We start from the raw sequence: 72,089 nt of genomic DNA, 5'->3' as shown, positions 1-72,089 counted from the left end.
GCTTGATGCTTGAGGAGGAACTGCCATTCTGCCTGTTGCTTTGTTGGGCTGGCCTGCTGCTGCTGCTTCTGCCTTAAGAGGGAAAGGGCAGGACATTGCTTTCTGAAATCCTGCTTGCAAAGTTTCTCCAAGGGCTTAGACCAAGCTTGCCTCCTGTTAAGAAGTGTCAAGGACATCTAAGATTTCACCTGTCAGCACCTGGGTACTCCTGCTGTGGACCCTGAATTGCCAAGTGGTGCCAATCCAGTTCCTGGGCTCTTGGAAGTGAGTTTTGATGAGAAACAAGAAGATCCAGGCACACTGTCTACTGATGACTTCAGAAATGATGCCGCTGCCAGCAACACAAACTTGAGGTCCCCGCTGGAGTGCAACAACCCAGACTGACACAACAGTCTTGACTCTGCCGCAGCTTTGCTTCAGTCCCATAACTCAATGTGTCCTGAGTGTCGTGACATTGCCATCGTGACACCTGACATGACTGCAGCACCTAGAGTCCTGTGGCATGACCGCGAGTCCGAGAGGTGACCCAACACATCTTGACCTGACAGATTTTTCGACCCTGCCGGATCCTCACAAACCGGTGCCTCGCACCAATGCCTCATCACCTCTCCTGCTCTGCATTAAGGAACCAACGTCGCACCAGATCCAGTGACGTCTCACCTCCACGACTCCATGCACAAGCTTGTTTTCCTTGTTTCCAAATGTACTGTAACTGGGGGTCCGTGTGACTCCATGATCGGCACCGCCTCTCCGTGAGTGGCATCCGACTGTTGGGAATGACTCCGTTAATAATTTGCAGCTATTGTGTTTTTAAGTGTTTTTATTGGGATTTAATCTTAAAACATTCATATCCTTAATTTTGTATGTTGGATTTTTGTTGTTTTTGTCTTGTTTGATTTAGATAAATATTGGCTATTTTTCTAAACCTGTGTGGAGTACTATTGTGGTGCATTCACTGTGTTACTCTGTGTGCTTGTACAAATACTTTACACATTGCCTCTGAGATAAGCTTGAATGCTTGTGCCTCGCACCATTGGGTTGAGCAGGTGTTATCTGAGCTGTGTATGTCACTTAACCTGACTAGAATGAGTGTCCCTACTTGGACAGGGTGCCAACTAGAGATCTCAGTTCTCAAACTAGAACCAGATGTATCTGAGAAGCTTTTCCTAATATATTAGCAAGGTCAAGCTTGAAGGGAAACAGTTGTATCCAAGAAATTGGTAATTCTGATACCATTTATACACAATCCTTACATTAGGAGGAAAAGTGTAACTCTGAATTTTTTTAAGCAGTTTTTAAGTGACAGTGTTTACCCATTGAAACAATGCAAACTTATTTGGATGGAATGAATTAATTATTTTGCAAAAACCCTCCTAGAAACAAATAATTCTTATCAATATGCCATGTAACAATTACATCAAATCCTGAGAGATAGGGTGGAGGAGGTATTTTCAATTGCAATTTTTGTGAGTTTCAAAAAGGTAACATGCTGCATTCAATTTTTCAAAAAACAAATTAAAATCTCTTTGTTAAGTACCACTGTCCATTCGTCTCTCAAAGTCTACATGGAAGGATTTATTGAACAACTCAAAATAGGAAGTGTTTTAACCGGAGGTATAAAAACATTTTTAATGAAGTGTAGCATGTCAGGAGGATAGTTAGGTCAAACATTTTGTCAATCAGACCAAAACACCTGCCAGAGCCTGGCAACCTCTGCCTCATTGCTGCTCTAACATAAAGACTTGGGACAGGGTACATGTAGGATGTTGTCTAGTTCAGTTCAAAACAAAACAAGTAGTTCAGCACGTCACTGTTAAAGAATAAAGGAGAAGCAGAAATAGGGCATTTTTCTCCTCCACTTCTGTAGGCAGGAAATACTGCCAGATCCTGGGAATGAAACTCCCTTTTCAAATTATCTCACTTGGGAAAAAATTACAGAATATGAGGCTTCTGTTGCCTTGGTGGAGAATTCCATGAGTCTCTTGTGCCTGCCTTTTTCCTGCCACCTGCATCCTGATAAAGTTGCTGAACTTGTGAATGTCTATACTCCAGCCTTTTAAAATCATAGATGGTCACACTTTCATAGTAGTTCCTTCATCTTTCAATTTAAAGAGTAAGAAAGCATTTCAAAGGAAGCATTAACAAGTACATCGTGTATTCATTGTGGGTGGTTTTTGCCGGACTGACCAGTGTTTTTCAATGGTGGTCAGCAAAAAAAAGTGGAAACCCTAGTCAAAAACCAGCAATGTTCACAACAGTAATCAGGACATCAAGAGAAAATAGAAGAAATAGAACTATGAAACACACCATAAAACAAATTAACAATTAAAATGCAAATATTCTCAGTAAATAAAGTCCTCAAATATAATATCATAAAAAACAAACATTCACAACTAATTCCTATCTTGAATACTTCCCTGATATCCATTGTTTTATCAAGCTTCTAGCACTGTCCTTCCAGGAGGCTAGAGGCATGATTTAGAGTCTGGTGAATGGGTTAATCCATCAACAATGTCAGACATTTCACCTGCCTTATTACAACTGCATTATATCTTGCCCACTGGTAATTAGGAGTGGATGATAAATTTTGCTCCATCAGCAGATTTGGAAGAATTTTGGCCACTCCATTTTACGCTTGTAATGCAGAGTTCCAGACAAATTCTGGTAACCACCATGTGGCAGAGTTTTTTCCTGTGGGACACTCACCAACTCTAAGTCGGCAAGTGCTAGCAGGAATTGGCATTCCCTAGCATTCTTTTTTTGGTGCTATGAGGGTATGGTGAGAAAGTTGCCCCTTGAGTAGAAAATCTACTCAAGCAGCAGCAAAATCAACTCAAACGCAACGCCTTCTCACGTGCTGTGTGGTGCTGTACTTGCTCATTTTTCAGTTCACAATGAACACCCTGAACTAAAAATCAGCGCAAGCAGTGCAATGTGCCAATTTGTGTCTGTTTGCTGAACTTCGTGAAATCTTTCACAGTTTTTATGTAACTCCACTGAATTCCCCGAAGTGAAACTCAATGATTTCCACACACCCCTACTGGTAATGAGGTGGACAGGATATCCTCCAAGCTTTTCACAGAGTAACCCATCCACTAAGCTCTAAAACAGGCTCTAAATTCAAAATAGAAGCATTGTTGTCATACCATCATAAAATTCTGAATCATAAATAAAATCCCAAATTTCACCTTACCTTCCAAACTATGCCCTTAAAGAAGTGAGTAGATCAAGTAAGTACATCAAGGGGCTGATTTAGAGTTTGGCAGGGAGGTTACTCTGCCGCAACGGTGATGGATATCTCATATGTAAAATATCAAAATCCTATTATGCCCTATGTAATTTAGATTTTGGTGGATGGAGTATCGTGACAGTTGTGACACTCGAATAAGTCAGCTGAGATGTGCATATCCACTGAGGTCATTGTCAGTTTTTGAGTTTAATTGAAGAGCCCTCAAATCTAGCTTTTCCCAGCTATTGGGTATACAGCTTTTGTCAAGATTACGGATCACAACGAGTCATTAAGAAAGATTAATTAAGTGAGCTGTATTTTCCACAACCACATTGTTTTAGCTACAGAACAGGCACTAAGGACCCAAACGTCTTTTTTTTTTTAGCAAGGATTATAAAAGGAGCCCGTAGGGTAGTTTATTGAATTTTGTGTTTTCTGTAGGTTGGGTGTCAGTGTGTTGGTAAATGGTCGTCTATTGGCAACTAAATGAGTATACAGAGATTTCAAAATTTGCAATGAACTATGCATTCATGAACGTAAACTGATTTAGATTGCTCTACCACTTAATTCCACAGCTGTATACTGCTTTATAATAACTGGCAGCACTCACAAGAAAACTGGTTCACATATCTATTAATATTTTAACATGCTTTTAAGAAAATTTGGCCTTTTGTAGTTCTGGTCTCTGAACAGACATCTATAATAGTTAATGATAGACATTACACTCAGGGTAGTTCTGTCGTATATATTTTCTTTCATTTGAATCCATTTTTAGCATCTATTATTAACAAAAGAGATATATGTCTCTAGGTTGTTTGTTTAGTCCCTGCATTTCGTAAGTCTGTTTACTATAAACATCCCTTTCCGAGAAAGATGTTTTCATTCAAGTAAAAAATCATATGCCGATTTGCCCTTTGCTTTGAATTATTTTAAAAACAGAGGGGAGAAGTGATTTTAGTATGGCACTCAATATTTAATATTTTAAAAAGGTCTATACGAATGTCTGGCATTCACCTGACAGTGTTCCTGGAAAAATCAATTCGCCTTCATGCTCTTTGAAGGCATCTGTTTTGCAGGTGAGACAAGCTTGCATATGCTTCAGGTCAGTGATATTAACGGTAAGATTGTGAAGTTATGTAATCATTGATGACAATTGGAAAAATGAATTAGTGAAGCAATACAGAATCCATTCTTATCTGTCGTAATGGTGACAAGCCAACTTTTTGGAATGCTGCAAGCATACATTTGAGCTATTTTAATAGAAGTCTCTAGGAAGATAATTTATTTGCAATCGTCTTTATTGAATTGTTGGATACTGAGAAGAATGTGGATGTAATCACGTGACAAAATCTAGATAATGCTATTAAATATTTCAACCAATCTACATGTAAACCACATATAAATCAACAGAATAGCTTGTGTTCTTCCTCAATTTCATGTTTAAATACAATCTTATCCTGTTTGTCCTCTTTTTCCCTCTCTAAAATTGCTTCACCAACTTTTAGAGTGTAATAGTGTACATACTCTTGAAAATTATAATATATCATGTATGTACCCTGGTAACAATCCAAATGGATCCTATAGGCAAGCGCGTACAGTATGCCTATTAATAAACGGTGCCACAGTGCACTGTACAGAGTGGACATGAAAATAACTGTCAAATGCACTTGAGGATGTCCATGTTGTGCGCACAACCAAGCCTCTTTTTGTGTGGCCTTTGGTCCTACCCAAATAATTGAAGTTGCAAAAAAGTCTTCATGGTCTGTTCTTTAGGTGCTGCTTCTATGCAAGTAAATTGATTTTTCTGTTCCTCTCTGTGGAGCATATATTTTTTGCTGGGTTTGAGGCACTCAAGAGAATGGAGCAGGAGGACTTCCTATTCAAAGATGCAACTTAAGAGTCTTGTAATGTTTGTGTTACAAAGTTGTCTTTGGTAAGAAAGCAAAATGATTTTTATTGTTTAGTTGTGTGGCTTTCCTTAGTGAAAATACAAACTTTCGATTTGATGTGGCTCTGTGGTTGCACAGTATGCGGGATCCAACCAAGCCTATTTCTAGGTAACATTGAGGAACCATGGACTCTTATGGGTCACTTTAGAGGTGTGCTCTATATCTGAGAATGTACTACTCCAGTTCCAAATAGTTCTTGGCATTTCTACACACATCATAATATATTCCTTTTCTTGGGAGAGCTCTGCAGCAAAGGAGACTTTATGATGTTCTAGCTGTTTTTCTTTCATGGGGAGCTTCAATAGTTTGCTCCATTGCAATGGCTTCTGGTTGAGAAGAGCATGAGAGGAGGAATACAAAAAAGCACAGTGAGTAGAACATTGCAGAACTTGGACACATCTACACTGAAGAGTCAAAAATGACACCAAAATCATCTGGAAATTGTTTCCTAGTCCAGCTGGGGAAACCATGTGAAAAGCACATTGCCCAGTACCTAAATGGGATGCTGTGATAAGGGAAGCTTTGGCATATCTTCAAGTTACAAGTATCTTAATGCTTGACATAAATGCCAGTTTAATTCTGAGAAAATGAAGAGGGATGTAGAAAATCACCATCCACTGTCTCTGCATTGCACCATAATACCCTTCTGGTGAAAGGTTGCCAAAAGATGTTCTGCAGCAGGTACAAGAGGAAATAGTTCCCTACTTTTGCACCATGGGCTTGCACTGCTTAGTTTTCAGTAAAAGCATCTCTTGCGGAGAGCAGCATGGGAAAGAACAGAAATAAATAAAGATTTCTCAGCACAACAGACTGCACAATTTTATTTTTATTTTTTGATATTGTAATATTATTTTGTTTTCTGCAAACAAAATAAAAAAACAATACAACTAAAAAGTGTATAAAAAAGGTTCATTCTAGGAACAACCTTTATGGTTTAAAATACAGTAAAAGTATATATATATTTTTTAAGTGAGTGAAAGTAATGGATAGAAAGAAAGATGGGTGAGTCACACAATGAGGGAGTGATTAAAAAAGAACATGAAAAGGAGGAATTGATGAGGGAAAGTATGTAGTGGAGGTTGGCCGCTAGGCAGTGTTTGGACAGAATATAAAAAATAATATTGTGATACTAAAATATTGTTGCATGGATATCATGATGTCAAAAATATTGTGCACATCAATATCAATGGTAAGTATAGTGTTTTTAGTCTTGAATTTATTATTGTTGTAAGATTTACCAATTACTAAAATATAATGGTATATGATGTTGTTTTTTACATTTCCGTTAAATATTTTGTACTTGTGAAATTCATGTTCTACATTTAATTTTAGAATAGTTTGACATTCTGTATGTTTATTTCAATTTTTTTGTAATGTTCACTATATCTAATTTTAGAATGTATTGCTTTATATATATATATATATATATATATATATATATATATATATATATATTTGATAACATTTTTAGGAGCCGGACAATGGGTTTATATGTGAAAAGGGTGGGGAGGTTTAATCATATTTGTGTAAATATTTTTTACGTAATTATTGTTGTTTCTGGACTAATTTTCAATTTCTGAATTTTAATATGTTAAATATAAATACATGTTAAAATGTGCTTAGTTTTTTATGATATTTTAGTTTAAAAAATTTAATTCACAAATTTAATTTTTCAATGTTCCCATTTCCTATTTTTTCAATGCAGTAATTATTTATTAAATTGTACTTATACAGCCTTATTTTGTGCATAGTTTGTGTTTATGAAAAGTAAAAATAGAAAAATGTATGTTATCTGAGGAAGATGGCAGATTGATCCCACGCAGAGTGCCGAGCCTCCCTTGATGTCTCAAGACTACCCGGCTGAGAGCATGAGCATTCGGTCATGCTAGTGGTACCCGCAACGTCTGATTTATGCATTGTTGCTTCAGCTGTCAGACGATTCTATGTGGCAGCAGATCACCCAGGGCTCACGCTTTGATCCAGGTCTGGCTTGTGGCTATCACAGGTTCTCACTGAATGGGTTACGGTATCGGCTGTGGCTCCCCGCAGGTAACATGGCCCCCGTGCACATGCACACTAAGAGGTGGGCGAGGAGCCTGCAGTTCAATTCAGGCCCGTTTGGCGGCCAGTCATTTAGGAGCTGCTGACCCTGAACTTCACAGCCCACAATGGACTGCATGGACAGCACAGACAGTGGACATTAGAGGAGCATCAAACTCCGCGAGTTGGTGCCCAATACTACAGCTGCTGGGCTCGAGCACTCCCGTTAGCTTGCTCCAAGTCTTTTATAAAGAAACTAATTTGTCTAGAGAAGAGATTCCTTTGGTGGAGGGTTTGATGGCAGTGGCGGCAGTCCCCTCAATGAGAAAGGATTTGTCTTTTTCATCTGGTACAGCCGACAGCCCTCAGGAATGCAACAAATATCACTGAGGCAGGAGTTACAGACTCTTTGCAACTATGTAGCGGCAGCAGTAGCACTCCATCACTGTCTGTGCATCCATGATATTGCATCTTAGCTTGCTCCCTCAGAGGCAGTGATGATGGTGGCAGCTACGAATCCACTCCAACTTGCTCCCTTAACTCCCTATAAATCTCAATTACACATCTGTAAGTCCATTAGTCACTCTTGAAGGTGATGCGGGGGGAATTCTATGGGAGTATCTGTTAGGCTACCAGGGGAATACCATGCTCTGACTGCTGCTCCTGGTCCTAGTCTGGATACCCATGCTATACAAGTTATACAAGCTGCTAAAATGGTTACTGAGCCATACAGTGCCCCACCACTGTCTCTGAGCCCAATAACCATCTCTATTGATGTTTCCGGCTTGCATCCCGGTATTGGCCCTGGTTCTGTCAACTCTTCACCAAAGGTAGTTAAATCTGGATCTGTGACATCTAAGGCATCTACAAAGCAGCAGCAATCACTTAGTGGCCGGGTCAGCTCCAGAATGCAGAATGCAGCATTAAAGGGGATGCATCCAGATGGCTGCTCAACCACACAGGGGAGGAAGCCAACCAGTGATAACCGTTGTTTGGGCAGCTTACTACAGGACTGGGTGCTGACAAGGATGGAATCCAAGGGTGAAGCCAAAATTACAAAATCTTACCTGATGACTGACAACATTAATACTAATATTGAGGATCAACCCTCAGGCGGGGGTGACTCCACAGATGATACGATCATCCCCAGCAGACCTCTAAATGCCAGCCCAGACACCAGCCCCAACTCCTCCTGAAGTGACTACTCACCAGTCACTCACTCACCAAGGGGCCTCGATGATCCACCGGCCACACAAGGAACCCAGGAGCCTTCTCTGCAGGTGATCATTTCTCTGCTGCAGGCTAAGCGGGCAGAGGTGCAGAAGCACTTAATGATGACATAACTCTCTTACGATATAGGGTGGGTGCTCTTGGGGGTAAAATTTGTAATAATAATCAGATCAGTCATTCACTGCTAGATTCAATGCTATGAGAGGTGCCAAAGGCATCATTATGTTTTTGGATGCTTCAATAAGATTAGTGAATATGTATCTTAGATGAGTATGTTCAGGTTGAACTGTATGTGTTGGAATGTGTCCAGCGTGAACTCTCTAAAAAATGGAAATTAGTATGGAAGGAGATTAAAATGTATAGCTCACATATAATATCCTTAATGAAAACACACCTTGCTTATAAAGACCATCATTTGTTTAAGCAGCTGGGATATCAATCAATCAATCAATTAGTGCTTCTATAGCGGGGCTAATCACCCATAGGGTCTCAAGGTGCTGTTGAGGGTGTGCTGCTTAATAAAATAGTCAGCTCTTTAGGTCCTTCCTGAACTGCTTCAATGATATGGACTGTCTGAGTTTGAAAGGTAGCATGTTCCATGTCCAGGCTGCAAGGTAGGAGAAGGATTTTCCTCCTGCTGGGCTTTTTCAGTTCTTGGGAATGGCTGCAAGGGTGAGCTGGGAAAAACAGAGTTCTCTGTTGGGTACGTAGAAGGTGAGGCAGTGGTTGAGATAGGCTGGTCCTATGTTGTGTAGTGCCTTGTAGGTGTGTATCAGAAGTTTGTAGGTGATGCATTTGTTGACTGGGAGCTAGTGTAGGTCTCTGAGGCAGGAGGGGATGTGGCTGTGTCAGGGGATGTCCAGGATGAGACTGGGTGCTGAATTCTGGATATGAGCTGGTCAACAGTATTTCTCACACAGTCCCGTTAAGGAGGGTGGCTGTCTTGGTGGAAAAAAGTCTAGTATATTTCGATCTGAAGACTGTCTCCAATTTTAGGAGCAGATGGGTGATTGCCCAAGTCATGGTGCATGGTCAGAAATGAACAATCAGCACTGCTTATGGTCCCAATCCAGATGGCCCTGAGATGTGGAACACACAAAGGGGCTGATTCTGAATTTGACAGATGGACTGCCAGACTGCCATGTTGGCAGTCCAAAAAAAGACTGCCAAGCTGGCGTTTCCTAGACCGGCGTATTATGATTCATAAAGGCAGGGCTGTCAAGCTAAAAAGGCAGATGGACAGTGGCATGATCGCTTGGATTTAGGAGGTCCGACCTTCAGTGCTGTCAGCGCAGCAGCCAACCAATGACCCAATTGCAAACACACAGTCACCTTGACAAGACAAGGTCACATTGGATGAATTCAAAAACAACACAGCTGACACACATTGGCTGACACACATTGACCAAGAGGACACACCTGTAAAGGACACTATAAAACACACCCTTTCACAGACCACAATTATTTGCATTTCCACTTCAGCATAGCAAGACAGACCACACATGATTCTGTCCATTTTTTAAAAATAAGACAGCCCTTTTTCCCAATCCCATTTAGCACCTTTCACACATATTCACTTGTCTTCTTTAGTCAGTCACTATTACCTCCTTTAAGTTCCAGTCATATCACCGGCAAGAAAAGCACAATTTCCAGGTGATGAGTTGGGAGTCATGGTGGATGAAATCATTAGAGTAGAGCAACAACTGTTTGGAACCCAAGTCCAACACACTCCTCTCAGTAGGAAACTGGAAATGTGGGACAGCATAGTCGACAGAGCAAATCCTGTAGGCACCACCTGTGCAAAAAGGAGGACATTAGGAAGTGGTGGAACTATCTCAGAGGAAAGGTCTGTTCCCTTGTCTCCTGGTATGAGCTGAAAAACAAGAAGAATGGTGATGCCTCGCCAGTGCCTCATTAAGACTCTTTCCCTGGGAGAAGAAGGTCCTTGCCATCCTGCAGCTTGAGGGATTGACAAGAATACTTGGGGAGTGGAGTATGGTAGGTTATAACTCAAAAATTGCCACTTAAATTCAATGTCATGCATGCTCACAGCTCAGCTTTTGCCACAACATGATATAATCCAAGAGTCAGACAGGTGACAGTACAACAGTTCCTTATCATCTGGCCATTATAGTCAAAAGCTCATGCATCTGGTGGTATGACACAAACATATGTCAGTGTTTTGGCACCAGCACTATGTCCTACAATGAGGAAAGACGTCTACAGTATATACAGGTCATACAAAAAGAGTATTTAGCCAATGTGAATGGAAACTGATTCAGTTGTGAGCTAGGACTACATATTTTATGACCACATGATGGCCCACATGATGCATCTTGCCCACTACAGGACACAAAACAAGTCCAATTGGCACTTCTGACCTTCCACCAAAACACTGTGCAAGCTGTCTTGGTACAGGTCTCCTTCACCCAAACTATGTGATCTACATTATCTGGAACAATCCATGTCCATTTCGCATGTCAGAACAGCATCACATGCCTGCCAATGTCACAACTCTGAAATGCCCACATGAAAATGTCACGGTGAAGGTGCCTGTACAAGTAACAAAATACAGAGTAAAGGTTTGAAACCATACATATGACACTAGGCACATAGCAAGCATCTGGAAAACAAAGTACATTGCTATAATTCTGACACAAACAAAACAACATCATCAAGGTGGGGATGTGGCAAAAACTATCTTATCAATCAACCTTTGGCTAATGTTTTGCAGCGTATCTTCTCCCTAACTGTTTTAAAAACACTAAATGCCACACATTTTCAAAGCTATAGTTTATTGTACAGTCACAGTCCAGACATCACATGACATACTTACACTCATGAGAAGTAGCTGTGGATGAGATCTTCTTGCAAGTCAGCTCTGTCCTCTTCACCGCTGTCATCTTCACTTGGCATTTCTGAATTCTCACCTGATGGCACTGCCAGCTCCCCCTCCTCTGGGATGTACGGGATACTCCTCTGCAGGGCGATGTTGTAGAGCATGTAGCATGCCGCAGTGATCTGATACACTTTCCAAGGTGAGTAGAGGAGGGCTCTACCAGTCCTATCCAGACAGTGAAATCCAGGCTTCAGGAGCCCAAAAGCCTGCTCCACTGCCCACTGTGTTCTTTCATGGGCCTCATTGAAGCAGACTTCCCCTGGCATAGTTAGATTCCTCAGGATGGTTTGGATATGCTGAGTCTCCTGTTCAGGAATGCGACATAGGTGCAACAATGAGTCAGTCACTTCATGATTATAGCACCTGACATTGCTGACACACAATCAGGATAGATATGACTTACCTACCAGCCAGGCCCTCTCTGGTTGCAGTTGTCACATCAGCTGGGGTATGGTACTGTTCCTCATTATAAAGGAATCATAGGCTTTTTCTGTTGTGATGGACTTGTTCAGTGGTCTGTGGTGGCACCAAGCCCACATGTGTGCCATCAATGACCCCACCAAATGTGGTATGCAGGTAAAACAATGGAAGTCAGCCTGCACATTGGCTAAATCCTCATGTAGGAGGAACCTCCTATAGCTGTCAATGTGTTTCATCATTGCTGATGGGAAATATCTCAACACCAGACTGAGCATAGGTTAGAACATTCCACCAGATAGGGTCATTCTATGTTGGAAGGACCCTGTGACCAGGAAGTGCAATACTGACATGACTTGAACAATGGGTGGTATGTAGTATGGATTACTGTTAGCTGGCATCAGATCTGGCTCCAACTGTTGGCATAAATCCACTATTGTTTGCTTCTTCAGATGGTAGAGACAGATGACGTGGCAATCCTCCATGGTCTGAAGATGTGGCAAAAGACATTAGAAAGGAGGTTGTCGCATTCTCCCTATCCCATGGTACCTATGTGTGAAAAGACATGATTTGAAACATTAGTCACTGTGTCCACACACAGCATCATACATGATGCATACCTGCAATATCATGTGACAAAGCATTTCTGACTTGATATACATGACACCCAGTACACATCACAGCTGGCAACTACACAAGGGTCAAATGTGACCCCAATGCTTGTGAACACGTGTCCACGTGTCCACAGCATGGATTTGGGCAACACCCAACTATTTGCTACACAATTGCCCCTCAAAATGCAACAGTATTTCCAACCACATAAAATGCTGTCAGCAGTGGTTGCCCGTGCACCACCATCATATGCCATCTGTGCCCTACAACACACTACTCTGTTGGTTGTATAGTCAGAACTACACAACAAGACAGATTGAGGATGACTGACCTACTCAACTGGACATCAGGAACTGCCTGCATCCGCCGGCAGAAGTAGTCCACGGAGTTTCAAACATGTCAGACACAGCGATGGGCTAGCATTGTTGCCTGTGGCTGGCATAACCCAGTGGCTATGTGTGTCTGTGGTGATGACTGTATACGTGGCATATGTGTACGGTGCGTTGTGCAAAATCATTCACTTATCCCTGATACTTCTGCCAGCAACACCTCCACTACTTCAGCTGCTGTGTGCCGCCTCTGGGTGCAATCATGCCACATCCAGTAGGTGAAATGGCCCCTGCCTTCTCTCCAGAGGACCTGGAGAGGCTTGTGACTGAGGTCCTTGCCCAGTATGTTCAGCTCTATGGCTCACCAGAGGAGCAGGTAAGCACCTCATAGGCACAATTGACTCTGTTCAACACCATCCTTTGCCATTGTCCATGTGTGCCAGTTGGACTTCTTGTTTGTCTGTTGTTGCAGTTTGTGTGGCATCAATGGGATGTAGATGGCACAAGTATTGGAGACCAGTATTATGTGCTGTGTTCATTCACATTGTGTTGTGTGATATTTTTGGGGCCCTGGATAATCCTTGTGGTGGATGCACATAACTAGACAAGGACACTTTACTGTGATACAATGACATTTCCTTGTTTATGATGTTGTAAATGTTAGACAACATGTATGTTCATGACAGCATGAGCTGTGTATGCATATTCTCTGAGTCATTTGATGATCGTGTGAGCAATGTGTATTGTTCCACAGATATTTCACCCCACATCTGGCCTTGGCAAACTATTGTTTGGAAGTATCATGACTAAATGTGCCCATCATGTTGCCACACAGGCCACATTGCTGATGGCCACATGATGTACTGTCATGCATGGAAGTGATGGAAATGTGATTGTCATGTAGGTTCTGTACGCTCAGCCTGAAGAGACCAGGGCCTGTCAAATGTTTCTCCAAGTATGTGACATAGTCCAGGCATGTGGGAGAGTCACGGTGACTATGCACCTGTGGCACTGTGCCCACTCCCTGTAGACCAGCAGATCCTGACAGGTGGCCAATATGAGGCTCTAGAGGCAAAAAGTGTCCTGAATGCTGCAGTCCATTGACTAGATTAGGAATGGGTACTGAGGTAAATATCAGAACTAGCCCATATGTGCATTTTGCATTATAGTGATTGTGGGGGTCATTCCAACCCTGGCCGTCGGTGTTAAAGCGGCGGCCAACCCGCCAACAGGCAGGCGGTGCAAAAAATGGAATTCTGACCCTGGCGGAAACCGCCAACACAGACCGCCACTTTAACACTCCGACCGCCACGGCGGGACAAACAAACAGCGCGGCGGTCACCGCCAACAGACAGGCGGGAGACAATGTACCGCCCACCCTATCACAACTCACCAATCCGCACCTTTTCCGGGGCGGGAGCCCCGCCGATAAAAACACGGCAGAAACAGACTACGAACGGGAAAACGCTCACCTCTACACAATCCACGAGGAATCTGGACAGCATGGAACCAGAACTACACATCCTACCAGCTATTGTCTACCTGCTCCTCTACCAGGAGCACGAACGCCGGCGCAGAAGACAACAGTGAGTACTGCACCTACGACACAGGGGAGGGGGGAGGAGAAAAGATTACGGGCACACACATACGCGACACACCCACCCTCACCCACAACTACCTACACATCAATGCAGAGCAACAACTCAGAGTGACACCCCCCAAACCCCCCGGAAGAATGCAAAGACAAAATAAAATGATCATGAAATTCAAATATATTGTAAGGCTACGTAAAACTTTTTTTTCAAACATCTATAACTATATACACATATGTAAATTGTCCTGTCCAAATTGGGTTTCAGTCATTGTACATGGGCCGATGGGCCTCAACACATGGGCAAAGCCCACACAGGAGACCCGAAGCCATTGGAGAGAACACTGCAGGGGCATCAGATAGAAAAACTACAGGCACCTCAGGGGGAAGGGAAGGGGAGGCACCTCAGCCACATGAGTCCACGACGCCAGATCCACGAGGGGCCTCCATGCCCACTCTCCCATCCTGGGGAGTGCAAAGCCACAGTCTCACAAGTCTCTACAGTGGGTGGCTTGCCCACTGTGCCATCCTGGGGAGTGCAAAGCCACAGTCTCACAAGTCTCTACAGTGGGTGGCTTGCCCACTGTGCCATCCTGGGGAGTGCAAAGCCACAGTCTCACAAGTCTCTACAGTGGGTGGCTTGCCCACTGTGCCATCCTGGGGAGTGCAAAGCCACAGTCTCTCAAGTCTCTACAGTGGGTGGCTTGCCCACTGTGCAATCCTGGGGAGTGCAAAGCCACAGTCTCTCAAGTGGATTACAGACTCCACTGGTACTGGAGGAGGCATGGTGCCCAGAGTGCATCGTGCAGCCCTGCCCGACACAGATCCGGGCCTGCCCCTTCTGCCAATGGGCCAGCGGAGCTTGAGACGGCGGTGCCCAGTGGAGCGGTGCTTGAGACGGCGGTGCCCAGCGGAGCAGTGCTTCAGATGAAGGGCCCAGCGGAGCGGTGCTTGAGATGAAGGGCCAAGCGGAGCGGTGCTTGTCTTGAAGGGCCCAGCGGAGCGGTGCTTGAGATGAAGGGCCCAGCGGAGCGGTGCTTGAGATGAAGTGCCAGCGGAGCGGTGCTTGAGATGAAGGGCCCAGCGGAGCGGTGCTTGAGATGAAGGGCCCAGCGGAGCGGTGCTTGTCTTGAAGGGCCCAGCGGAGTGGTGCTTGAGATGAAGGGCCCAGCGGAGCGGTGCTTGTCTTGAAGGGCCCAGCGGAGCGGTGCTTGAGATGAAGGGCCCAGCGGAGCGGTGCTTGAGATGAAGGGCCCAGCGGAGCGGTGCTTGTCTTGAAGGGCCCTGTTCAGCGGTGCTTGAGACGGCGGTGGCCTGTTCAGCGGTGCTTGTCTTGAAGGGCCCTGTTCAGCGGTTCTTGAGACGGCGGTGGCCTGTTCAGCGGTGCTTGTCTTGAAGGGCCTGTTCAGCGATGCTTGTCTTGAAGGGCCCTGTTCAGCGGTTCTTGAGACAGCGGTGGCCTGTTCAGCGGTGCTTGTCTTGAAGGGCCCTGTTCAGCGGTGCTTGAGACGGCGGTGGCCTGTTCAGCGGTGCTTGTCTTGAAGGGCCCTGTTCAGCGGTGCTTGTCTTGAAGGGCCCTGTTCAGCGGTTCTTGAGACGGCGGTGGCCGGTTCAGCGGTGCTTGTCTTGAAGGGCCCTGTTCAGCGGTGCTTGTCTTGAAGGGCCCTGTTCAGCGGTGCTTGTCTTGAAGGGCCCTGTTCAGCGGTTCTCGACATGTGTCTCCAGGGCACCATATCCGGCCAATATATGGAGTTCACTCGCCATCCGACTTCTCGCTTCCGGGGCCCTCCTGTGCTGGAGTCCCGGGCCCGTGGGTGTCCTCCTTCACACCCGGAATGGGGCTGGTGGGGCCCTTCTGGGCAGCTCGCCTGCTGCCGGACTTGTCAGCCGTGCTGCCCTTGCCATCCTTCTGTGATTCTCTGTGGCCCTTGCCTCCCTTTGTAGATGTGCCAGGTGGCACCCCAAATCCTGATGGTGCCAGGGTAGTGCCTTTGGAGGCTGCCGTATCTGGCCTCTCGCGCCGGGCCTTGCCTTTCTTGGTTTTCTTCCCAGGGGGTGGGCTGGCTGTCCCTTTACTGCTGGCCGATGTTGCTGCCCTTGAAGGTGGTGGAATCCAATATCCCTGTACTATGGACCTTGTAGGTCCAGGGGTTGTGGTGGCTGAGGTGCTGATTGGACTCTTACGAGATGGAGGGGGTGGGTCAGGTGATGGAAAGAGGTTAATTTTGGACAGGAAAAACTTTTTAGGAGCAGTGGGAAGGGTAGGTGGAGGAAGAGGATGTGGTTGTAGGAGAGTCAAGTGTGGTGTCTTTGGGTGCAGGTGCTTGTGACGGAGGATGTCGTGAGGTGGATGGTTGTTGGGTGGGTGGCTGCCTGCGTTTGTGTGGTTTGGAAGAGGGAGTGACAGACACACTGGGAGAGGACACAGGGGACGTGTATATGGCAGTGGGGGTGGTGACTGCACATGTGCGGAGTGTTCTGGTGGGTGTGCTGGTGATGGACGTAGTGGCTGATGATGTTGTGCATGCAAGAGTGAGTGGAGACGTCACAGGGAGGGAGGAGGGAGACGAGGAGGAGGGGGACACAGAGGAGGCAGTGGCTGTTGGTATGTCTGCGTGTGGCTGTTGCTTGTGTGAATGCTTGTGTGATGTGTGGTGCTTATGTCTGGATGAGCTGCCCTTGGGTGTTGAGGTGTGTGCAGGCTGGTCTGTAGGTGTGTCTGGGATAGGCAGAGGAACAGGGGAGTGGGAGTGGGTGGAGGAAGTTGGAGGAGGGAAGCAGGAGACAGGGACAATGGCTGCCGTCAGTGCTGAGGCCAGAGCGTTGAATGATCGCTGATGGGCAGCCTGACCCGAATGAATGCCCTCCAGGTATGCATTGCTCCGGTGCACCTCCCTTTCTACCCCCTGGATGGCATTCAAAAGGGTAGACTGCCCAACAATGAGCGTCCTGAGGAGGTCAATGACCTCCTCACTGAGGGCAGCAGGGGTAACTGGGGCAGGGCATGAGGTGCCTGGGGTGAAGGAGATGCCTGCCTTCGTGTGCGAGCGGGCACGGGGCGATCGCAGAGGGGCTGCTGGGAGGGCGGAGCTGGTGCGCCGAGTGGCGGATGTACCTGTTGTTGCGGTGGGCACGGATGTTGCCGCCACCACAAGGGAGCTCCCTTCTGAGGACGTGTCTGTGTCGCTGATGTCTCCACGTGTCCCCGGTGTGGAGCTCCCCTCGCCCTCCGTCTCACTGGTGAACTCCGAGTCGGTTGCATGGCCCTCCAGGGCCATGTGAGATGCAGCTCCCTCGTGCTCTGATGCCACTTCTCCTCCGCCTGATGATGCTAATGCACACATGAACAGGAAGAGCAGCAAAAAAGGGGGGGGGGAATGAAGACATGTTGAGTGCATCCATTGGCAACACAGTTGGCGGAGAGGACAGACACAGAAGCCCCCTGCACTACGCCGCGCACTTGGGGTACACTACTCAATCATTGGGACTTGGCTTACAAGCCCATGGACGACAACTGCACACATAGGTGACACAGGGCCATGGATAGGTGTACTTGGCACCCTACAGAGGTGGGGGGCGGGGGCACAGGGCCATGCCTTACGGAGGGGCCTTGCCTACAGAAATCGCCCTGGCCTAGGGATACCCACAGCCCTCCTCCCCCACCCAGACACCTCCACTGCCCGCTAAGATAGCAGAATGTGCTGGTACTCACCCCCTTGTGTCTGCTGTGATGTCCTCACATGCTCATCCAAATCTGGGTAGGCCACCGCCAGGATCCGAGACATCAGGGGGGTCAATTGACGAGTGGCACCCCTCCTACGTTGGGAGGCCATCCACAGCAGAGCCTCCGCGGTCTTCCTGCTCCCGCGACGGATGTCCTCCCACCTCTTGCGGCAGTGGGTGCCCCGTCTGTTGTGGACCCCCAGGGTCCGGACGTCCTTGGCGATGGCACGCCAAATGTCGATTTTCTGATGGGCGCTGACCTATGTGACATGTACAGGGGGAGAAATAACATTATTATGATTTTCTGCATGCTCGATGTGAGTGGCCCCCCATCCCCACCCTTGCCATGAGGCACATGCTCTCATCCGTCGTTTGATGCATGCCTCAATCACTCCCCTCCCCACCATCTTTCATCCACCCGACTCAACACAGGCATTGCCCCCAAAGCATGGTCCCAGAGTAGCGCATACTGGGGGAGGACCCCATCCACGAGTTTCTCCAATTCTTCAGAAGTGAAGGCAGGGGTCCTTTCCCCAGTCGCAGCAGCCATTGTATCTTCCAGACCGAGGTCACAGCAGCACTTGCAGTATAGGTCCTCTCCTGTGGATGATCAGGTCTCGAGTGATTAAGCAGATAGAAAATGGCAGTCATGTGCGCGGCGGTGCGTACCGCGGCGGTGCGTCCCGCGACCGCCGGTGCACTTCGTCATTGGCTCCTGAAACGCATAGGGTTCAATGTTAACCAATGCGGCTTTGCGCCGCGGTCTTCGACCACCTACCGCCACGGTGTGCCACGCCAGCGCATTGACCTCACATCCCATTGTCGCACTTCACAGGTCAGGCAGCTGCCATTTCAAGGGCCCACATGGCTTAATTTCTACTGCGTCACACATGCCTAGGCCTTGTATCGACACTCATACAAGCCATTCAATGCATAGAGAATCGTGTACTGTGCAAGCTGTGGGAACTTACCTGTGGGTTGATTGACTCTGTGCTCGCTGTTGTCCTTCCTAGGCACCGTCCGCTGGGACTTGCGAGGAGATGGAGGAATGTTCCCGTGTACAGACCGCTGGTGGACCTGTCGACAATGGAGGAACGACATGTCATTCTGACATACAGGCTTGCCCGAGCCACTATACATGAACTGTGTGCCCAGCTGGAGGCAGACCTGATGTCACCCATCCGCCAACCCACAGGGATCCCCCCTCTAGTGCAGGTGCTGTCAGTACTCCATTTCTTAGCAAGTGGGTCATTTCAAACAACAGTGGCCATTTCATCAGGGATGTCTCAGCCTATGTTTTCCAAGGTGTTGTCCAGAGTGTTGTCTGCCCTGCTCAAACACATGCGGAGATACATCGTTTTCCCTGAGGTGGGGGATTTGCCTACACTGAAGAGTGATTTCTATGCCCTTGGACATATTCCCAACATCATTGGTGCCATTGATGGGACACATGTGGCTTTGGTACCCCCCAGTGAAAGTGAACAGGTGTACAGGAACAGAAAAAGTTATCATTCCATGAATGTCCAGGTGGTCTGTTTGGCTGACCAGTACATCTCCCATGTAAATGCCAAGTTCCCTGGGTCAGTGCATGACGCGTACATCATGCGAAATAGCAGCATCCCTTATGTGATGGAACAACTACAGAGACACCGTGTGTGGCTAATTGGTGACTCAGGTTACCCCAACCTGTCGTGGTTACTGACCCCAGTGAGGAATCCCAGGACAAGGGCAGAGGAACGCTACAATGAGGCCCATGGGCGAACTAGGAGGATTATAGAAAGAACCTTCGGCCTCCTGAAGGCCAGGTTTAGGTGCCTGCATATGACAGGTGGATCCCTAATGTACTCACCAAAGAAGGTGTGCCAGATCATCATGGCTTGCTGTATGCTTCACAACCTGGCATTGCGACGCCAGGTGCCTTTTCTGCAGGAGGATGGTCCAGATGGTGGTGTTGAAGCAGCTGTGGAGCCTGCGGAGAGTGAAGAGGAGGAAGACGAAGAGGACGACACAGACAACAGGGACACAGTGATACAGCAGTATTTTCAATAACACACAGGTAAGAATCAACACCGGCATTTTACATTTACTTACAGTCTCCTGCCTCTCTACTGTCTGTCCTTTTCACCCAGTGGATGCTAACAGAGTTGTGACTTTCCCTTCCAATTTCAGAGATGTGGGCCCCACTGCGTGACCTCTGCTTTGTTTGCCCATGGACTACAGCTGTGTGACAGTGGTATGTTGTCATCACAATGTAACTGGTCATTTTTGCACGTTTATGTCTAATACATATTTTTTTTTAAAAAGGCAGACTCCAGATTATTTGTGTGCAATACGTGTGTTTATTAAAGTGCTCAATTTTGGGACATGGTTGAAAATCGGTGATGGGTGATGGAGGAGGAATGTCCATGGCAGAATCCAGATTCTCAGTCTCACAGGTGCATTGTCCATATGCCTGTGGAAGGTGGAGCAGGGGCAGTTTAAGGTTGGACAGGGTGACAATGTGGGACAGTGGGATGACATCAGGGGGTATCCTTTCATGGCGGGGGTCTTGGCATCCTACTCTGTCTTCTTCCTAGATCTCAGGCCCCGCTTGCGGGGTGGTTCTTCTTCTGCAGGAGGTGGGGTTCTGGTGGCAGGTTGTTGCTGTGTCGGGGCCTCCTGTCCACTAGCTCCGGCGGAGGTGGTAGGCTGTTCCTGGTCCATGCTAGTGACAGGGGCCCTTTGTGGTGCCACATGGTCCCGCAATGTGGTGACAATCTGGTTGAGAGCCACAACGATGGTGCCCATTGCGGAACTAATGTTTCTCAGTTCTTCCCTGAACCCCATAAACTGTTCCTCCTGCAGTACCTGGATCTCCTGGAACCTGGCCAGGACCGTCGCCATCGTCTCCTGGGAGTGGTGGTATGCTCCCATGATGGAGGTGAGGGCCTCGTGGAGAGTGGGTTCCCTGGGCCTGTCCCCCCCCTGTCGCACAGCAGCCCTCCCAGTTCCCCTGTTTCCCTGGGCCTCTGTCCCCTGGACCGTGTGCCCACTACCACTGCCCCCAGGTCCCTGTTGTTGTTGGGGTGGTGGGTTAACCTGGGTGCCCTGTAGTGGTGGACACACCGCTGATTGACGTGTCCTGGAGACAGAGGCATGGGCCCGCTGGGTGGGTGCTGTGCTGGTGCTCCCAGAGGGGGGTAGGTCTGCTGTAGCCTGTGGCTGTCTGAGGGGAACCGACTGTCCCGAGGTCCCCGATGGGCCGGGCTGGTCATCTGGGTCCAGGGAGACAGAGCAGCTGTCATCACTGGGGGCCTCTTCTGGGGGTGGGATGGACATTTCTAGACCCTCCTGGGCGGTGTGGTGGCGTTCGGGTCCTGCAGGGGTATAAGAGTATGGTTATTGCTTCTGTGTGTGCCATTTCGTGCAATGGGTGGGTGCCCGTGTACCCCAGTGCTGGCATTCCTTTGTGGGGGCTGTTGTGACGGCGGTTTGTGGGGGAGATGGGTATGTGCAGTGGGCATGCTTAGGTGATGGCTGTCGATGGTTTGTGGTGGCATGCAAGGTTTGGTGTTGGGATGGGTGGGTTGTGATGGTGAGACATTAGCAATGAGGATGTGTGATGGTGGTGGGGGGAGGGTGGGGGTATGAGTTGGCATGCTGGTGGGGTGGGGGGGAAGAGGTAGTGGAGATGAGACTTACCAGAGTCCATTCCTCCGCCTACTCCTGCGAGGTCCTCAGGATGCAGGATGTTCAAGACCTGTTCCTCCCATGTTGCAAATTCTGGGGGTTGAGGTGGGGGTCCGCCGCCAGTCCGCTGCACCGCGATGTTGTGCCTGTATAGCATGGAACGCACCTTCCCCCGTAGGTCGTTCCACCGCTTCCTGATGTCGTCCCGATTTCGTGGATGCTGTCCCACAGCGTTGACCCTGTCCACTATTCTTTGCCATAGCTCCATCTTCCTGGCAATGGTGGTGTGCTGCACCTGTGTCCCGAAAAGCTGGGGCTCTACCCGAACTATTTCCTCCACCATGACCCTGAGTTCTGCGTCTGAGAACCTGGTGTGTCTTTGGGGTGCCATGGGGTGGTGTGGATGAGGTGTGGGATGGTGTTTGCGGTGATGAGTGTGGTGAGTGTAGTGGTGTGTGGTGTTTTGTGCGTGGATGTTGTGTGGGTGATGGTGTAGTGTGCCTCTGTGTGATGGTGTTCTCTATTCTGTGCTGTCTCTCTCTGGGCTTCTTCTCTGATTTGTGGTCGTAGGGGTTTGTGGGTGATGTGGGTGTGTGTTTTATAGTTAATTGGGTGTGTGGGAGTGTTGTGTGTATGTGTTGTGTGTATTTCAAATTGTCCAATGTGGCTGTGTTTTGGAGCTGTATGTGTATTTTGAGTGCGGCGGTGTGTAAGACCAATTGAATACCGCGGTTGAAAGACCGCCGCGTGGATTCGTGGATCGTAATGGCATGGCCGTTTTTCTGTTGCCGTGACGGTGGAGGTTTGGTCTTCGCCAGTTTAACGCTGGCCGTTGGTGTGGCGGACTTTTGTTGATGTCGGGTTTTTGGCGGTTTGCCTCTTGAGGGTCAGAATGACCGTGGCGGTTTACCGCGACCATGGCGGTGTTGTGGCGGCCTTCTGACCGGCGGTAAGCGCCTTTTACCGCCGAGGTCAGAATGACCCCCTGTGTGTCTTTGACTCATGACAGGTGCCTTATTCCCCAGCTCTGTTGTCATTGTCACAGAAGGCACATTTGTCCAGTATAGGCTTATTGCACAAATAACAAATGCACAGTGCAGACAGTGTGTAGATTCCTGGGAGACCATGACATGTGACTCAGTATCTTGTGTACATGGCAGAAATTGTACAATACATACCTTTGTATATTGGATGCCATCTCTGTAGGTCAGAAACAATTGTTTAAAGGTGTGTTCTGTGGTACAGGTACATACCACAGAAACACACCCGTAAGTGGCCTGAGTCTACATTTGGTAGGCCACATGTCAAACCATGCATAGCGAAGACACTTTCCGTACCTATCATACCAGCCCTTTCATTGTCACTCAAGTGTAAGGGTGGCGTCTGTACCATAGTACATGCCTGTAGGGACTGTATGCATTGAGTCAATCTTGCAGATTGTAAATATGTTTGTCTAGTTAGGCATAAGGAGTTCACCCTTCAGAAGCCACATCGATGTGTAGTGTTTCCTTGTGGCTCACATCACAGTACATGTGGCTGGAGCATGGGCTATCTGATGTCAGCAGGCTTGCTTGGTCATTGTAGGCCATGAGCAGGGCAGTGGGTTAGTCTGCATATAACTCCAAAAGTGTGTAGTAATGTCCATGTTCGTATTGGCATGTGTGCTTTATACTTGTGGTGTGTTGACAAATTGCCCATTTTGTGCTTGGTGTTTCTGACGTGTGTGACACAACCATTTAGGGAAAAGCATGCGTTTGTAATCTCTTGATTTGCCACTTGCATCCATACAGGTAAACACCCATCAGAAGAAGTGGATTTGAAGAGGCATTGCCCAGAAGGTGCAGGACCTAGGGTTCCATAGCCGGCAGAGTGCCCACTGTTGCAAGAGGTGGGAGGACCTGAGATGCTGGGCCCGGAAGATAGCGGACTGTCTGACAGTCTGTCATCCCAATGTGGGTAGAGTGCACACCTCCACCATGACCCTCCCTAATGGCCCACATTCTGGCAGTGGCGTATACTGACATTGATGGGCATTTGAGGGGAGCCCAGCAGCCACAAGGGGTGAGTACAGGGCATTTTCCTGCTGCCTGTTACATGGACAATTTGATGTGTTAGGTTCTCCCTGACGATTGGGGATGGGCCATGTGTGATACACATTGTTTAGTTATGGAATTTGTTGCATACTGATGTGTCTTGCCTATTAGCCCACCACTGAATACAGTCCACAAAATAATTGCTCTCCAGGAACAGCACATGCTGTGTACATTGATCAATCAAGTAATTTTTGTAGCTGTAGTGGGTCCAAATTCTTCGCAACAGACCTCTACACCTCAGTGTTACAGCTCAAAGGAAAAAAAGGGATGGATCACTGTCTTCTGCCATGTGTCTGGTCAAGTGAATAAATTGGCATCTGCCCCTCAGAGGCACTTGTCCTTAGTGTGTGACGACTGCCGATGCCTTGCTACTTCCTGCCATGTGAAAGTGGCCATCATACATGTGACAGAGCATACATTGTTCTATGGGTGCAGCTCCATATCAAACTTTCCCTTGGTAAGTGGGGAATGCCAATGACATGATTTATGTGCCATTACTGTTGCCAATATTCCTTGTGCCTACATGTTAGCATGTATCCTTTTCTTTTGACAAATCATGTACACTGCTGTTTCATGTATGGTCTACCTGTGTTTATGGGATGGTTTCTGTATTCTCTCAAATATATGTACAGGAGTGTGTCATCATTGATTGCTGGCTCACACATACCCTCAGCCATCATTGTATGTCATTTGGCATCTACAACTGCAGTAGCAATGAGGGACATGACAGGTAAGACTAAAGATTTTACCCACAATATGCATTTTCATGACATTGATGTGGTATCATGTGGCAAAGTGCTCTGCACATGTGAAATGGGGAAGGTCTGTTACCTGACTGTTGACATGCATAACGAAGGGATTTGCAGTTAAGTTGGAATCACATGTGGTTGGGTACAACCATTCATGCATGGACATCTGCGTTTGCAGGACCAAAATGGAGACAGTGATATAGGTTCCCATTAGGCAACATGTTGAGGGCCTTCTACAAGTACTTGCGAATCCCTGGGCCTCTCAAGCATACAAAGGACTAATGGCTTCCACTGATGCATTCAGAGTATATCATTGTAAGGGGTGGCATAAAATAGCAGTGATTTCCCTGGGGCTAGCTGGTTCATTGTGTTGTGGATTTTAATGACATATCTCCCTGACAATTTCACATTTTGGCTCAGATTTATACTTTTTCACGCAAAACTGCTCTAACGTAGTTTGTGTGAGAAGGTTTACCACCGCCTAGCACCATTCAAGATCCTGGACCATATTTATGGAATGACGGTAGCCGGCTGTAAGGCCTGGCTAGCGTCCTGAAAAAGGACGCTAGCCGGGTGGGGGAGGTGTAGGGGGAACAGGAGGTTGAGCATCAAAGGATGACGCTAGTCTAGTTAGAGGCATAAAAATGCCTCTAACTAGACTAGCGTCATTTTGTGACGTACAACTCCCATGGACATGAATCCAGTCTTAGTAAGACATGAGTAATGCCCACCACCTCAATGGCCATGCCCAGGGGACCTATGTTCCCTGGGCATGGCCAATGGGCCCAGTGCCATGTAGGGGGACCCAAGTTATGCCCCCGTATTGCACTTAAAAAAAAAATGAAAATACTGACCTGTACTTACCTTACTTACCTGGGATGGGGTCCCCATTCCCTGGTGTCCCTCTGGTGTGGGTGGGGGTGTCCCAGGGGCAAGGGAAGGGCACCTGTGGGCCCATTCCATGGTCTCTGACCATGGAAATAGGCCCACAGGTCCCATAATGCCTGCCCTGACCCAAGTGTTAAATAATCGGGCTAAGCAAGACTAGCGCCATTATTTTAAGGCCCCCTTGACTAAAATCATGCATGGGGGGATAAATATGTCACTAAGGCCATATTGTCATTTTTTGCACAGGAACGTCTACCTTGCATCTCATTGACGCAAGATAGTTTCCTGCAAGCAGAAAATGATGCTAACTCCATCATTTTAGCCCTAGATCAATCCAGTGCCAAAGTATTAATATGGAGTTAAGTTTGCGCCGAATTTGTGTGAAAAAATGACGCAAATTCAGGACAGAATACAAATCTGGACCTATGTCTAGAGTGTACATTTCCAGGCCCAATATGTAGTATATCCTGGCCATTAGTAGTGCCTTTGTGACTCCATTAGGACAATTTATACATGGCGACGTGTGCATTGTTGATGTTTCTAGTGTGATATGAGTATTTCCATGTCACCTTCTTCAGGATACTGTACTGCTGTCAGTAACATCGCATGATTTTGGAGCATCATTTCTTATTATTGTGTCATTGTGTATGTGACGAATAGATGTCTGCATGACCTTGCGAGGGGTATGTGGGAATGACCTTGGCACTGGCCTACTATTGCATGACACCAGGTAACTGAGGTATGGTCCATGAGTCAAATTATTGAAGGTGATAAGGTCTTCTATTTGTTCAATGGTTACTGAGATTGCACACCTTCACCCATGCAATTGGAGATCCTGATTTTCCTGCTGGCAACTGTTGACAGTTCATGTGTCGTGCATGCATATGTTATGGTACATGTAGGAGCCACCTTGATGAAGTTTGTTACTGGGGCTTGCTTGGTGTCATGGTAATGTTTGCTAATCACTGCTGTTTGTTCAAATGTGATCAGGAACATGTGGTGACCCTTTTTCTCTTTGTATATGCAGCATCATCCCAGGAAAGTAAAGGAGACAGGGCATAACGAAGTGGGAAAGCATCCTGCCACGGAACCTCCAGACAGCACCAACAAAGAGGGACGCAATGGACCAGGGGGTGAGCGGAGTGCCACAGAGGACACAGGATCAACCTCATCTTCAGATTCTACTTCCAGTGGCCACTCCATAGTGGTGGCTGATCCATCAGGACCTGCTCCTTTACCATCTTTGCCCGCCATCCCTAGTTCTATTGCCACTCTTCATGTTGCTCCCTACCCAGTTGGCTGTGGCCGTTCACCCAAGAGGGTGGGTGTTTTCTTTGCCCCTGGCACCTCAGCCCCTGTTACCCCTGCTGCACTCACTGAGTGAGGAGGCTATTGACCTTTTGAGGAGAATCTCTGTGGGGCAGACTGTCATTGTGAATGCCATCCAGGGGTTGACAAGTTAACTTCAGCAGACAAATGCTTTCTTGGAAGGCATTCATAGCAACATGTCTAGTCTACAGAGATTTTTTCAAGCTCTGGCATTCTCACTCATGGCAGCCATCCACCCCCACAATCCTCCCCCACCATCTCCTCTTCCCAATCTAAATTCCATATTCCCCAGCCAGGCAAATTCCCACGCACTCACCTCAACACACATATACAGCACACATCGACACAAACACCACAAGACATACCTGCACGCAGGCACCCAACATTCACCCACAGACACAACATCAGTCACCATTTCAACAAACACCCCAGCACCCCAATGACCCACAAACCACTACCATCTTACCCACAGACACCACCACAGCACCCAGTGACACATCCACCACACCCACCATACACCCAGATAACATCTCACAACCCATAGTTCCACACACCTCAGGCACCATGCTCCCAAAGACCAGCATAACAGTCACATCCACTATATCAACCATACCACCAGACACCACCCCAACAGACACACAAACATCCAGCACTCCCACATTACCCAGCACCGCCACCTCCCAGCCCCCAAGACACGCAAATGCCCACACTCACACACGCAACATTCACAACCCAAACACAAGCATACCTCATACACACCCAAGACATTTACACCCACAGACAAGCCTACCACTCCCTCAACCTCCAGATCCCCAACCCCTTCTGATGACCCTACCTATTTTCTCAAGGGAAGTTTCCTTTTCGACCTTGCCCTTTCCCTAGTTACCTTCAAACCCTCTCCAAAACCAGAGGCCCCAACCCACATCCCAACCCATCCCTTCCACATTCACGCCCTCCCCTGTCCCACCTGCCCCCCTGCAAGTACCACTCCCCCTCCACCCAAGAAAAAGTCCACCCCTCCCAAACCAATCCCAAACCCACCCATCCCAGATCCAACCCCACCGCCCAAGAATGATCCCTGAGGGTCCTGTCTGCCCACTTGATGCTCCTTCCTGTGGAGGTTCCCTGGCAGCGATTGGAATCAAGGTTGGGCACAGTACTGTGTATTGAGTCATGTGGAGTGGCCAAGGGCCTTTGCTTTTCAGCATGTGGAATGATTAAACACAAGTTGTTGTTTTGTTGGGTACACATTTCTCCTGACATTATTTTTTGTTGTTCCTGAGTAACTCGTGTTGTATGCCTACTGTTGTGGGTGCTTTGCCCTGATTGCTTATCCATTTGCTGTTGATTGCAATATCTGAGTTTGTGTGCAGTGCTGGTGTCACTCAAGATAGTGTTGACTGTATATATGTGGATGGCAATCCAATTTGGGTGTCATTGCATTGTGTTATGTTTGTTATGGTAAGTACTTCATCTTGTGTTGACCAATGTCAGCATGAATGGTGTTAGACTTGTTCCCCTGATATGGACTGCACATTCATCTCATGTGTGGGAGCTAGTGTTTGCTTGGTCAACACAAGGAGGGTGTTTAACTGTGCTGGATTCAATTTTCATTTAACTGACCATGTGTCCATTTTGTTGCGTGTACCTTGCAGCCACCTCATCTAGGTGTATGGCCCATGCTGTTGCTGTTCTATGTGCTTTCTTGATCTGCACCTACACATTTGGCAGATAGGCGTGTCACTTGGCTCAAATATTGTTTGTCCCTGAGATACATGAAGGGCCAGTTCCTGTGCAAGGGGCATGCACAAAGTGAAATGTGTTCCAGGGCAGCATCCTTCCAGGAGTGCTCTAGATGCCCCCATGCCTATTTTGCAGTTATTGTTTGCATTTTGATCTTTGGATATTTGTTTCACAAACTATTGTGCATCCTGTAGTCCTGCCATTGTGTTGAAATGTAGGTGATGTGTGGGCCCATTACAGGGATGTTTCATGGAAGAGGTATCTGTGTTCCATGTCACATCCATATATATATATATATGTATATATATATATATATATATATATATTTGTCATCTGTATGATGACAGTCCAAGGCAAGTGAGCAATGTGAGGGTGTCAGTTGAATTGGTAGATATGATGTTGCTGTGATGTTGCTATTGTGTGACACAATGTTCTGTACACATCACTGTGTCTGTGCCTGAGATGAGCAGATATGTGTTTTGTGGAGTGTGGTGGTGCAGTGGCAGTGACCTGCCCAGCGTTTAATAGCTGTGAATATGTCATTCTCTGTGAATGACTCCAAGTGTGGACACAATGTCAAGTGTATGACGATCTGTTGTGGAGCTTAATGAAACAGGTAGGTGTGTGTTCTTACCATCCGTTGTCTCTATGGCGACGTGGATTTTGGGCTCCATCAATGAGCAGCAGCAGGACATGTGTGATGGGCTGCATGGTGACACAGGATGTGGTCAGGACAGGGACATGGTGGTTTTACCGCTACACTCAAATTGGCAGTAGGCAACATCATGGTGTGTCTAGTGGAAACACTGGCTCCATCGGCCTGTCTGGCCTGCCTCGCCACTGTAGAGGTCTGCGCTGCCTGGCGGTGCCTGTGGGACCACAGCAGTCTTTCCTCTATGAGACCACCAACATCGTAATATGGTGATCCGACCACCAAGCTGATGGTGGTCAGACCACTGCTGCCATGGCAGTGCAAGGACCACCAAACTTGTAATCAAGCTCTTAGTCTGGAACTACTTTACTGGTCTGAGGATGCGCTATTAACAGGGGACTTTAATTGTGTAATGGATTACATTATAGATTCAAAAACTCTTTCAGCCATTTCCTGCATGACCAGGACTTGGGCATCTATTTAGGAGCTCGCCTAGCTGCATGGGCTTGTTGGGGTCTGGAGGACACTGTATCCTACTCTTCTGGGATAAACAGTTTATTCAAATCCACACAGGCACTACACTAGAATCAACATTATATTTACTAAGAGGGACCTCATCAGAGAATTAGAGATGAAGACTTGCCCTGAGGCATTTTCTGATGATAATCCAATAGTTTTACTGATTAATCAGTCAAGGTCAGTCAGGCAACAGCAACAGTTTACATATCCACAACACTTGCTTGCCAATTCTGATTATCATAAGGTTATGGCAAATGCTCTTTCAGAATTCTTAAGGGTAAATGTGGGAACAGCTTCCACACTGTCTGTATGGGACACAATGAAAGCTTACGTCAGGGGCATTTCCCCTCAGGTTATCTCTATGCTCAAAATTGGGAAGTGCATAGCAGAGCTGTCAGGAATAAGGCTGTGCGCAGTCCAGGTCCCGCCCGAAACGCTGCAGTGCAGATTTGCGGCGCTTCATGCGCACCACTTGTCATCCCCTCTTGTTCTAAAAGTGGTCATCAGCGTCGTCTGCCCTGTGGTAAAGCTCATGCAGCTGCAGGGTCAGGACATTGGTGAACAAGATGCACTTATCAGTGCTATTCTATGAAGGGACTACAATTCCCATGTTTTTAGAGGCAGCAGCCATCTTTGGGGTATGGCAGGCCTGTAAAGCCCAGCCACACCCAAGCACATTGCTCACTATTTTGAAGACTTCCATGCAGTCAGTCCTCGTGGGGGTTCCTCTGAAGAAGAGCAGATTTCTTGCATGGCAGATTGACAGCAAATCGGAGTATCCTTGTTTCCACTGTGAAATCAGATACGAGTAGGTCGTACTTGTAGCGGTAAGGTCTTGATGAGTCCAATCTTGAAGGGAATTGTGACTTCCAAAAGGTAAAGCGCCCCTTAGCACAATGAGCAAAGTGTTTTCAGTTTATAGAGTAAAGCAGCCTTGGCGTGACAAACAAAGCACTTCAGAGTACAGAAGTAAAGCGCCCCTTAGCACAACGAGCAAAGCGTTTCAGGACACACATGTAAAGAGCCTTTGGGACAGAAATCAAAGCGCTTCAGTCCACATGAGTAAAGCGCCCTTGGCACAGCAATTAAAGCGCTTCAGTCCGCATGAGTAAAGCTCCCTTGGCACAGCAATTAAAGCACTTCAATCTACATGAGTAAAGCGCCCTTGGCACGGGAATCAAAGCGCTTCAGCCCATATGAGTAAATCGCCCTTGGTACGGCAATCAAAGCACTTCAATCCACATGAGTAAAACGCCCTTGGCACAACAATCAAAGTGATTCAGGCCACATGAGTAAAGGGCCCCTTAGTATAACAAGCGTAGCGCTTCAGATAAGACAAGTAAAAGCGCTTTCTGGCATGAGGAACAAAGCACTTCATGTATAATAATCAAAGCACTTCATGAACAATAAACAAGGTGCTTCTGCCCAACGAATAAAGTGCTTCAAGTTCAAAGAGTAAAATTTTCAGGCCTATGGTTGTAAATGTGAAAGCATTTTCAGAGATAATTATAGTTTCATTGTTATTTGGAAAGCATAAAATGTGAAAAGCATATTTAAGTCTTTGAGAATTTCTAGGCTGTGATCACACGTTTATGTTATGAATGCATAGTTGTTACAGGATTGATATTCAGAGTATGGCCATAGTCCAAAGCTCTTGCCATCTCTTGGTTCAGAGGTTGTTGTTTGTTCTTGTTCCATGATTCAAAGAAGGGGCTTCACCCTTATTTCATTAGGGGTCTCAATTTGATATCACGGAGACACCTTTAGTCAACAATTTATTGATGTGTTATACTGCTATGAATGAGTATATGCATATTTGTTCTAACCTTTTCTTTTCAGATCTCTCTCCCTGCAGTTCCCTACCCTAATTCCCTTCCCCTCACATGGCTTCATCATAACTCTGTGCTATAATAGCTTTCTGAGTTGGTGACGCCGGGAGGTGGGCCTTTTGTTCAGCAACGTGCAGATCCTGAGGATAGGACACTGTGACAAGAGCTGTTCAGATTGGTCAGTCACTTTTGCAATTAAAAGTTCAGCATGCTTTGGCTCTTAAAGTAAAGAACCCTGAGGAGCATGCTCTTCATATGCAGCTGATTAACAGATGCTTTCAATTAGGCTAAACTTTCAGGGAGAGGGCATCCGCTACCTATGCTTGAAATAAGGATCTTCAATATGAGTTTAGGAACCAAGTTGACAGGGTCTTAACTTAACAAATCTCAGACAAACAGCCTCTAGTTTAATAGAGTGTATTAGAGGCTGTGACTAGTTAATAGATACACTCCACAGTTTACTATATTATATCGGGAACTATATAGTCAATTTTATACTCTCCCTAAGTTAGAGTCTAAGACTTAAGTTTGGCGTAGCCTGTTGCCGAAACTCAAAGAATTACAAGTGTGCCAACTGCAGATTGAGTTTGATATTTTGTGAGTACTGCAGTGTATTGATGAGGTCAGTAAAATCCCAGACTCGTGAAACATGACAAAGATTGCGGTATATGTCAAGAAGGATAAGCCTCCTGAAGAAATCGGGTCATGTTGACCATTTTACTTATCAACACTGATGTAAAGATTTATGCTATTGTATGAGCTACTTAACTCGTCACAGTGTTACCATGCTTAGTCTCGAAACAGCACCATGATTTTATTCCAGGTAGAGACACCACCACCCATACCAATATGCCAATAGCTGCTTTCAACATAGCAGAGAAAACTGGTAACACTTACTGGATGCCAAAAAGGCTTTTGATCAGGTGACCTGGGACTACTTATGGGTAATGATGGAAGCTTTCAGGATCGGTGGCTGATTCTGTAGATGGGTACAGTCTCTTTATATTTGTTCTCTTGTAAGACTAGTGGCGGTCCTACCACCTAATCTTGCAAGATTCAGCAGGGCACTAGGCAGGGGTGTCCCCTTTCTCCTCTTTTATTTGCATTGTATTTAGAGACATATTTGTTGTCATTACAGACAAACACAACAATAAAGCCTTTTACCTCCAGAGATCAGATTTTACAGATTGGTGCCTATGCTGATGATGTTGCCTTATATTCTTCTAATCCGTCACCACCTCTGAAATGCGAAGTTAATGAATCATGTCCAGGCCACCAAAATCATGGGGATAGTTCCCAAAGCTTCTTATTTAGGTTTCCATTTAACAACACGGGTCAATCAAATTTGGAAATCAAACTATAAGCCTTTGCTTCAGTATGTTACCGCTAAACTATGATCCTGGCATAAGCTTCAGAAAAGTATTATTAAAATAAATGTTCTCCCCAGACTTTTATATTTGTTTTGGTCAATCCCTTGGAGAGTCCTAAATTCATTTTTTTAAATATTGGAGGGGTTCATCAGTAGCTTTATCTGGGGCTATAGGCATATGCGACAAGCTTTACTTCTTTCAAAACTACCCTATAGGGAAGAGGGGCTGTGACTCCATGACTTCAAGCTTTATTTTTGGACAGCTTTTGCTGTTTGCACGGTTTGCTAACTCCATCAGACCCTGGTTCTTTAGCCTTTGGGTATCAATTGTCTTTAGACCCTAATCAGTGGCTCTTCCTCTATAGATTCACAGACCCTAAGTACACAAGTGGGTAAGATGTAAGTTTGTCAGGGATGCAGTAACCATCTGGCGAGAGATCTCCGCTAAATATTCTATAATGTTAACACATGAAAAAACTCTGCTCTGGAACAATCCCGGTCTTTTGGGGAGTGTTCCAAGATTCTATTTGCAGGGTATGGGCAGGTTTAAGAGTGAAGACAGTTGGACAGCTTTTTGATGCAAATAGTTTCTGTTCTTTTATGCACCAACAAGCTGTTTTTAATTTCCCCCCATCATTTGTTCAAATATCTTCAGTTGAGGGATTATGTTTTATCTAGTTACAATGGCTTCATTGATCTTGAACGGTCTGACCTCTTGTTAAATATCACGAAAACAAGCCAGAGGTCACAAATTAGTATCATCTACCAGGGGCTCTGTTCGGCATAACAGTGACAATTTCTACGCGTGTCTGCCAAATAGAGCCAAGTGCTTTCAGGTCACGTGACATTGTCAGAAATATATAGGGCCTTTGAGACAGTTGACGGTGCTGTGCATTCTGTCAATCTGAAATTTCATCAGTTCAGAATTGTATGTATGCTCTATCACACGCCAGAAAATGTTGTTAAGTGGGGACGTGAATCTTAACTCGGCAAAAGCCAGCTGTCCCAAATGTGGACACCAAGCTGCAGATATTCTTTATATGTTTTATGTCTGCCTTGCCCTTCTGGAGTTATGGAAAGGAGTGACCCAGCTGATGACTGTCGGCTTGGGTTATGAAATACAGCTTACCTCCATTGAGCTAATATTAGGCAAGAGAATGGAGCAGGATATTAGGTTAAGGAGATTGTTGTCTATTCTCATAATCTCTGCCAGGCTCTGTATTGCCATAATCTGGGTCTCATCTGGCCAACCTCAAGCTGTGGAATGATGGGGAAAAATTCAGCAAGTTTTTGGCTAGCAACTGACTACTACAAGGGGAGTCCTCTTCCTTAAGAAGTTTGGAAATACTTGGGGGAACTATAGGAATTCTGGGGTTCTAGTCTGTTAGCCTTGCAATTTGTGCATTGTCTGGGTATTGCTAATTTGTTACTGTTTCATCCTGGATGGAATCACCTTTGTGTGTAGCCCTTTGTTATCTATGTTTGAGTACGGTGTACCTCTGTGAATGAATGATTTGGGAAGGGGGGTTCCTTTCCATGGAATTGTTTTCTTACTATTTTGTATGTGATCTGATCAACTCTGACTCAAAAATAATTTAAAAAATAATAATAATGACTTTATAAAATTTAATAAAGCTTTATTCAAAAAGTATAACTGTATTGTTTTTATTTTAAGATCAAACTAATTTGTATTTAAATGTGTTTTGTTAATTAAAAATGTGTCCTTATATATTATTTTTATACCTTTGTTTTAGGTGTTTTCATTTTTGTTGCTTTTTTTAATTTTAAAGAAATTGAATAATAATAATTTTAACAGTTGGCTGTTGTGTTTACAGGGGAATAAAGTGAGGAGAGTTTTGAAGTACTAATTCATATGTTATTTAATATTGTACATTTTAAGTATTTTTAAACACATTACATTTTTAATGTAAGGATTCATATTCTTTTTTTATGAATTGTTAAAATATCAATTATCATTCTAAATAGATGAATAAATGCTTTTAACATTTGTAATTATTTTAAGTGTTTTAGATATTTGTTCAAAATATATTTTACTTTTGTGAGCATCAGTACTTATTGTATGTTTAAACTGTATTAGTTTGCAGTTAAATTATGTTTTTAGCACATTTATTTAAAAAGTATACATTTTTAATTATAAACATATGCAAATATAGTTATAAGTAAAGTTATAAGTAAAAGCTAGTAGATATTTAATACTTAGATGAGGTATTATGATAAACAAAATGTTGTACCCCAGTGGTTACAAACTTTTGACTTCCGTGGACTCACACTTTATCATTACTGGAACGGGGGGACCCCCACTGAATCATTATTAGAATTAGAGGACCCCCCACAGAATCATTACTGATAGATGGGAACCTAATCTGTTAATATTATTTAATTTTCTAAGCAGTTGCTGACCCACTGAAGAGGTTTTGCAGACCCTCAGGGGTCCCCGGACCAGAGGTTGGGAACCACTGTTGTACATTTCTGTTTTTGAAAACTTTGTGTTGCCCTATGGGAATTAGAATACTACAGTTCAACTCTTCAGTGTTCAACAACTTTCACAAAATGGTTGGGGTGGAAATAGTAAATCAAACCCTTTTAATGTCCACAAATTTCCCCAAAATGGTTTATATTGGAGTGGGAATAGTAAAGTTAACCCCTTTAGTGTCCAACATCTTCTCAAACGTGTGTTGCTTTGGAGTGGGCATAGTAAATGTTTTCCTTTTAGTGTCCAACAGCTTCCCCAAAGTGATTTGGATTTGAGTGGGAATAGTAAATCTTTCCCTTTTAGTGTCCATCATTGCCCCTAAAATGGGTTGGATTGGAATCCAAATAGTAAATATTACTTTTTTACTGTCCATTACCTTCCCCAAAATAGAACCTGTATTTTGGAATTTATTACTGTCATTTTGAGGTGTATTTCATTTGTGTCTATCACAGTTCCCTGTTGCTGTTCGTCCAACAAGGTAAGACATTTTTATGTGAGGTTTCAAAAGAAGGCGGGATGTGCATAGGTCTTGTAAGTGTGGGTAACATATTAGTTTTCATTAATAAGGTTGTTTAGTGGTAGTTTGTGTTGTATTGAAATGTAGTGTAATGCAGTAGGACTAACTGTAGTTTGGTATTCGTTGTTTGTTATTGAACATATAGCTATGTGTTTTACTATGTTTGTAGAGTTGTAATGTTATATTTGCATTATATTTGGTATGTATATATTGTGAAGGCTGGTTTGTGATGTTTTTTAATGGGTTTTTCAGTTGGAGTGTAAAGTTTATAGCTATTTTTTATCTTTTGTTTAAAGAAAATCAATGTGGTTTACTTTAAACAAATAGAATTTAATAATTTCTTTTGAGTTTTTGAATTTTCTCTAGCGTTTTTTTTTTCAATTTCTTGGGTTTGTCATGGCTTTAAATGACTGTGGATTCCTTCTGAGGATTTAAATTGCAAATATAACTTTTGTATTTTTTGGAGGTTCTCCCTTTTTTTATAGACTTTTTAGAGGATTGGAATTTTGAGTAGTGTAGGTAGATCAAGAGCATCAGATACACAATTTTTGTATATATTTCTAGGTGAGAAATGTTATATTTATTTAAATGTATATGTATTTTTGTGTTTACTGGAATAGAAAAGTTTAATTGTGTGTGTGTTTAATTTGCGAGCTGCTTTATATAGTTTTATATTGCATCTTTTTGTTTTTCCTCTGAATAGTTTAATTAAATATTCAAATAACCTATTGCATTATCTGCCTTATTTTGTACTTTATTAACATATTTTTGTTATAGCCTGCTTTACAAAAAAATAATTATTGTAACATGTTTGTTCATTTTTATATTTATTTATTTATATATCTTAATTTTAAAAAGGAGTTTATTGTGCAAAATAATATTTTTCCTTCATATATAGTGATATGATTGTAGTCTATATTGTGTGTTTCAATATTTAGTATATTGTATATATATTTTTTAGTAGTAGACAATATTCTGTGTTTCAATATTGGAATTTTTGTTATTGATAAAGTTCTATTTTCATTCACAACAACACTTTTGTCATCATTTTTATGTTTTTTTTGGTTAAGTAGAGGATAATGATATTTTTGTTATCAATATTATTATATTTTTTAGTGAGTTGATATTACTTTCCACAATATTCTGTCATGGAACCTGCTAGGCCTGTGTCTAAACCTCTGCAAGCAGCCAATCCCCGCTGTGCACATCAATCCGCATTGCGCAGCAGAGATTGGCTGCAAGTTCTCCCTCCAGTCAGGCCTGTGCCCACCCTGCCATGTGTAGTCAACTCCTGAAGCATTTGGCCTTCAGCTGTGCAGAGCGGTATTTGGCAGCTGAGCCTTGCTAGAGGACATAAACTCTTGATGTGCATGGCCTTAAGCAACAGAAGCACCCCACTAAATGGGCCTCATTACGAGTTTGGCTGAGGAGATTACTCCATCACAAACATGACAGATATCCCGTCCACCCTATTACATGATCCATTATATCCTATGGCAGACGGGATATCCGCCACATTTGAGATGGAGTAGCCCCCTCTGTCAAACTCGTAATAATGACCTGTGTGAGTTGCCATTCCTCAGCTGTGGGTGGCCAATCACAACTGTGCATGACTTGCTGAGTTTTGCAATGTATTGTTGTTGTAAGGTCAGGCTTCACACCCACGCCTCAACTTCACCTTCCAAATTTTGTTGATCACAGGTGATAGCCATGCACTGCTGTGGTAGTTGCAGCCATGCACATTGGTGTTTGACTGCAGGAGTTTCCCTTTCTTAAAGTTGGAAATCCTAGCTGTGCCTGGCCTATCCTTACTGATGGGTGGCAGCAAGAACATTCAACAGTCTGCAGTTGGCCAAACTTTGTTTAGTAAGGGTTTTAGCTGGGCACATTGGGGACTGGCCAGTGGAACGTCAGTTTGTTAACATTCACTGTGCACAGCCTGAAGCCAGTCTGAGTTGCAGGCTGTGTGCAGCACGAGCTGGCCAAAACAGCATCATGTAGGCATCCAAACCTCACATCCTTTAGTCGTGCACCTCAGAGATAGACCACAGGAGCACCCCACACTTCATCATGGGTAGCTAACACGGGCCAGGCCCTGCACTCCACCCTCCACAGCCTTGCATCCCACACTCTGAAGCTATATATAGCAAGAGTTGATCCCAGTAACATCCCACCCTCTGTGGGCTGCAACCAAAAGTGCATATCCCTGCACAGTGAGGGTTGTAATAAATATCAGGCCTTTCTTCTATTTAATTACATATCTTTTTAGATTTGCGGACCCAGAAATTGAAGTTACAGTTCCAGACAAGATACACACTCTGGAACAAAGGCACCTGGCATGCTCCATGTCCCTGTGATCTATTCACAGTTGTGACACATGACCTTTGAAATCATAAATAGGTGGCAATGAGTCTAGGCTTTGGTTTAAAGCACCAGACTGTTAAGATTGGTCAGGCTCCTCGATACTCAGCAGATCCAGCAGCTGGATTTGTGAACCATGTGGCAAAATTCTATATTTTCTTTAACATTCAAACAAGTGGGAGAGCTTCATGTACCTGTTGAACAATAATATTCCATGATTGTTGCCATTTTAGATGTTTGCAACCAATTCCCAAAAGCCTGTAACAGTCCTTACAGAAATGCTACAGAAACACTACTTTACGTTCTCCAAACGAAATAAAGTAGTCATATTATGTGCATGCTTGTGATAGCAGAGCCTAAGCTTGTCCTTTACTTTTGGAAGAACTGCCTTTTTTAAGGAAAGGCCTCAATTTCCATAGGAATCATTGAGATTCTGGACATGGAAAGAAATACAATAACTTGTAATAAAAGCACATACTCATCATTGCTCTTCAGAAAGTTTTGACCCAAGGGTAGGTCGCTCCCCCTGCCGCTGCAGCTCCACCAGCCCAGGCTCCTGAAACCTCCAAGCAAGTCCTTTGAAACTACAGTAAGTACTCCCCCCGCCCAGCCCCTCGCCCTGCCCTGCGCTACTCACCTCTTCTCCTGCTTCTTTCTTCATCTTTGATCTTTCTCTCTGCTCTCCATCTGTATTCTTCATCTGTGTTCTTCTTTCTTCCCTGCACCCCGTCCTGCGTGGTCTTTCTTCTGTCTTCATCTGTGTTCTTCTTCTGTGCTCTTCTTTCTTCCCTGCACCCCGTCCTGCGTGTTCTTTCTTCTGTCTTCATCTGTGTTCTTCTTCTGTGCTCTTCTTCTGTGTATTTCATCTGTGTTTCCTCCTTCACTTCTGTACCGCGACCTGCGTGTGCTTTCTTCTTTCTTCATCTGTGTTCTTCCTCTGTGTTCTTCGTATCCTCTGCTTCTCAGGTCTCTCCTCTTCCGTGACTCTCCGCTCCTCTTCTTCTATACCTTTCTTCTTGGCTCTTCTCTCTTCTGCTTCCGACTCCTGGCTCCTCTTCTTCTTTACCTCCTTCATGGCTCTTCTCTCTTCGGTTCTTCTGCTCCTGGCTCCTCTTCTTCTTTACCTTCTTCTTGGCTCTTCTCTCTTTGGTTCTTCTGCTCCTGGCTCCTCTTCTTCTTTACCTTCTTCTTGGCTCTTCTCTCTTCGGTTCTTCTGCTCCTGGCTCCTCTTCTTCTTTACCTTCTTCTTGGCTCTTCTCTCTTCGGTTCTTCTACTCCTGACTCTTCTCTCTGACCTTCCTCACTCCCCTCCACCTCTGTAACCCCCCTTCCCCTATCTTCCTATCTTTCTTCCTACTCCCTGCCACCTTTAACCCCCCCTCCTCTATCTTCTCTCCCCTCCCCTCTACCTGACCCCCCACCCTCCGCTTTCCCGCCGCCACCTCCTGCTCGCCCCGCCCCCCCTGCTCCCATTCGTCGCCCCCTTCCTGCCCCCGCCCCCAGTTGACCCCTCCTCCCCCCTCCTCCCTCTTATGGCGGCCGCTGCGCGACAGAGTTAGCGACCCTTGACCCAAGGGTAGGTCGCTCCCCCTGCCGCTGCAGCTCCACCAGCCCAGGCTCCTGAAACCTCCAAGCAAGTCCTGCAAAACTACAGTAAGTACTCCCCCCACCCAGCCCCTCGCCCTACCCCACGCTACTCACCTCTTCTCCTGCTTCTTTCTTCATCTTTGATCTTCCTCTCTGCTCTCCATCTGTATTCTTCATCTGTGTTCTTCTTTCTTCCCTGCACCCCGTCCTGCGTGGTCTTTCTTCTGTCTTCATCTGTGTTCTTCTTCTGTGCTCTTCTTTCTTCCCTGCACCCAGTCCTGCGTGTTCTTTCTTCTGTCTTCATCTGTGTTCTTCTTCTGTGCTCTTCTTCTGTGTATTTCATCTGTGTTTCCTCCTTCTCTTCTGCACCGCGACCTGCGTGTGCTTTCTTCTTTCTTCATCTGTGTTCTTCCTCTGTGTTCTTCGTATCCTCTGCTTCTCAGGTCTCTCCTCTTCCTTGACTCTCCGCTCCTCTTCTTCTTTACCTTTCTTCTTGGCTCTTCTCTCTTCTGCTCTTCTGCTCCCGACTCCTTGCTCCTCTTCTTCTTTACCTCCTTCTTGGCTCTTCTCTCTTCGGTTCTTCTGCTCCTGGCTCCTCTTCTTCTTTACCTTCTTCTTGGCTCTTCTCTCTTCGGTTCTTCTGCTCCTGGCTCCTCTTCTTCTTTACCTTCTTCTTGGCTCTTCTCTCTTCGGTTCTTCTGCTCCTGGCTCCTCTTCTTCTTTACCTTCTTCTTGGCTCTTCTCTCTTCGGTTCTTCTACTCCTGACTCTTCTCTCTGACCTTCCTCACTCCCCTCCACCTCTGTAACCCCCCCTCCTCTATCTTCCTATCTTTCTTCCTACTCCCCGCCACCTTTAATCCCCCCTCCCCTATCTTCTCTGCCCTCCCCTCTACCTGACGCCCGACCATCCGCTTTCCCGCCGCCACCTCCTGCTCGCCCCACCCCCCCTGCTCCCATTCTTCGCCCCCCTCCTGCCCCCCACCCCCAGTTGACCCCTCCTCCCCCCCCTCCTCCCTCTTATGGCGGCCGTGCCGCTGGCGCGCCAAAGGCAAGCCCGTCTGCGCCCGTCCGCGCCTGGACCGTGCCCAGCGCCACGACCCCTGGCCCCCAGCACTCCCAAACCCCGCAGCACCGCTACGACCCCAAAACCCTCCACGCCCTCAACCCGGGGCGCTCCAGCACCTGCTTCCAAGCCAACCCGAAATGCACCCACAGACCCTTCGTATGTCGCACCTGCAAACTCACCTTCCACCGCGAAACTACCACGCCCGCCAGCCAACGCGCAAGCAACCACCTCAAATGCATCCTGATCAACGCACACTCTGTCCACAAGCACGCCGCCGAACTATGGGACCTCCTGGACTCCACCGCACCGGACGTCGCCTTCATCACTGAGACCTGGATGAACGCCTCCTCGGCCCCCGACATCGCCATAGCCATCCCCGACGGCTACAAGATCACCAGGAGAGACCGCACCAACCAAGTAGGTGGAGGAATCGCCATCGTCTTCAAGGACTCCATCAACGTCACCACCTCCACCGAAGACACCCCCCTCGCCGCCGGACACCTGCACTTCCAGATCCACACAGACCCCAGGACCACCATCAGAGGAACTCTCATCTACCGACCCCCTGGACCATGCGCCCTCTTCAGCGACTCTATCACTGACTTCATCTCCCCGCACGCCCTTGCCTCGCCGGACTACATCCTCCTCGGTGACCTCAACTTCCACCTGGAACAGAACAATGACCCCAACACCACCGCCCTGCTCGACAACCTCGCCAACCTCGGTCTCAAGCAACTGGTGAACACCCACATCGCCGGACACACGCTCGACCCCATCTTCTCCTCCAGCAACCACGTATCCTTCAGCCACTCCTCCGCTATACACTGGACTGACCACAGATGTGTCCACTTCACCTTCCGACGTGAGACTCGCCACCTCCGCACACAACCCATCCCACGCCGACAGTGGAAAAAAATCCCCGAGGAACAGCTTCTCTCCACTCTCAGCGACAACCAACCCACCTTCTCCTCCGACCCCAACGACGCAGCCCTCAGCCTCACGAATTGGATCACCAACTGCGCAGACAACCTCGCTCCCCTCAGACGCCTCCCAAGACAAACCAACACCAAAAAAGCTCTCTGGTTCACGGCCACCCTTAAGGAATCAAAGAAAACCTGCCGAACCCTCAAGAAAGCCTGGCTCAAGGACCACACCGCAGATAGCATGACTGCCCTCAAGAACGCTACCCGCGAACACCACCAACTGATCCGCGCCACCAAAAGAAATTCCTTCACAGACAGACTGGACAAAAACAGCCACAACAGCAGAGAACTCTTCAACATCTTCAAAGAGCTCTCCAACCCTAACGCCAACGCCATCACGCCCTCACAAGACCTCTGCAACTCCCTCGCCACCTTCTTCCATCGTAAGATCACCGACCTTCACAACAGCTTCGGACACCAGACCCAGCCAACCACCACAGAACCTCCAACCCCAGCCATCACCCTCAACGCCTGGACTCACATCAACACGGAAGAGACCAAAGCAACCATGAACTCCATCCACTCCGGTGCCCCCTCGGACCCCTGCCCACACTTCATTTTCAACAAAGCCGACGACATCATCGCCCGCACCTCCAGACCATCATCAACAGCTCGTTTTCTTCTGCTACCTTCCCCGAGAGCTGGAAACACGCTGAAGTCAACGCCCTACTGAAGAAACCCACGGCGGACCCAAGCGACCTGAAGAACTTCCGCCCCATCTCGCTCCTCCCCTTCCCTGCCAAAGTCATAGAGAAGACCGTCAACAAGCAACTTACCAACTTCCTTGAAGACAACAACCTACTCGACCCCTCTCAGTCCGGATTCCGAGCCAATCACAGCACAGAAACCGCCCTCATCTCAGTCACAGACGACATCAGAACCCTGATGGACAACGGAGAAACAGTCGCCCTCATCCTCCTCGACCTCTCGGCTGCCTTCAACACTGTCTGCCACCGCACCCTAATAACCCGCCTCCGCTCCATCGGGATCCAAGGACAGGCCCTGGACTGGATCACCTCCTTCCTTCCAACCGCTCACAAAGAGTCTACCTCCCACCTTTCTGCTCAGACCCCACCGAGATCATCTGCGGCGTCCCACAAGGCTCCTCGATCAGCCCGACTCTCTTCAATGTCTACATGAGCCCCCTCGCCGACATCGTACGCAAACACAGCATCATCATCACCTCCTACGCCGACAACACTCAGCTGATACTTTCCCTCACCAAGGACCCCACCAGCGCCAAGACCAACCTGCAAGATCGAATGAAAGACGTCGCAGACTGGATGAAACTCAGCCGTCTGAAACTGAACTCAGACAAAACGGAAGTCCTCATCCTCTGAAACACTCCGACTGCTTGGGACGACTCCTGGTGGCCCACGGCCCTTGGCACCGCACCGACCCCCTCAGACCACGCACGCAACCTCGGATTCATCCTGGACCCACTTCTCACCATGACCAAACAAATCAACGCCGTATCATCCTCCTGCTTCCTCACCCTCCGCACGCTTCGAAAGATCTTCTGTTGGATCCCTGCCGACACCAGAAAGACCGTGACCCACGCCCTCGTCACGAGCCGACTAGACTACGGTAACACCTTATACACAGGAACCACCGCTAAACTCCAGAAACGTCTGCAGCGAATTCAAAACGCCTCCGCCCGCCTCATCCTCGACATACCCCGCAACAGCCACATCTCTGCCCACCTAAGACACCTGCACTGGCTTCCCGTCAATAAAAGTATCACCGTCCGTCTCCTCACCCATGCACACAAAGCCCTCCACAACAAGGGACCCGAATACCTCAACCGCCGCCTCAGTTTCTACACACCCACCCGTCATCTTCGCTCCGCCAACCTCGCTCTCGCCGCCGTCTCCCGCATCCGCCGCACCACGGCGGGTGGGAGGTCCTTCTCCTACCTGGCGGCCAAGACATGGAACTCCCTCCCCACCAACCTCAGAACCACCCAGGACCACTCCGCATTCCGGAGACGACTCAAGACCTGGCTCTTCGAGCAGCAATAACCCCCTCTTCCTAGCGCCTTGAGACCCGCACGGGTGAGTAGCGTGCTTTATAAATGTTTATGATTTGATTTGATTTGATTTGATTTTTCTGATTTTAAAAAGCAAGAGTAAAATACCACCTTCTAGCCATGTTATCACATCGTGGATTTATCAACAAATGTGCTTCTGCAATCCTTATGGAAGCTGTTGGAAATGTTTTTTTCTGCTGGGCCATTATCAGACATTTTGCCTCCTCCTCCTCTTTGTCTGACCCTGTTTCTTTTGGCTTTAGGACTCTGGGCACTTTACAACAGCAATCCAGTGCTAAAGTGCATGTGCTCTGTGTCCAAAGCATGGTATCATAAAGTGTACTAGGTATGCCCAGGCCTGTAAGTCAAATGCTACTAGTGGGCCTGCAGCACTGATTGTGCCTCCCACTGCCATAGTCTTTTGAACATGTCTAAGGCCTGCCACTGCAGAGCCTGTGTGCACAGTTTAAACTGCCATTTCGACCTGGCAAGTGCACACACTTGCCAGGCCCAAAACTGTCCTTTTATTACAAGTCACTCTTAATGTAGGCCTTATTTGGCCCCAACAGCAGGTCGCAATCTATTTGAAAAGTTGGACCTGTACCTTTAAGTTAAACATGATCAGATAGTGAAAAACTCTTAAGTTCGTTTTTCACTATTGCAAGGACTATCTCCCATAGGCTAGCATTGGGGTTGTCTTACAACATCTTTTAGAGTTTAGGTGACAGCTACATTTGTGGATTCCCTCCAGACAGCCATAAACAGGAAGGGCTGGTTGTGACAGGTGATACATCTGAATTCTGATAGTCATCCTGGGAAGGGATAAGGAGAGGCACTTCACACTTACATCTGAATAGGGTGTGTCCTGCCCTCACACAAAGATCTGATTACCCCCTACTGATAGTCTGGAGCCAGGGCAGGATTGAAAGGACACATTGGGTACTTCAGACACTTCTTTTGAAAATACCCTTATATCAAAGGCCATTTTGCGTATAAGTACTGGGCCTCTGACACCATATAGTCAGAATACCTATGGACTGAGGAAATTCTAACAGGAAGGACTGCTGTGCTGCCAGGAGGGATTGCCTTTTTGCTGTTTGCTTTGCTGTGTTGGCCTGCTACCTGCTTGCTGCTTCTTGCCTGGGGGTGAGATGTCTGGACTTAACTCTCTACATCCTGCAACTTAAAGCTTCTCCAAGGAACTGACTGAACTTGTCTCCTGTTTCTGAAGTCTCAAGGATATCAAAGACTTTATCTGCATTTTGCTACCAGCTCCTGGGCACCTCTGCTGGGAGTTCTGCTCTGCCCAGTGGTATCAAATCCAGTCCCAGCCACTTGGAGGTGAGTGTGGTGCTGCAACAGAAGAAACTGATGCATCAACATCTGCGCTTCAACTGGAACCGATGTATCCCACTACAGAAATGCTGCCTTGCCACCATCTGCACCAAAGCCATCTGCACTGCTCGCTGGTTACGTGACTCAACAACCTCGACTTACAATGCAGGCCTGACTTGGCCTATACAGCATTTATGCATCGGAAATAATGCATATCAGTTTTGGACATCAATGCATCAATGACGCTGCCCAATCAGAAAACAATGCATTCCCTGTAATAGCAATGCATCCCCTCCTTTGGATCAACGCATCATCCCTGAGCATCAATGCAACAAAAGTACTGTCAGTGGGTCTGTGTGACTCCAGTTCCTGGGCTGTGCTTCACTGCAGTTGGACTGACCTTTTGGATTTGCCCCGGTCCAGCACAACCAGATAGCCCTGGTTGGAGCTATTGTCTTCTAAGCACTGCATTTTGATTTACTTTTTGAAAATTCATACCTTGAATTGTGTATTTTGGAATTTTTCTATTTGGGATTTGCTTGACTCTGATACATATTGGCTATTTTTCTAAACTGTTGTGAAGTCCTTTTGTGGTGTTTTCACTGTGTTACTATATGCATGCGCAAACACTATACACATTGTCTCTTTAGTTCAGCCTGAGTGTTCTGTGCCAGGCTACCAGAGGTTGAGCACAGGTAAACTTTTAGTGTGTATCTTACTTACAGTGACTAGGATTGTAGTCCCTTCTTGGACAGAGGGCAAATTTCTGCCAACTAGTGACCCAATATCAAACAGAAGCTGTTTGTGTGAAAAAAACTCAACTGTTCTGTAAACACAGGATGCAGGTCATTGACTGAGGACCTCATTACGAGTTTGGTGATCCCTTGACCACCATGTTGGCGGTGACGGTCCGACCACCAACAGGCGGATGGAGAGAACCACCAAATTATTAGTTTGGCAGTGGTGCACACAGAAGGAATGGAGTCGCTATGGAACCAGAACAAGACGTCATCCCGCTGCTCCTGCTCACAGAAAAACAACGAAATCATCGCCGACAAGGAGGACAACAAACACACTCACCGTTATATTTGTAAAATGTATACATTTGGACAGTTACAAAACACACCATAGGGAGGTGGGCACGAAGAGCTTCACACACATGCAACAGCAGAGTGGCACACATACTCACATACTGCATCAAGGGCACACGCCCATACACATCACGCACACTTCAGGCAGCACTCACAAACCACAAATCAATACCACACATATATGCACAGCAACGCAGCACAGGGTGACAGGTTACCATACAACATACAAACTTGTAACAACAACATAAGAACTCTACAACTACATAAACATGTCAGATACTCACACCCAACACTGGCCAGGGACTGGACACACATACACCACACAGGTACATCCATGAGTAATGAAACACACACAACAACACCATCATAAAAACCAGCAATTGACACACACACACACATGCAGCACAACGGAACCCATGATGCCATGCACAATACACGCAGAGACAAACAGTCAAACACCCAAAGCAACTCATCGCAACAACCCCGACACAGCAGCAATGGGTGCAACAAAACCATACATGGAAGGAGGCCCCACTGGGACATATCTCATGTTGAACAAGGCCCATAAAAACATGCCCACACAAACAGGCCCCATTCAGATCTCATGGACAAGCAATACCAACAACAAATGTAATGCACTGTCTCAGAGGGGGTGAAGTGCACGGCTACAAAGCATACACTACGGCAAACACCATACAAGACAATAGCCAGCTCTAAGGGACACACACCTAAATAGTCACATGCACTCAAAAGCAAAGCACACTTGCACAACTCAAATCACTTAGGCCCATATTTATACTTTTTTGTGCCATATTTGCATCTTTTTTTAATCAAAAGCGGCACAAACTTACAAAATATAATTGTATTTTGTATGTTTGCACCACTTTTTTATCAAAAAGGGAGGAAAATGAGGTGCAAAAAAGTATAAATATGAGCCTCAATGTCTGCACTGGCCAAACTCCACAACACACACTACAGGTATACAATAGCCACATCAGGGGACAAAGCATGCATCATACAGATCCACATCACACATCACTACAACAAACACATATCACTACAAACACAACAAAATACTGGCACACAACCAATGTCAGCTAGGAACAACTCAAATCTAGGAAAGGAAAAGCAGGACAAAGACGTAACCAGAAAACCAACAACTGGTTGGCTATAATGAGGGAAAACTGCAATAAATATGAATGTCCAAGACCATTGAGCAGTCCATAAGACCAAATAGTTTGGCACCAAAGGCACAAAATGGTGCGCCAACGTGACACCTGACTAGAAGGTAACCTGGGGTATCAAGGGGCAGACAGGCACCTCAGGGAGTATTGGGGAAGGGGGTTTTGGGCTTGGGCTTGGGAGGGGTTGGTTTTGGCTTTGTTTTGTGGGGAACCTTCTGGGAGCGGTGGACCTCTTCTTGTTGGGGGGAGGGGCATGGGTGCTAGCAGGGCGGTAGGTTAGGCCTTGGAGGTGGAAGGGATGGCCTTGGGGAGGGGAACAGATCTTTTGGGGGTGTCATGGGGTCAAGAGTAGGGAAAAGGTCAAGGTTAGAAAGGAGCACTTTTTTAGACACACAGGGATGGTTAACAGAAGGGGTTTTGGGTGTGGAGGGTAGAAGAGTGGTTGTCTGACATTTAGATGTGGATGTCTTTGGTGCATGTTTGTGAGAGGTGTACTTCTGTGTGGTGGGTGTCTGTTGGGTGGGCGAGTGAGGGGGTTTATGTGTCTTGGGCTGAGGGGGGATGGAGGTGCTGTGGATGCTCTGGTGGGTGGGGGGCTGTCTGCTGGGGTGGTGACTGCACGTGTGGTGGATGTGCTACATACAGGTGTGTCAGTAGTTAGGTTGTCTGTGGGTGTGGAGACTGGGGTGGATGTCTGAGGGTCTGCTGGGGTGATGTCTGCGGGTAGGTTAGGTTTGGTGGCTGGATCAGTGACTGTTGGAGTGGTGTTTGCAGGTGTGCTAGGCGTTTGTGATGTGGTAGTTGTGGGGGTGTCAGGACAAGTCATGACTCGCTGTGTCGGCAGGTGGATTTTGTTTGTGTATATGCCGGTGGTGTGTTTTCTGGTGCTTATGTTTGTGTGCACTTCCTTTGTCTGTTGAGGTGGATGCGTGAAAGTCTGTTTGTGTGCTTTGGATGGGTAGGGGACGAAGGGATTTGACTGGGAAGAGGAAGGGGGTGTGGGGACGGTAGACAAGGGGTGGCTGCCATCAGTGTGGAGGCCAGCATCTGCAATGATCTCTGTAAGCCAGCCATTACACTGGGAATGTCCTCCAGGAACTCATTGCATTGTTGGAAAGCATTGCCAGTCCATGGGTGTCATTCACAATGGTGGACTGACCCACATATATTGACCTCAGGAGGTCAATAGCCTCCTCACTGAGGGAAGAAGAGGGAACAGGGGCTGGGGCAGAGGTGCCTTGTGGCAAAGGAGACACCTACCCTTTTGGATGAGCAGGCACAGCCAACTGGGTGGGTGGTGATAGAACGGGAGATGCCAGACAGAGATGATATTGGGATAGTTCCTGATGGGTCCGCCACCACTAGGGAGTGGCCACTGGAGGAGGAATCAGATGAAGATGTAGCAGATCTGGTCTCACCCTCACCCTCAGCGCTCCTCTTGCCCTCCTGACCACTTGGTCCCTCGTGTGTATGGTGTCATGACTGGAGATTCTGTGGCCAGAAGATTCCCCATTCGGCTGTGCCCCATCTCCTTTGCTTGCATGTGTGGATGCTGAAAATAGATTGCAAAGTAGGGTTATAATATACATGATAACACTCCCATCACAAATCACACAGAAATCACACACCGCTGTGTCAACTAACCCCCCGCAGGAAGTGCCAGTAAAGTGCCAACATCATGTAACCACAACATACTATTCATGTTCCTCAATTTCACAACTGTCACACTCCAGCAAAGCAAGCTAACAGAAGCCTACAATACCATGAATGAAGTAGACAAATCACACTGACCATACAATGACTAGATGACTATTCCACTGCATACAGGTGTCTTAATCAGAACAACATAGACAACCAGTAGACAAGCAGTGGATTCCCAATCAAAGGTACCTTCACAGACCCAATTCTTCCCACACAAATACATTTCCTTGATGTCATGTGCGAGGCAATGACATATGTTGCCAAGTAAAGGCAGGCAACCTTTGTACAAACAAACCATACCTTCATCAAGTGACATAGATTCAACCATATCACTATGGACACATATGTCATATGACAAATTGACATATCCCACCTGCCAACTATTGGCAAGGAGGTAGTAGACATATCCCACATATACACCAATTGCGATGTAGCAAGGAGTGACAATGGACCCAGGTCCAAGCTAACTATGAAAAATGTAAGCTCACACCAATGTCCCACACAGCAGTTTACTATGTTGTATATGTATCAAATAGACTACTGTAATATGCAGGAAGGAGGAAAACAGACCTTGCTAACCCTAACATGAGTAAACCAATTTGTCACAGAATGAGCAGCAACATCACATCAGACATGGCAATCCTGGCATTTGTTTGCGGTGGATTCCCAGAGGCAAAGCGTAGGTGATGGCAACATAACTGGTACAACAGCTATGATGCAAGCCAACAGTCAGGTCACACTTACCAACCTGCACACAGGTGTTTATGAAATAACACAATTGCACCACATAGGTGTATTGTCCAACATGAAGTCCCCAAACCCCTGGCCTTATTTGTCATATCCTTTATAGCTACAGTAATTACACATGGGATACATTCCAACAGTGAGGCATGACATTTGTCCTGAAAATACACGTGATGTTGACACAGTACTAACTAGGCCTAAGTGTAAGTGGACAACCATTAACTAAATATCATACCTAAACAAGTATACATTGGACAAAATATGTTTCAAGTTTCTACCATCAGGACATCAGCATGCCAAACACTTGCTTACACTAGATACCAACATATGTATCCCTGTGGAAATGTAGCATATGCACACTTGTAAGCAGCATGCATATTGTCAACTCTGATGGGACATCACTCATATAATAGTACATTCCTCACTTAGCAAGAGAAATAACCTTGCAAAAGGTGTGAAGATATTAGCTATTTATGTCATGTGACATGTCTGATGGACACCATTGCATCACATAATGCTGTGACACATCAGAAACTAACAAACACTGGAGATGACTTGCCCCTACCTGACTTCAATTTACACATAGACATATCCACTGGTACATAGCAGAGGACAGGAAATAAGTACCAACCCACCTTTCTACTATGACATTAGGGAGGAGTGATCACTTGATGGGAACTAACACCCAGCAGGGTAGTAAAAGCAGTTCAATGAAACACAAAAACACTATTATATGTGCTCCATTCTGTGCTATAGGACTGAGCCCCTCCCCCCCCACATGGTTGAGTACCATGTCTGAAAACAAAATGAATGTGCACACCTGTTCCCAATACATGACTCATCTACATCAATGTGATCACAGAAGATCTGTGACATATTACATTTACCACATTGTTAGAGCTAACATCCTGTCCTTCACTGTTAAAGTGGCAACCATGTGCTTGTATGTTCTTGCCCCCTTGTGGCTGCTGTGCTGTCCTCAAACAGCCATCCAACTCAGCAGAGGCCACTACCAAAGTGCGGGCCATGAGGTGGGTCATGGTTCGATTGGTATCCTGTCCTCATTGGGAGGACAGTCCCAGGTGGGCCTTGGTGATCTTCTGGGCCCAGAGTCTCATGTCCTCCCAACTCTTCTGACAGTGGGCGTTCCGCTGGCTCTGTACCCCCAGGGTCTGCACCTTCCTGGTGATAGCACACCAAATCTCCTTCTTCTGAGGGGCGTTGACCTGCATGGATGCAAAAGAAAAGATAGAAAATCATGTCCACAAGTCCCACACAAGAACAGGTAGAGTTTACTACAAGTCAGTCGAACAACCCATTGACAAACTGTCTTGTCCATCTAGACCACCTATGGCACATAGCAGACATTGGATAGGGGGACATTACTGCTAAAACACCCCACAAAGGTGCCCATCACAACCACCAGCTCCGCCACTGTACTGACCAGGTACGACATGAGCAATCCACATGACATTGACCAAGAACATGATATAACATATAACCCAAACTGGGAGGTGACAGCTACACCAAATATTAAATATTGCACACATACATCCATAAAGCCAGAGGATAACAAGCTGCATATGGTCCCCCCAGGACACAGCCATGCTACAGACAGGCCCATATTTCAGGATACCATACAAGGCAGTCACATGTTGTGCACACAAACATGCAAACATCTACATGTGTGCACCTATGCACATGCACACGTACTTACATGCTTCTTGAAGTGGGGGTCTTTGTGTTATTCCAAACAATTTGCACTATACTTCCAAAACATGTGTGCACACAAAAACTATGGCCTTCATTACGAGTTTGGCAGTCAGCGTACAGCCACGGTGGAGTTGGTGGCTGGCCCGGCGGTGAGACCGCCATATCACAAGTCCTGGAAAGGTACCTGCAGAACACAGCCAACTCACCATTATTCAGCCTGCCACAGCGGAAGGGATGGTGTGCAAGGCACCATCCATCTCCAGCCTGGTGGTCAGGCAGCATCCCATGACCAACTCCTTCCAATCCTATACCGGGCCTTGCAACTCCGAAACCAGCGACAGTGACCACAACACCAACCGTAAGTACATCAGCCTAGCACACCACTGGAGGGAACGACGTTAGTACACACAAACACAACACACACACGACATGGGAAGCCATGCCCACACACACATGCAAACAAACACCCATACCAACACACACACATATACACCAATACCCACAGCCACCACACATACACGGTGAATGAAAGCCAGGACTAGGTAGGTAACAACAACACCAACGTTGTACTGCCGCATAAATACAATATATTGTAAATATGTGCAAAAACCAATGTGCATACAGGCCCAAGGGCCAGTCCAAAATCCAAAGTGCTCTGAGCACACTGGGCACAAGATGACGCCCCAACTTGACTCCTGACTGCAAAGTGCAGGACTCCACAGCGCAGGGGCATCAAGGGGGAATGCAGGCACTTCAGGGGTAGGGGACCTTGGGCTTGGAGGGGTGGTCCTTCCATTTGGGCCTGGAGGGGGCCCCTTAGGGGTGCCTTTAAATGTGGGGTACCTGGGCTTGCCCGTGGATTGGGGGTTAGCAAGAGTGGGGGTTTGGGCTTGGACTTGGAAGTGGAAGGAGTGGGCTTGGCCTTGGAAGTGGATGGAGTGGGCTTGGCCTGGAAAGAGAAGGGAGTGGGCATGGGCTTGGGTTTGGCAGCAGGAGCAGTGGATGTGACAGGGGCAGAAGTGTCAGGTGGTGGAGGGACATGGGCAGGGGCAGTGGCAGATAGGGATGCAGAAGGCAGGGGCAGAGGAAGGGTAGCAGGGCACTTGGGGGGAACATGGTCTGGGTCAGGGAAAACTCACAGAGGAAATATTTTTGGGGGACACATGGGAGGTCATTAGAAAAAAGTTTGGGAGTGGAGGAAGTGGGTTTGGTTGTGAGGTGTGTACGTGGATGTGCCATGGGTGCAGGTACGTGGGTGTATGAAATGTGTGTGGTGGGGGACTGTTGGGTGGGTGAGTGTGTGTGTTTAGATGTAGTAGGAGGAGATGGGCAGGAGATGCAGGGGGGAAGTGTGAGTGTATGTTGGGGTGGTGTCTGCAGGTATGGTGGATGTGTTGCATGTGGGTGTGTTGACAGTCATGTGTCTGTGCCAGTGGTGTATGGGGTGCATGAATGGGGTCAGAAGATGTTGTGATGGTGGCAGTGAGGGCACATGTGGTAGGAACAGTGACTGATTTAATGCTGACTGCAGGTGTGAGTGGTGTGTCAACTGTGAGGGGGGAAGTGCTTGGGGAGTCATGCAGGGTGTGGATGTTGTCATGTCTGCCTGTGTGTGTTGAATGTGCGCATGGCGGTGGTGGCATCTGTGGTGCTTATGTCTGTGCTTGCGTACTGTGTCTGTTGATGTGGATGCATGTGGGTCAGTATGTGTGCTTTGGATGGGTGAGGGAGAGGGATGTGGGACTGGGAACAGGTAGCTAGAGGGGGAAGAAGAAGGGACACTGGCTACCATCAAGGAGGGGGCCAGAGCCTGAACCGATCTCTGTAGGCCAGGCAAGGCACAGTGAATACCTTCCTGGAATGCATGGCACTGTTCCATCTGGGATGCAAGTCTTTGAATGGCATTCATGATTGTTGTCTGCCCCACAGAGATGGACCTTAGGAGGCCAATAGCCTCCTCATTGAGGGCAGCAGGGCTGACTGGGGAAGAGGTGCCTGCGGTGAAGGAGATGCCCACCCTCTTGGGTGAGTGGGCGTGGGCGACTGGGTCGGTAGATACAGGGAGGGTGTTGTGCAGGTAAGGGGGTGGTGGACAAGGATGGTGCTGGGGTGGTCCCAGATGGGTCCGCCACTGCCAGGGAGCCACCATCGGAGGAGGAATCTGAAGACATAGTGGTCGATCCGGTCTTCCCTGTGGCACTCCACTAGCCCTCTGTCCCACTGGTCCCCTCGGCTCCGCTGGGGTTGCCTCCTGGGCTGCAGCTTCCCCACTTGCCGGTACCCTTTCTCCTTCACGTGATGATGCTGATACACACAACGACAGAGGAGGAAAGGAGAGAGAGAGAGAGACAGGGTGCAATAGGTAAATGCCGACACAACTGTCACACAGGGTAGAACATCAGCATTTGATGCCATGCAATGATACCTATTGCCCACCTCTGTACATCCTACAACTTGGGAACACCATGGGTGAAACCACAACAATGCACATATCAACTGCTGATGGTTTGACTGATGCAAACATCTACATGATGAGTGTCATATCTGCCACACCTGTCCAGTACCTGCCCACTACCCATGGCCTTGCAGACAAGCTTGCAAAGGACTGCATATCCAACAAGATCCTGCATAGCTAGTTGGAAGCCCCCCTTGGCTATTGTCAAGAAGCACTGTCACCACTTGGTGCACCCATCCCACCATACATGCAGTGCCTGCCAACTGATTGAGGTCATGGATACACCCCTGGCACAGTGGTTGGCAGGACCAATCACAGTGCCCTGACACCCCAGCTCTGAAGATCTAGCAAGTAGGTGGCCACACAGTTTTTCATTAAAGGAGTCTGCCTCGCCACCACTGACTGCATGGCATTACTTACACCTGTGATGTCAATCCTGCCCAGATGGACACAACCCATAGTGGGCATCAGTTTACCTAGCATCCACACCACAGCTACCCAGTAGTGCCCACCCAGAGTCCCCATGCCAACATATGTCATAAGTGAGAGTGAGTACATACCCCCTTGAGGCTGCTGTGCTGCCCTCAAGTGCCCATCCACCTCAGGGTAGGCCACTGCCAATATGCGGGCCTTTAGGGGGGTCAGGGTCCAACGGGCACCCCTCCCTTGTTGGGAGGACGCCCCCAGCTGGACCTTCGCAGTCTTCCCGGCCCAGCGTCTCCGGTCCTCCCACCGCTTTCTGCAGTGGGTGGTCTGCCAGGCATGGACTCTCAGGGTCCACACTTGCTTAGCGTTGGCACACCAAATCCCCTTCTTCTGATGGGCACTGACCTGCATGGGTGACACAGGCAGAAGAACAGAGTCATGCAGGGTGGCATCCCTGGGACAGTAATGGACAGCACACATCACACTTCCACACCTACACGTTGTCAGCCACAGTAGCCCTTGGCCCCTCACCCATGTCCATGCTCCGTTCACACTGCCACCTACGAAGGCCCCCATCTCCATGCACACAACTCACATACAAGACAATGACAATGGGCTTACCTACTGCTCTGGTGCCCCATACAACTGCCTATACAGGGGCAGGACCCTGTCCACAAACTGCTCCAACTCATCCTGGGTGAAGGCTGGGGTCCTGTCTCCTGCAGGACACGGCATCTTGGCTACCAGAGTCAGTACACAGCAGCACTCACTGTGGAGGTCTTCAGTGCATGAGGTTCGGGAGTCAAGTGAGCATGAGCACATGTAATTGCGGTCATGGCCTTCGTGGACATCACTGTCACCACCGGCAGCGATTACCATTGGCTCCTGCTTCCCATTGGCAACAGTGTGAGCCAATGGTGAGATGCACGGCGGTCATGACCGCCTACCGCCATGACGTGTTATGCCGGCAGGACGATCTCACTTCCACCTGTCCCATGCATGCAGGCAGTAACTATTTTATATTTACAATGTGTGATGTGTGTGAAATGTAGTGTGTCATACGTCTATGCTGCACAACATTTTACCACCCCTCTCCTGTTCCCAGATACTATGCATGGTTGAGGATGAGGAACGCACCGGTGTGCAGGCCCCTAGTCCATCTTGCCACCCTGGAGGAGCGTCACATTGTCCAGACCTATCGCCTGAACCATGTAACCATCATGGACTGGTCGCCCGGTTGGAGCCGGGTCTGTTACCTGCCTTTGGTCATCCCAATGCCATTCCTCCCACAGTGATGACAGTCCTCCACTACCTTGCCTCAGGCTCCTTCCAGGACACAGTGGGCCTCGCAGCTGGGGTGTCACAGCCCATGTTCAGCAACGTCCTGAGGGATGTACTGTCTGCCCTGATGAAACATATGTCCAGCTACATCTGGTTCCCCCAACGTTCAGAAGTGCCCACTGTCAAAACTGCGTTCTACCATGTGGCACACATCCCACATGTGATTAGGGCCGTTGATGGCACCCACATTACCCTGGTGCCACCCAGGAGGAATGAACAGGTGTACAGAAACTGCAAGAACTTTCAAATGGTTAATGTGCAGGTGGTGTGTCTAGCGGACCAGTACATCTCCCAGGTGACGGCCAGGTACCCAGGCTCTGTGCATGATTCCTAGATCCTGTGGAATAGTAGTGTCCCAGACCTGATGTCACCAAGCCAGAGGGACAGGGCCTGGTGCGTCAGTATGTTCCCCAGCATAAGTGTGGCTCTTAGCTCTCTGGAATCTTGTGTCCCTACCCTAATTCCCCCCCCTCAGGTCTTGACATGCCTCTTCCCTCTATACACACAGGTGACTCTGGCTATCCCAACCTGCCCTGGCTCATTACACACGTTAGGCATCCAACCACAGCTGCAAAGGACCGTTGCAATGAGACCCACGGTCGTACCAGACCGGTCATTGAGAGATGCTTCAGTCTGCTGAAGGCTAGGTTCCATTGTTTGCATATCTCCGGGTGTGCCCTGCTCTAAAACCCACAGAAGGTTTGCCAGATCATTGTGGCCCTGAGGCATCACATCACATTGCTGGATGCAGAGTAGGGTGTAGCTGTGCCAGTGGCTGATGAAAGGGACATGGGGAGTGATGAAGAGGAGGATGATGTGGATGTAGCTGACTCCGGGGCAGAGCTGATTCAACATTACTTCTGCTGAGATGCAGGTATGTGTAACTGTGTAGTATGTGTCTTCTACAACTGTCTGCCTTGTCCCTGATGCCACCTGTTGTCTGTGACCACTGATGCTATTGGTTGCAGCTCAGATTATCGGTGGGTCGGGGGAGTCACATGTGCCCATGACTTACGTATTCACAGTGTACAGGTCATGGCCATTGGTAGGCTGCTGTTGTTCTGGTGCACTGGTGCCATCAACGTAGATGTAGTGTGTTCCCTGAGCTTCTAGTGCAGGTGCTATGTGTGTGCCACACAGGGTTGTTGCATGTGTGCAGCGTCTATCCTGGGATCTGACATGGTTGGCAGTGCTACATTGTTTTTGGTGGCAGTGGGTATGGGGTCAGGTTTGGCGCTGGGTGCTGTGCGGGTTGGACCATTGGGTTGGTAAGGGTTGTTATTGTGTGTAGGTACTGACCATATGGTTGTGGACATGATTGCCATATCTGCAATTGATTCCTGTTCCTACAGTGCATTTGTGTGGAGTTGGCATCTGTGATGCCTACAGTGATTGTCCCTGTCTTGCTCTACTTTCAGGACAATGTTGTGGTATTCAGTGGTCCCTGTTTGGCCTGATCCTCCATTGACACATATGTTCAGGCACTGCCTGCTACACGTCCATCCTTCTGGAATTTTGCTACCCCCTCTGTCACCCTCCCATGTATGTGCACTTATACAGGTATTACCAGTTCCATGCATACTCATTACAAATAAATAGGTAGACATGAACTGTGCTCAATAGTTGTTTATTTGGTATGTAAAAGTGTAACGGGTGATGAGTGGGGTCATGGCGGCGTCTCCTGCACAGTAGTGAGGATTTGGGCTACTGTGTCCTGGGTATGCTGGTATACACCGAGGACTTGGTTGAGGCCCTCCTTGGCAGTCAGTTGGTGTGGCTGTCCCGACCCTTGGCTCACAGTTCCCTTCCCACTACCCCTGGCCTACTGTGCCTGTACCTGTACTCCCAGTAGCAGCACGGCCTTCATTGTCTGGGGTGGGTGCCCTTGACTCTGGCCTCTGTACTATGGGCACACCTCTGATTGATGAATCCCTGGGGCAGAGGTATGGGGTTTGGGGTCTGGCTGTGGTGTAGTTTGCACATGGGTAGTGGTATCTGGTGTGTCCAGGGTAGGGGTACCATTGGTGGACTGTTGAGTGGCCCAAGATGGCCCAGGCAAGTCGTCCTCATCCATACATCCAGCCAGTGGGGCCTTTATCCTGGGGAGGGCTGTCTGAGCCTGGAATTCTCTGCATGGTATCAGTGGCAGGGGTACATGTGGGTGGATACAGTAGATGTCAGTTGTGTGACTATAGTTGTTATGTTCCCTGTTGTGATGCATGCAGTGACTCGACCGGATTCCCAGTGCTGGCAATAACAGCTACTGCATTGAAGACATTTATTTGGTTAGGATTTTGGGTGCTCTGGTTGTTCACAATGTGGTTGACATCAATGCATTGGGGGGGCATGGGATGTTTGGGATGTGGGCAGTGGGGTGGGTTGCAGTGGATTGGGGAGTGGTAGGGAGCCATGCTGAGCATGGGTAGTTGGTGTATGGGGGTGTTGCTGACTTACCAGAGTTGAGCCCTCCTCTGATGTCAGTCAGGCCCTCGGGATGCGCAATATCCATGACCTTCTCCTCCCAGGATGTCAACTGAAGGGTAGGAGCTGGGGTCCCACTGCCTGTCTTGTTTCGGGCAATCATCTGCCTGGACGGCATGGATTGGATCTTCCCCCTGACATTGTTCCACCTCTTTCTGATGTCCTCCCTTGTGTGTGGGTATGTGCCAACTGTCTTGACCCTGTCGATCCTCTGCCACATCTCCATCTTTTTGGCTATGGATGTTTGCTGTAGCTGGAATCCCATGAGCTGTGGCTCTACTCTGATAATCTCGTCCACCTCCAACTTGCTGTCTGTGAACTGTGGGTGCTTCTGGCTTGACATGTTGTGGGGTTGGTATGTGTTGTACGTGTCTGGTGCAGTGCGGGGTGATGTGGGGGTGTTTGGCTGTGTATGCTAGTGGACTGTGGTGTTGATTTGTGCAATGTGTGCTGTGTGATGTTTGCTGTGTTTGGGGTGTGCTTCGTCTCAAGTGTGGCTTTGGCTGCTCGGATCTGACACAAAGGATTGTTGGTGGGGGAGTTTTATATGGTGGCATGGTCAGGCGTGCATTGTGTGCGTATGGTTATCAGGTGGGGTTATCTGAACTGGCCAATGTGGTGTTGGCTACTTTCCGCGGTTCCTTTTTGTTCTGACGTGGTGCGAACTGCCATTTTCCACTGTGCATGTTCCGCTGGGCTGTAGGTTGCCTCATAATACGACGGTCGGAATGGTGTCAGCGTTGCGGGGCCGGCAGTTGATCAGTCACTCTTTCACTGTGGGTTGACCTGGCGGTGTTGGTTTTGTGTCTGTATTTGGGCGGTTTGTGTTTTGTGACTTGTAATACAGTAGTCGCTTTACTGCCACCACTGCCGGTATGGTGGCGTCATTTTGCATGGCTGTCAAACGAAAAATGTCAAACTTGTAATGGGGGCCTATGTCTAAGGAAGATACACCTAGCCCTGCATTTGTCATGTCCCACTTCATGCCCAATACACTGGGTCAAATGTCATGGAACATCAGTTCACAACACACTGTTTGCAGACGTTCAATGTCCAAAAAACCAGGAGCGTGCAAAGTATACATCAGAGCTGGATTAAGGAGCCATTACAGCAGTGTGATCATGGACCTGTCGGGAACATGTAACACAAATGGTCAGAGTTGTCATGAGCACATCTGGCACAGCTCTCCACCATGCCCTCAATGCCATTACAATGGTAAACACTGGGTAGTGAGGAATGAATTTTAACCATCACAGGCTGTATATGGATACAGGGTGTGGCTACAGGCTCACACTTGCAGTGAAAAAGCTATACAATAGCAGTCAAGATGGCAATATTTACAGAAAGTGGCAATTGAAAGGCAACTTTCTCTGCAGGAAGACCACACAAATCAACACATACTATTATGTATCAGGAAGTTAGTTGCATCACAATATTTCATGTATCCCATAGCCAATTGGCCAGGGCTGTCATTGTGCAGAGCTTAGGACGACAGAGTATCATTAGTTGGCTTCAGTACAACACTACAACAACGCCAGATGTGGCCACAGTTGTATGTGTAGATACAGTAAGGGCACAAGTATGATGAGAAACCGGCAAACAACATGCATCGATACCTCATGCTGTCGTGTTAGCACAGATGTTCGAATATGACGTACCTATGATGTTGGGATTTGCCTGGTGATGGCTGGCATTACACCTCAGCTAACCATGTTCAACTTGCACAAGATGGGTAAGGGAACACTCATTGCACACTCTCCACAATGTCTCAGGACTCTAAACCTGTCTCTTCACATAGGTACATGCTCAGGAACTCAATAATTTAAGCACATTGATAGTACCTGCAGGGCTTTAAGAACACATTCTGACATATTGCCCATAAGCCTAGGCTAACAAAATCAAAGCTTACTCATGCTTCAGAAACATATATGAACATGGTACTCTTACCTGCTCCTCTTGTGCACACCAGAGCTGTTTATACAGAGGTAGGACCACATCTACCAGCTTCTCCAGCTGTTCTGGTGAGAAGGCAATGGCCCCTACCATCTCTAGGAAGTGGCATGATTGGTCCCTGAGGCAGTACACAGCAGCTCAGGTTGTGGCGGTCTTGCTGGCAGAAGTGTCAGGAGTCCAGTGAGAGATTCATCAGGAGATGACGGTCACATCCACAACCCTACACGACCGTCACCGCTGGCAAACACTGCCATTTTCCCAAGACCGCCACAGGCAGCAATGTGTTCCAGTGGCTATGTTCGCCAAGGTAGCATCCACCTATGGTCATGATGACTTCCGCCAGCAGTCGTGGTGTTTTCCTATTGTCCAGTGTAGTAGGTCAAGCAGTTGCCGTTTAAAAACCTTTTGATGGCTGGAAAAGTTAAATTTATGGTGCGTCACAATGTGGGAAACATTTCTAATGCATAATCTTCAGTGCTGGAATAGCCCAAAGATGTACATTTGTCCAGATTGAAGGAACATATTGTCATGTTGTCCTGCTAAGTTTCAGAAATCTGTGGTTACACAGTCACCACCCTCTTGGCCATGGGCAAAAATGTACTTTGGGCTTTTATTCACAGGCATAGTTTGATGTCAGTATCGCATAGTCTCTTTGATGCATCTGTTTATATGTACAAATCTTCACTGAGACAAGAGGTTGACATGTCAATAAAGTGACACTTTTACCACTGGGATATGCTGTATTTCATGTTTTCATTGTATTAAATGGCTTGTCACATATTTTATGTGCCATATGTAGGTGTCAAAAAAGACAAAAATGAGTGATAGACATACCTTCTTATTTTCCCTCACATAGTTACCCTGGAATGAGAAGGGTCAGACAACCTCCTGTGTACCGTCCACTAGCAGACTTGTAGACCATGGAGGATAGACATGTCATTTAGATCTTCCACCTGGATAGGCAGACAAACAAGGTTCTCTGTCGTCAGTTGGAACCAGACCTGATGGCTGCCATTCGTCATCCAGACAGCACACCACCGATTGTACAAGTCTTGTCAGTGCTGCACTTCCTGGCCACAGCCTCCTTTCAAAACATAGTGGCACTAACTGCAGAGATGTGTCAGCTTACGTTTAGTCTGGTCTTGAAAACTAATCTGTCTGTATTGTTGAAACACATGGACAGCTTCATCTGATTCCCACAACGTAAGCATTTTGGCCATGCAAAGACACAGTTCTATGGTTTAGCACACATTCCACATGTAGTGGGAGCAATTGATGGTACCCGAGTAGCCTTGGTTCCCCCATATTGCAATTAACAGGTCTATCGGAACAGGAAGAACTTCCACTCCATAAATGACCAAGTAGTCTGTTTAACAGACTTCTACATTTCCCAGGTATGTGAACTGTACCCAGATTCACTCCATGATACCTTCATCATGTGGAACAGCCCCATCCTACAACTGATGATAGAACAGTACCGAGAGAGGGCCTGGCTGGTTGGTATGTTACATATGGCATGTGTGTTTGTGTGCTATGTCTGCTGCCAAATGTGATGGTGCCCTGGACTCATGTTTGCACACGTTATGATTCGTTATAGGGGCCTCTGCCTACCTAAACCGTCTCTGGTTGCTAACACCAGTGAGGAACCCAACCACGCTAGGGGAAGTCGGCTTCAACTAGGCCCATGAAAGGGCACAGCGTGTCTTAGAGCAGGCTTTTGGGCTCCTGAAGGCAAGATTCCAAAGCATCAAAAAGTCTGGTGGAGCCCTCCTCTACTCACCTGCTAAAGTGTGGCAGATCATTGTGGCCTGCTGCATGCTCCACAACCTCCCTGAAGCGACAGATAAAATGCATCCAAAATAAGAGGGAGCTAGCAGTTCTACTGGGGGAGAATGCAGTTATGACAGCGATGTGGATCAAGGTGGAGACATGCGGGCAGATCTCATCAATCAGTACTTCACCTGAGTGTAAGTATGTGATGCTCTGTAATTTCACTGACTCTGTGAGGTAGTGTGGGGGTCAGGATTGTTTGAGAAGGGTCTCTGTCTGACCATCAGTGAGGTCCTTTGATGCTTTGTACTATACAGCTCAGGTTTCCGGGCAAGTATAGACTTGGTGTTGTGACTCTTGAGGATCTCCTTTGTTTGGGGCTGTCAAAATGGACAATCTGAGGGACTACAATATTTGCTACAGGTTTCTGTAGGTTTTGTAAGCCTTTACATGCCTGAACTCCTTGTTGACCACTTTCTCCTTCCAGGTCTCTTCACAATGCCATCCTCATGTGGAGAAATCTGAGTTTTGTCAATGGCAGGTGGCTTTATCTGATCTCACGTGAAGTGGACATGGATTGATACAGGTACTGTGTTACATATTTTTGGGGTATGTGAATCCCATGCCAGGCTGTCAGGGAAGTGGGCTGGCAGAGATCTGTTCTGCACAATTGATCTGTTTTCCATTGTGTGTGGGGCCAATGATGTCATGTGTACAGACAATGATTCTGTTTGACATGTATGTAGCTGTCATTGTGTTTCCTTATTGGTGGCCACTGTGCACGTGTATCAACACTGACATTGGACAGTAGCATGCCTACAGATGCCTGACCATTGTAAATGGAAGGTTCTCTGACTGGGGTCTGTTGTACTGTCCTCATTCTGTACTATGTTGATTTGGTAGATGTTAGACCTGACAGCCTTAGGGTGGTCACCCCTAACTTTTTGCCTGCCTCCCTCCAGTTTTTTTAACTGTTTGTACTGGCTTTAGGACTCTGCACACTTTACCACTGGGAATCAGTGCTAAAGTGGATATGCTCTCTCTCTTAAAACATGATGACATTGGCCCATACCCAATTGGCATATTTAATGTCCTCGTAAGTCCCTAGTAAAGTGCACTACATGTGTCCAGGGCATGTAAATTACTGATTGTGCCACCCACCTAGGTAGCCCCTTAACCATGTCTCAGGCCTGCCATTACAGGGCCTTTGTGTGCAGTTTAACTGCCACTTTGACTTGGCATTCAAAGGTACTTGCTAGGCCTTAAACTCCCCTTTTTCTACATATAAGTCACCCCTAATGTAGGCCCTAGGCAACCCAGAGGGGAAGGTGCTGTGTAAAAGGCAGGACATATATCTTGTGTTTTATATGTCCTGGTATTGGAAAACTCCTAAATTCGTATTCCACTGCTGTGAGGTTTGTTCCGTTCATAAGTTAACATTAGGGCCACACTCATAAACTGTTTGAGTGGTAGATTCTGATCTGAAAGGAGTAACAAGGTCATTTAAGTATGGCCAGAATGGTGATACAAAATCCTGCTGCCTGGTGAGGCTGGATTTAATATTACTATTTTAGAAATGCCACTTTTAGAAAGTGAGCATTACTCTGCATTTAAAATCTTTCTCTGCCTTACAGCCTGTCTCCAATCCACATCTGGGGTGGGCTGGTTGACAGCTCATTTGGGAATTTCACTCAGACAAACACAAACGCAGGATGCTCAGTCACACCTGCACACATCTGCATACTGAATGGGTCTTCTTGGGCTGGAAGGGTGGAGGGCCTGACACTTACATTTCAAAGGACAGTGGCCTGCCCTCACACAGTAGTCTGCCAAACCCCCTACTGGGACCCTAACAGGCAGGATTGTACTGAAAGGGGACCTTGAGCACTTCTAAGCCACTCTTTGAAGTCTCCCCCACTTCAAAGGCACATTTGGGTATATAAACTGGGTCCCTGACCCTGCCAACTCAGACACTTCTTGGGAAGACATTCTGTACCAGAACCTGCCACCTGCCAAGAGAAACTGCCTGGCTGCCCAAAGGTCTCACCTGGACTGCTTTACTGTAAAGGAATGGTGCTTTTCTGTGTCCTGCTGACTTGCTTGCCTCTGCCTCTGCTGAGAAGTGCTCTCCAAGGGCTTGGATTGAGCTTGCCTCCTGTTTCCTAAAGTGTCTGGGCCATAAAGACTTAGGTGGTCATTACAACCCTGGCGGTCAGTGTTAAAGCGGCGGTAAGAACGCCAACAGGCCGGCGACAAAAAATCTGCAATTACGACCGTGACGGAAACCGCCAACAAAGACAGCCAATTTAACACTCTGACCGCCACGGCGGTACAGACAAACAGCGCGTCGGTCACCGCCAACAGACAGGCGGGAGACAATGTACCGTCCACACTATTATGACAGGCCAATCCGCCACCTTTTCCGGGGCGGATTCACCGCGGATAAAAACATGGCGGAAACAGGAATCCCGAAGGGAAAACGCTCACCTCTACATACCCCACGAGGAACCAGGATGCCATGGACCCGGAACTCCAAATTCTCCCTGCGTTAGTCTTCCTGCTCCTCTACCAGGAGCACGAATGCTGGTGGCGAAGACCACGTGAGTACTGCACCTACGACACAGGGGAGTGGGGAGGCAAAAAACAGGGACACACACGCAACACCCCCACCCTCACCCACTACAACACACACACTAATGCATATCAATACATCACAGTTACACCCCCCAAAACCCCCGGAAGAATGCAAATACAATAGAAAATGAGTGTAACCATTGTAATATATTAAAAGCAAGTAGGCAGAAATATATATACACCATGTACAAAATATATACCAAGCATAGTAGTCCAGGTAGAGCTCTTAGAGAGTTTGTGGAACACTGGGACCACACGGTATGGGCGAGACCCACACAAGATCCCGGACCATGACAGAGAGAACACTGCAGGGGCATCAGACAGCAACTAAACAGGCACCTCAGGGGGAGGGAAAGGGGGGGAACCTCAGCCACTAGAGTGCATGACGTCAAATCCACGAGGGGGCCACATGCCCACTAGTCCATCTTGGGGAGTGCAAACCCACAGTCTCTCAAGTCTCTACAGTGGGTGGTTTGCCCACTGTTCAATCCTGGGGAGTGCAAAGCCACAGTCTCTCAAGTCTCTACAGTGGGTAGGTTGCCCACTGATCAGTCCTGGGCAGTGCAAAGCCACAGTCTCTCAAGTCTCTATAGTCGGTGGGTTGCCCACTGTTCAATCCTGGGGAGTGCAAAGCCACAATCTCTCAAGTCTCTACAGTGGGTGGTTTGCCCACTGTTCAATCCTGGGGAGTGCAAAGCCACAGTCTCACAAGTGGATAACAGTCTCCACTGGTTCTGGAGGGGGCATGGTGCCCAGAGTGCTTCATCCTGCCAAGGACTGAGGTAGAGGATGTCAATCTCCACTGGTTCTGGAGGGGGCATGGTGACCAGAGTGCTTCATCCTGCCAAGAACTGAGGTAGTGAATGTCAATCTCCACTGGTTCTGGAGGGGGCATGATGCCCAGAATGCTTCATCCTGCCAAGGACTGAGGTATTGGATGTCAATCTCCACTGGTTCTGGAGGGGGAATGGTGCCCAGAGTGCTTCATCCTGCCAAGGACTGAGGTAGTGGATGCCATACTCCACTGGTTCTGGAGGGGGCGTGGTGAACAGAGTGCTTCATCCTGCTAAGTACAGAGGTAGTGGATGACAGTCTTCACTGGTTCTGAAGGGAGCATGGTGCCCAGAGTGCATCATTCACTCCTTGACGGACTCAGTTGCGTCAGTGCCCTTGCTGCTCATGGGCCAGCGGTGCTTGAGATGGCGGTGCCCTGTTCAGCGGTGCTTGAGATGGCGGTGCCCTGTTCAGCGGTGCTTGAGATGGCGGTGCCCTGATCAGCGGTGCTTGAGATGGCGGTGCCCTGTTCAGCGGTGCTTAAGACGGCAGTGTCTTGTTCAGTGGTGCTTGAGATGGCGGTGCCCTGTTCAGCGGTGATTGAGAAGGCGGTGCCCTGTTGTTAGACCTGACAGCCATAGGGTGGTCACCCCTAACTTTTTGCCTGCCTCCCTCCACTTTTTGGACACTGTTTTTGCTGACTTTGAGACTATGCGCACTTTACCACTGCCAACCAGTGCTAAAGTGCATATGCTCTCTCCCTTAAAACATGGTAACCTTGAATCATACCTGATAGGACTATTTAATTTACTTATAAGTCCCTAGTAATGTGCACTCGGTGTGCCTAGGGCCTGTAGATTAAATGCTACTAGTGGGCCTGCAGCAGTGGTTGTGCCATCCACTTAAGTAGCCCCTTTTCCTTGTCTCAGGCCTGCCACTGCAAGGCCTGTGTGTGCAGTTTCACTGTCACCTCGACTTGGCATTTAAAAGTACTTGCCAAGCCTAAACCTCCCCTTTCTCCACATATAAGTCACCTCTAATGTGTGCCCTAGGTAACCCCTAGAGCAGGGTGCTGTGTGGGTGAAAGGCAGGACATGTACCTGTGTAGTTTACATGTCCTGGTAGTGTACAACTCCTAAATTCGTTTTTTGCACTACTGTGAGGTCTGCTCCCTTCATAGGCTAACATTGGGGCTGCCCTCATACAGTATTGAAGTGGTAGCCGCTGATCTGAAAGGAGTAGGAAGGTCATATTTAGTATGGCCAGAATGGTAATATAAAATCCTGCTGACTGGTGAAGTTGGATTTAATATTACTATTCTAGAAATGCCACTTTTAAAAAGTGAGCATTTCTTTGCACTTAAATCTTTCTGTGCCTTACAATCCACGTCTGGCTGGGCTTAGTTGACAGCTCCTTGTGCATTCACTCAGACACACCCCAAGCACAGGGTACTCAGCCTCACTTGCATACATCTGCATTTTGAATGGGTCTTCCTGGGCTGAGAGGGTGGAGGGCCTGCTCTCACACAAAGGACTGCCACACCCCCTACTGGGACCCTGGCAGACAGGATTGAACTGAAAGGGGACCTGGTGCACTTCTTAGCCACTCTTTGAAGTCTCCCCCACTTCAAAGGCACATTTGGGTATAAAACAGGGCCTCTGCCCTACCTCATCAGACACTTGCTGGTGAAGAAACATGAACCAGAACCTGAATCCTGCCAAGAAGAACTGCCTGGCTGCCTAAAGGACTCACCTGACTGCTTTCTACAAAGGACTGCTGCCTTGCTGTTGCCCTGCTGCTTTGCTGAACTCTTGTCTGGCTGTAAAAGTGCTCTCCAAGGGCTTGGATAGAGCTTGCCTCCTGTTCCCTGAAGTCTCAGGACCAAAAAGACTTCTCTTTTTCACTTGGATGCTTTGTGCTCCGAAATGTTTGACGCACAGCTTGTTCTACGGTGAGAAAAACGCCGCACACCGACGCGACACCTTCGGGACAACCGGAACTTCGACGCGCGGCCTCGCAAGGACAACGCCGCCCGACCTCCAGAGAAGAAATCGACGCGACGCCTGCCGTGAGAGCGAAACTTCGACGCACAGCCCCGCAGAACGACGTGCAGCCGGTAAACAAGCAGGAGCATCCACGCACAGACCCGGGACATCTGGTAATCCCCGCGATCCACAGAAAGAGACTGTCCGCGCGCCGGAAAACGACGCACGACTTCCCCGCGTGACAAATAACGACCCAAGTCCATGTGTGCTGGGGAGAAATCGACGCACACACCCTTTTTCCACGCATCTCTTCTTCTGTGGCCCTCTGAGGAGATTTTCCACTACAAACCAGGTACTTTGTGCTTGAAAGAGACTTTGTTTGCTTTTTAAAGACTTAAGACACTTTATATCACTTGTCAGTGATATCTCTACAAATTCACATTGCAACTTTATTTGTTTTGACCTACAATTATCCTGATAAATATTATATATTTTTCTAAACACTGTGTGGTGTATTTTTGTGGTGCTATATGGTGGTATTGTATGATTTATTGCACAAATACTTTACACATTGCCTTCTAAGTTAAGCCTGACTGCTCGTGCCAAGCTACCAGAGGGTGGGCACGGGATAATCTTGGATTGTGTGTGACTTACCCTGACTAGAGTGAGGGCTTTTGCTTGAACAGGCGGTAACCTGACTGCCAACCAAAAACCCCATTTCTAACATTGGTGATCAGCAGTGAGGATAGGACTTGTATTTGTGCAGTGACATACAGTAGCTAAGTATTTCACTACCTACCCACAGTTGAAGGTCAACTTGATTTTTATCTCTTTTTGCAAATTTGTTTTTTCCTGACAATTTTCAAAAACTAAATCCTCACTCAACATGTCTCTGACTGGGTCATAGATAGGAGACTTTGACCTAGTCCTGTTGGATACATATACGGTCAAACAACTAAAAGGATTCTGCAGGGCAATGAGGGTACCCACCCAAGGGGCCTCCAAAAAGGAGGACTTTCAAGTGGCGCTGAGGGCCTGGGCAGAAGCCCATTTAGAAGAGGATGATGAGGAAGAGGAGCCAGAAAATGGCCCCTCAGAGGATTTGTTACTATCTGTGGATGGTGTTACCACTGCAATTGTGCCCCCTTCCAGACCAGGGAGCAGAGTCTCTGTGCAAAGCCTGACCGCAGAGGAAAGGAGAGAGGAAAGGGAGTTCCAATTGCAAATGGCAAAACTGAAAATTGAGGCTCAACAGGAGGAAAGAAGGGCAGAGAGAGAAGCCAAGCAAGCTGAGGCTGAAAGAGCAGCCAAACAGATTGAAGCTGAAAGAGCTGAAGCTGCAGCTGAGAGAGCCTTGGCTGAAAAGAAACTGTTATTGGCTCATGAACTGAGTCTCAAGGAGCTGGATCTCAAGGCAAAGCAGTCTGAATCCAGCAATAATGGTGGCAGCATACTGACAGGACCTGCTGGAGAAAAGAAGGTTCGTATACCCAAAAATGTGGTGCCCAGTTTTGTGGTGGGAGATGACATAGATAAATGGTTAGCTGCTTATGAAGTTGCACTAAGGGCTCATGAGGTTCCTGAAGGGCAATGGGGGGTAGCTATGTGGGGTTATGTGCTGCCATTGGGGAGGGACACACTTCTCACATTGGATCAACCTGATCAAAACACTTACCCACTTCAGAAAGCCACTTTACTTGCCAAGTTTGGGCTGAACCCTGAGGGATACTGTCAGAGGTTCAGGGACAGCACCAAACTAACCACACAAACATGGGTAGATTTCTTTGACTTTTCCAGAAAGGCACTGAATGGATGGGAGCGGGGCAACAAAGTAGATGATTATAAAGGGTTATATGACTTGATTATGAGAGAGCATATGCTTAATACTACTTTTACAGAGTTGCGCCATCACTTAGTGGATAGTAAGCTGACTGATCCCAGGAAGCTTGCTGAGGAGGCGGACCTCTGGGTTAGCACCAGATTGTCCAAAAAGGTACCTGGGGGACACACCCACAAAGGTGGTCAGGGGTCCCAACAGAAGAAAGAGGGGGGAGATAAACTTACAGCTAAGGAACTCTCCAAAGGCCCCCAAAAGAATTCCCAGGGAGGGGGTGGCAACCATTCCTTTTCCAGATTTGGGAAAAAGCCAGGGACATATGATAGGTCAGGGAAATCCAACCCCAAATGCATGGAGTGTTACCAGTATGGTCACTATAAAGGCGACCCCCAGTGCTCCAAGAGAACACCGTCCACTAACGGACAGACACCTGGGTTGACTAGTGTAGCGCTCGAGGGGGAGATGGACCCAGATAGCTTTGGGGAACAGGTAGAGATTTCCCTAGTGTCCCTGGAAGAAGGAAACATGGTGCCCAAAGCCCACATGCCCCAAAATACTTCCAAGTACAGGCAGTGGGTCACCATTGATGGGCAGAAGGTGGAGGCTCTGCGTGACACAGGAGCCAGTATGACTCCTATAGTCACTAATACATTCCACCAGGTCATAGTCGCTGACAATCGTGAGAGTCACCTACCGGTGGCTCTGGTTCCCTTTGAGTGGGGGGGGGGTCTCTGGTACTCTGAAAGTAGCTGTGAATCCTGCCATGCCTGTAGGTTGTCTGTTAGGCAATGATCTTGAGCATACTGCTTGGAAAGAAGTGGAGCTCAGATCTCACCTGGAGATGTTAGGGTTACCTGAGTGGGTCTGCATGACCACACCGTCAATGGCTGACCGAGAGGGAAGTCAAGGGCGTCTGGAGCCTGGAACAATGGCCCAGAGAGCTGCCAAGAGGAGGGGCAAGGGGCGTGGGAAACCGGTCCCAGAAGTTCCCTCAGTGGTTGACGGGGCTCCTGAGGGGCAGGCTCCCGAGCCAACTGGGGAAGACATTGCCACCCTAGGTGACCTACCTGAGCTTACTGGCTGGCAAGTTGAGGGTGGACCCACCAGGGAGGAATTCTGCAAGGCGAAGAAAGAATGTCCCACTCTAGAGGGTCTGAGGAAGCAAGCCTCAGACCAGGTAGCAGGTGAAGCCTCTGGCGATCACCACATATATTGGGAGAATGATCTCCTCTACAGTGAGCCTAAGGTTCCGGCCTTTGGGGCAGCACGTGCGCTGGTGGTCCCCCAGTGTTACCGAACCTTCTTACTGGGTCTGGCTCACGACATACCCCTGGCAGGACATTTGGGGCAGGGCAAGACCTTTGACAGGCTTGTCACCCACTTTTATTGGCCCAGAATGTGGACAAACTCAGATAAGTTCTGTAGATCTTGTCCTACCTGCCTGGCCAGTGGTAAAGCAGGGAAAAGGGTTAAAACCCCCCTGATTCCACTTCCTGTCATTGGCACCCCCTTTGAAAGGGTGGGCATCGACATTGTTGGTCCATTGGACCCCAAAACTGCCTTAGGCAACAGGTTCATCCTGGTTTTGGTGGACCATGCCACCCATTACCCAGAGGCAATCCATCTGAGAACCGTAACTGCACCGGTGGTGACCCAAACTCTGATGGGGATATTTACCCATGTGGGATTCCCAAAGGAGATAGTGTCTGACAGAGGCACTAACTTCATGTCTGCATACATGAAGTCTCTGTGGGATGCGTGTGGTGTAACCTACAAGTTCACCACACCCTATCACCCCCAATCTAATGGTCTTGTGGAGAGATTCAACAAGACCTTGAAAGGCATGATTGGTGGCCTCCCTGAGGCGTAAGTGGGACTTCCTCTTACCATGCCTTCTCTTTGCTTACCGAGAGGTCCCCCAGAGGGGGTTGGGGTTCAGTCCCTTTGAGCTTCTCTATGGGTACCCTGTCAGGGGACCCTTAAGCATTGTCAAGGAGGGGTTGGAGAGAGCTCCAAAGGCGCCCCCTCAGGATGTGGTCAGCTACATGTTGGCCCTCCGCAACTAGATGACCCGCTTCTGGAAAGAGGCCCAAAGTAACCTTGAGGCCAGTCAAGAGGTAATGAAACGCTGGTATGACCAGAAGGCTACCCTGGTAGAGTTTAAACCTGGAGACAAAGTGTGGATAATGGAGCCAGTAGAGCCTAGAGCTCTCCAGGACCGCTGGTCTGGCCCATTTGAAGTAAAGGAGCGGAAAGGGGAGGCCACTTACCTAGTGGACCTCCAAACCCCTAGGAACCCCCTAAGGGTGCTCCATGTCAACCGACTAAAGGCTCATTTTGAGAGGTCTGAGGTCAACATGCTTCTGGTCACAGATGAAGGAATGGAAGAGGAGAGTGAACCTCTACCCGACCTCCTCTCTGCCCAAGAAGGTGATGGGTCAGTGAAAGGGGTCATCCTCTCTGACTCCCTGACTCTAAACCAGAAAGGAGACTGCTATGAGCTGTTGGAGCAGTTCTTCCCCCTGTTCTCCCTTACTCCTGGACTGACCCACCTCTGTGTTCATGACATTGACACCGGTGACAGTCTCCCTGTGAAGAACAAAATTTGCAGGTTATCGGATAAGGTGAAAGCCAGCATCAAGGTTGGACTATTTAATTTACTTATAAGTCCCTAGTAATGTGCACTCTATGTGCCTAGGGCCTGTAGATTAAATGCTACTAGTGGGCCTGCAGCACTGGTTGTGCCAATCACTTAAGTAGCCCCTTTT

The sequence above is a fragment of the Pleurodeles waltl genome, chromosome 12, assembly GCF_031143425.1.
Source record: "Pleurodeles waltl isolate 20211129_DDA chromosome 12, aPleWal1.hap1.20221129, whole genome shotgun sequence".
Taxonomy (NCBI): domain Eukaryota; kingdom Metazoa; phylum Chordata; class Amphibia; order Caudata; family Salamandridae; genus Pleurodeles; species Pleurodeles waltl.
Note: the sequence above shows the minus strand (reverse complement) of the source record.